Source organism: Triticum aestivum, chromosome 7A (genome assembly GCF_018294505.1).
Source record: "Triticum aestivum cultivar Chinese Spring chromosome 7A, IWGSC CS RefSeq v2.1, whole genome shotgun sequence".
NCBI classification, from domain to species: domain Eukaryota; kingdom Viridiplantae; phylum Streptophyta; class Magnoliopsida; order Poales; family Poaceae; genus Triticum; species Triticum aestivum.
The window spans coordinates 19,652,697-19,724,785 of NC_057812.1; the positions used below are offsets into that span (position 1 = coordinate 19,652,697).

Below are 72,089 nucleotides of genomic sequence, written 5' to 3' on the forward strand. Positions count from 1 at the left end.
GAATATTATGTTTGAGTGACATGTATTCCGATTGTAAAAACAATGTTTTATTGAGTTTATCAAGGCTATATTTATACTTTTGCCCGAAAGTACTATGATGCCTCCTGTGCGGCCCTTCATGTATATATGTTTATAACCTCAAAGATGGCAGTCATCGGCTTCGGCCCCCATGCATATAATGCGGGGGTGTTCGCAGAAGACGCATGTTCACACTTGATCCAACGTCTTGGTCCATTAAGGAGGTGATAGCACAGCGAACTAGGCAATCGGACTATAATGCTTTAACACTTTCACTTAGCTAGAGGAGTTTGACAGTGGGGCTACTATATAGCCCCTCGTGGCTCCGCACTCATCCAAATTCGGCGTGCGTGCATGCCTGGCCGGGAAATGGCCCTTTGTTAAGGCAGAAGAATCCCGAAGATTCCGCTAGGTCATTGAGTGGTTGACCAGTCTCACGCTATATCATGACAGTCAGTTTTCGGCTTTTCTCTACTGAGGTGCTCGTCCAAATGAACCAGGGCACAATCGCAGTAGTCCTCCTGGTGCCGCCTTAGCTGATAGAGCGGAACGTAAGGCAGCAAAACACAGGAGCCGGGCAAACCCAACATTTGACCAAAGACATGATTCGGAGCTGATGCATATAAGGCCAAACTCGCGACGCCGAACACTCCCTAAGGTATTCGGTCTTTATGGTGTAAACCGGGCGTAAGCAGTGCCCTTTTTAATAAGCCCCTGGTGTCCAGGTACGTGCAATATTCTGATGTGGCCACATGCCAATACATCAGCATCCGTCTCAATTGTACTGAGAGACTAGGGGACGTGTATCAACAAGAGACAGTAAAAAAGGTTTACGCATGGTCTTAATCTAAAAACAATCCTTGGAACGGGTCCCTGCTGCACGCCTGCGCCTGTGTCTCCGTTGTGCCGTATCCTGGATGGGTGTAGCACGATGATCATCTGTAAAAGAGAGGAGCTTAGTTGAAAAGTTGTCGTGCAAAAAGGTAGGTTATACTAAATAAACCATGTATAGCTCAAGATGAGTAAAGTTGAGCCTAATTGCCACTTGTTTGCGCGCGTTGAGCCCCTTGTATTGTAATAGGGGTATAGCCATCAAACCTGTATCAATTACATATAGCTGCGCCGGACTCATCTAACCGCGTCCGTGGTCTTAACGACCTGTCAGATGCTTTAGTTGGTGAGGCTAATGTGCGGATGCCAAGGCAGCCGCACGGTCTTCCGCGCAAGGAGCGCTCAATATTTCCATTTACTGTAATGATGCCACGTGGACCGGGCATCTTAAGCATGAGAGAAGCGTAATGCGGTATTGCGTTAAAGCGAGCGAAAGCTTCGCGTCCGAGTAGTGCTTGATAGCCACTTTGGAACGGAGCGATGTGGAAGGTTAACTTTTCGCCGCGGAAGTTATCAGGGAAGCCGAATATAACCTCCAGTAGCAGGGAGCCCGTGCAATGGGCTTCTGGGCCTGGCGTTACTCCTTTAAAGGTAGTATTGCTATGGCTAATTTTTGCTGGGTCTATCCCCATTTTGCGGACTGTGTCCTGATATATCAGGTTTAAACTGTCGTCGCCGTCCATCAGGACTCATGTGAAGTGGTATCCGTCAATTATTGGGTCTAATACCAAGGCAGCCCATCCTGCACGTCGGATACTTGCCGAGTAATCCCGATGGTCAAAGGTGATCGGTTGAGACGACCAGTGGCAGAACTCCGCGGTGATAGGCCCTGGGGCATGTGTCTCTAGGAGTGCCGCTTTGTTTCTCCCCGTTGTTACGTGTAATACGTTTACTGTTTTGACTTTTGGTGGGAATTTTTTCTGTTCCCCAGTGCAAGGCTCGGCCTCGTCTTCTCTTGGTGTATCCTACCCCTTATGTTCGGCGTTGAGCTTGCCGGACTGCTTGAAAACCCAACATTCTCTATGGGTATGATTTGCAGGCTTATCGGGGGTGCTGTGGATCTGACATATTTTATCCAGAATCTTGTTTAGGCTGGACAGTTCGTCTCTGTTGCCTTTGGAGGGCAGCTTTTGTTGACCTGGCCGAGAGCTTCTAAATCCGGCATTTACCGCCGTGCTCTTTGGGCTGTCTTCTTTATTCCGGCGCTTGTTTTTGCTGCGTCGTGGTTTCCTGTTTTCATCCCTGACTTCGGATGTACTTGGGTCGCTGGTGCTGCATCGGGCTAACCAGCTATCCTCGCCCGCGCAAAAGCGGGTCATGAGGCTTGTTAATGCTGCCATTGTTCTCGGCTTTTCTTGGCCGAGGTGTCTGGCAAGCCATTCGTCTCGAACGCTGTGCTTAAAAGCTGCTAAGGCTTCAGCGTCCGGACAGTCGACTATTTGGTTCTTTTTAGTGAGGAACCTGTTCCAAAGCTTTCGGGCTGACTCTCCGGGCTGTTGAGTTATATGACTCAAATCGTCTGCATCCGGTGGTCGAACATAGGTCCCTTGAAAATTTTCCCGAAAATCGTCTTCGTGCTCTTCCTAGCTTCCAATGGAGTTTTTGGGGAGACTTTTAAGCCAGTGCCGAGCTGGCCCTTTGACCTTGAGGGGTAAGTACTTGATGGCGTGGAGATCGTCTCCTCGAGACATATGGATATGGAGGATGTAGTCCTCAATCCAGACCCCAGGGTCTGTCGTTCCGTCGTACGCCTCTATGTTTACGGGTTTGAATCCCTCTGGAAATTCATGGTCCAACACCTCATCGGTGAAACATAGGGGGTGTGCGGCACCCCTGCATTTGGGTGTACCGTGGTGTTGGGTTGTTTGTTGTGTTGCATTGCATGCTAGAGCGCGCTTGCGTGGCTCGTAGATGGATCTGGTTGCGCCGTCCTTTTGATGCGAGCCCTCACGTGGACCGCGTACTGGCTTATGTGCGGCGTCGTTCGCCGCTCTATGTTGGCCACGAGGTCGTCTATCCAACCGGATGGCCATTTTGTTTTTTGGTTGCGGGGGATCTAAGGCCTCCTCATCGAATTCAGGTAGTAACTTTCGCTTCGGGTAGCTCTTGGTGTGGCGATTACCACCGTACTTCGCTACAGTGTTGAGTACTTCACTCCATCTGATTCTGAGTGTGTCTTGTGCAGCCCTGAGCCTTTGCTTCCGCTTTTTCAGACTCCTCGCAGTGGCAACAAGCCTTTGATGGGCATTCTGTTGCTCCAGGTGCATGTCCGGTGTGATGTCGTCCGGACTGTTATCTTCGACGGAGTTGGGTTGTTCGGTTTGATTCTCCGTGTTGCCATGGTTGGGCGATGGTTCATCCTGCTCTATTGCTAGGTCTATATGATCGCTGTTTCTGCCGAGGCGGGATTTGGAGCGGCGCTTACGCCGCCACTTTGACTGCTTCTCAAGGGAACAACCCTTCGCTGCGTCCTTCCGTTCCTCGTCGTCGTTTTCTTTGGGTGTGTCCACCATGTATACATCATATGATGAAGTGGGCGTCCAGTGCCCTGTGGGCAGTGGTTCCTGTTCGTCTCCTGTATCGTCGTCCATACCGTCGATGTCTTCGGAGTCCAAGTCGAGCATGTCGGTCAAATCGTCGATAGTGGCTACTAAGTGGGTGGTGGGTGGGCAGCGAATTTCTTTGTCATCTGCATCCCAATCCTGCCGAACATAGTTCGGCCAGGACTCTCCTGACAGGGAGAGAGACCTTAATGAGCTCCGTATGTCGCCGAAGGGCGAGTGTTGAAAGATATCCGCGGAGGTGAACTCCATGATCGGCGCCCAGTTGGATCCGATAGGCACGGGCGCAGGCGGTTCGGAGTCCGTGGCCGGGGAAGAATCCGGCAGTTTGGCGTCACGGCTCTCGTTAAGGGTAAGGTCGATACTCGGCTCGATCGCCGATGAAAATGCGGCCTCCATGGCGGTGTCTATCCACCCGTCCCTGGATGTTGCAATTGGCTCCGAATTGAGGGTCGGAGCGGTCGCCGGTGCGATCTCCCGAACACTGTCCGATGGTAGAGCTAAATCATGCTCATCGTGACCATGCGGCGCACTCGGCAAGGGCCCGAATCCATCGAACATCAAGTCTCCGTGGATGTCGGATGTGTAGTTTAAGTTTCCAAATCTGACCTGATAGCCAGGGGCGTAGCTCTCGATCTTCTCCAGATGGCCAAGCAAGTTGGCCCGCAGTGCGGAGCCGCCGAATACAGAGATCTGTCCGGGGAGAAAAGTCTCACCCTAGACTGCATCGCTATCAATGATTGAAGGAGCCATCAAGCCTAATGATGACGACACAGAGGAACTCTCAATGAAAGCACCAATGTCGGTGTCAAAACCGGCGGATCTCGGGTAGGGGGTCCTGAACTATGCGTCTAAGGCGGATGGTAACAGGAGGCAGGGGACACGATGTTTTACCCAGGTTCGGGCCCTCTTGATGGAGGTAAAACCCTACGTCCTGCATGATTATTCTTGATAATATGAGTAGTACAAGAGTTGATCTACCACGAGATCAGAGAGGCTAAACCCTAGAAGCTAGCCTATGGTATGATTGTATGTTGACCTACGGACTAAAACCCTCCGGTTTATATAGACACCGGAGGGGGCTAGGGTTACACAAGGTCGGTTACAAAGGAGGAGATATGCATATCCGTATTTCCTAGCTTGCCTTCCACGCCAAGTAGAGTCCCATCCGGACATGGGATGAAGTCTTCAATCTCGTATCTTCATAGTCCAACAGTCCGGCCAAAGGATATAGTCCGGCTGTCCGGAGACCCCCTAATACAGGACTCCCTCAGTAACCATAGAGCTTTGCACCAGCCATATTGTCAGGACCCCGATTCTAAGTCACACCGATCTAGCCTGTAACACCTCATATCACTTTGCGGCCTCACGCACGGTATTCCCACGGGTGTCGCCTTACCATGGCCCAGGACCGTTTGCGCCTTTTGGCTCACGTATATGATAGTGTCGCTAGCATCCATATGACAAAGAACCCGGGCCGACATGACTAGTTGTGAACCCAAAGTGGCACTAACTTACGGGGACAGGCATACATGAATCAACATCGAGCATGTCGGTCAGCAGCGTGTGAATCCGGGTTGTAGCACTGGGCTAACAGGACTCCGGGAACCCGGGCTGTAGCAGGCTAGGCAGGACTCCGGATGTCACCACATGACATTTCCCCGAAGGGACAGACAGAGGAATGAAGTGAATCACATGCCGGCCAGTCAACTGCTCCAGAGCAGTAGTGCGGGCTAGCAGGACTCCGGTGAACCGGGCTGTAGCGGACTACTATGGCTCATGAAAGCACAAGACTATATTTCCCCATAAGAGAGGCTACCAAGGATAAACAACTAGGTTGTCGGATCCCACACATAGCAAGCATTTCAATCATACACACAATATTCTCGATATGTGTAAATACAACATGGCATCACAACATAACTCTACGACTCAAGTATTTATTCATTAGGCTCCGAGGAGCGAGATATTACAAATATGGGTCTCATGACCCAACATTCAGAGCATACAAGTCAAAGCACATGCGGAAGGTTAACTTGTCTGAGTATAGACAACTAAAAATGAAGAAGGCTGAGGAGCCTGACTATCTACAAGACCCTCCCAGGGGTAGAAGATCGTAGCTGAGGTAACAAGCTAAACGTCGAATTCCAAGCGGAACTACTAGCGAGACTGCCGTCTCTCTGCAAAACATAAAATAGGCAAACGTGAGTACAAATGTACCCAACAAGACTTACATCAGAACTAGCTACATATGCATCGGTATCAACAAAGGGGGGTGGAGTTTAACTGTAGCAAGCCAGCTTTGACTCAGTGGCTAACCTGAACTACGACTGCAAGCAACTCTTTTGAGGTGGCGCACACGAGTCCACAAATTCACCATACCAATACACCACTATGGATCCGCTCCCGTCTCCCTGCGAGAACGCCATCCATAGCACTCACACTTATCTTGCGCATTTTAGAGTATCCACTTTCACTTGTCTATGAACTATGCAAGGGGTCCAAGTTTCCATATCCGAGGAATCCGGCTATTCGAATAGATAATGATAACCCTGCATGGGTGTACTTCTTCACACACACTCTCGCCACTTATCTCCCTGTACACGTCATGTACCTCGGCAACCTTCAAGCGGAAGCTGGGCGAGGGTGTCGGCCACTACCTAACAAACCACACAAGTCTCTCGTCCAGGTTTATCGCCTATTCGGGTTCCATCCGCAAGGAGATCCGGCCGGGGTGTCACTCACGGCCCCAAACGATGTGTACATGGTTCCCAAGCCCACCATCCAGGTGCCACTTGGTACACCGGGCCACTGTGCCTAGTCTGTCCCAAGCCCACCTGTACTGGGTGCCACTTGGTAGACTAGTAACACTACCTACAAACACCAGAAACTAGTTGCAACTCCTGGACAGAGATCGAGCGGATTAATAAGTCGAGAAGGGTCGAGTTACCGGAACCCAATGTGTGGTAGTAACTGTTCATGGATCACAAACACAGAACTCAGTTCCTGAGAATGGCTGCAATTGGACAACCCACCATGTACTCCTACATGGCCTCTCACCGCTACCTTTACCAAATCGTGTTCACACACTTAGCTCTCAACGGTAGGACATGTTCACCACGTTCCAATTCATTCCCGATGAATCAGACCTGACTCAACTCTAAGCAGTTGCAGGCATGACAACAAGCATGAATGAGTAGGCACATCAGGGCTCAAACAATTCCTACTCATGCTAGTGGGTTTCATCTATTTACTATGGCAATGACAGGTCATGCAGAGGAAAGGGGTTCAGCTACCGCAGCATGTAACAGTTGAAACGTTGTTATCCTAATGCAGTAAAAGAGAGTAGGAGCGAGAGAGTGGGATTGTATCGGAATGACCAAGGGGGTTTTGCTTGCCTGGCACTTCTGAAGATAGTATAGTTCTCCATTGGTGTCATCGATCACATCGTCGATACCCGTCTACCGAGGGGGGACAAACACCGGCAACTGAGAAAGAACACAATCAATGCAATGCACAATATGATGCATGATCATGACATGGCAATAATGTTATGAATTGCACTAATGCATCTAGCAACAATTTAAATGAAGTCCATATGGACCAAGGGTTCATATGCAAACTCCATATTTAGCATTTAAAATGCCATTATCATGTTTTCACTTATACATTGGGTATAAGTTGGTTGATCATGCATGAAAGTAGCCTAAATGGATATATTGGATTTTTCTGATAATTTTTCATATATAAATTATTTCATTTGGAGTTACGGTTTAATTTCTATGAATTTTAAAAGTTTTGGGCATTTTCTGAAAATAATAAATCATTTAAGATTTATTTAAATTACAGAAAGGAATTATTGCGTCAACATGACGTCGGTGTGACGTCAGCAGGTCAAAGGGGCTGGTCCAAGTCAAACCTGACGTGGGGCCCATATGTCAGTGGCTAACTAATTAATTTAATTTAGATTAACCCTAACTTACTTGGTTAGCCGGGCGGGGCCCGTATGTCAGTGACCCAGGGTGGTCAAATCCCTGGTCAACCGAGGCTAATCCACCGGCGACTCGACGCCGGCGAGGCCAGATGCGGCGGCGAGGTGCGGGATTCCTCCTCCGGCGACCAAATGGCCGGCGGAGGGTATCTACGTGATGCAGACGCTCGCCCGCATCTAGTGGTGACGGTGTTTGGGCCTGGGGTGGCCTGAATCGTCGCCGGCGATGACAATCGCGGCGGCCGGAGTTCGGGCGAGCTCGGGTTCGGTGTTAGGGAGCACGGTAGGAGGAGCTAGTGCATGCGTTCGGCTCCTGGGAGCACGGTGAGAACGGCGACACGCTCAAAAGCGGGCGGAGGTAGCACTGGCCGCGGCAGCGACATGGCACGGCGGCGGCGAGCTTCGGCCTCGGTGGCCAGCGGGGTTAGAGGAAGACATTGAGTGGGAGGAGAGAGGGGTTGGGAGCAGAAGCTCATGGCGATCACATAGGGAAGGTCAGCGAGCTCGGGGAGGTCCTGGCGGCGCCGAATCGAAGGTAAGGTTGCCGGCGGCCGGAGGGTGAAGATGAGCTCGAGGGCGACGCTGCAGGGCTTCCGGCGAGGCGTGGCTCGGTGAGGGGGTCGAGGATGACGTCGTGGAGCTCATGGACCAGTCGGGAAGGCGAGGGAGGGCCGGTGGTCGCGGAAACGACGAGCGGCGGCGACGTGCATGCTCGGTGGTCACGTGGGAAAGAGGCAGAGGAGGGGAGAGCGCTCGAGGGAGAGTGAGGGGCGGTCGGGGAGGCTGCGTGGCGTGCGCGGAGGCATCCAAGGCGGCGGGGACGCTGGCAGGCATGGAGCTCGCGTGGCGCGCGGAGCGCACACGCACGTCGGGCACGCACCCTGTCCGACTGGCGGGAGGACAGCGACGACTGGCACAGGCCAGTGGGTTGGGCCGTGCTGGGCCAGGCCAGGTGAGCGCCAGGCAAAACCCTCTCTCTCTGCTTTCTGTTTTTCTATTTTGTTTTTTTGCTTTTGATTTAGTAATAATATTAAACCTTTTTTTAAAACTCCTGAGAAAATTTGTGGGCACTTTTAAAATGTTTACTAACAGCCCTCAAATGTTCTCAGAATTATAAAAGCATTTAAAATATTTATAGCCATTAAATGCTCCAATTCAAATACTTATGATTTAATCCAAAAACCTTAAATGACCTAGGGAAAATATGCACCAATTTTTGTCAGAGGTTTTCACCAATTTCAAAAATGATGGACTTTTCCTGAAGTCACTTTGTGTTTATTGGAAGTAATTTTATTGGAGCCTATTTTAATTCATTTGGTTCTAGGGTTTGGTCAGTCCCCATTTCAAATTTCCATGAAGGTTAAACATGATGCAAACAAGATGCAAACACTAGGCAGCACCATAAGCTAGGGATGTGACACATATATGCATGTAGTATAGCCTATTTCTGTTCAATACTCTCTATGTGTTACATTGCCAGCATATTCCATGTACTGACCCGTTTTTGGGCTGCAACGTTCATGTTGTAGACTTTTCAGACGACGAGTAAGGAGCCTTAGGTCATGGTTCTATACTAAGTGATGCCGTTGGAGTTGATGGACTCACTTATCTTCCAAGCCTTCCGCTGTTGTCGTTATTAGATGGCCTTAAGCCATATTGTTTGTAATAAGTTCTCTTTTGAGACACTTGATGTAATAAGTGTGTGCTTGCTACTCTTGTATAAATCCTTCAAGTACTGTGCATGTCAGCATTACTGATCCAGGGATGACACTGAAGCACAGAGATCGGACCGTTTGAGGTTTGGTCGCTACAAGATGGTATCAGAGCACACCTGACTGTAGGACACGACCACTAAGATAAAGACCTAGATCACTATTCTCTTCTCATTTCTGACTTCTCATCTTTTCTACTCTTTTAGGATGGTGGATGCAAGGAACAAGTTCGCACAACCGGATCAAGATACACCCTTTGGACGCCACCTGAAGGAAGTCACTAAGTACCTGAACATCGGAGTACCAAACTTCACCGGGACCTACAACGCCACTTTACCCGAAGAGGAGCGCTGGATGATTCAAGTTCAAGTTCCAGGAAGGACATTCGCGCCAGTCACCGAGCCCATAGAGTTTTCCTTCGATGCACCAACTTGGAGTCTAGGAAAGAGCATGGCAGTCCACATCACCGTGGGACATATTGGAGAAGTTTACCGCAATGATCTCAAGGATACTATCTACCAGATTTGTGGGCGCCGAAATGAGCAATGGCAGATGATCAGCACCAGGAAGGATAGATCAATCGCAACTTTTATCCAGGTGTTAAACCAGCACATTCGACGTCAGGAGAACCAGATGTGCGCATGCATGATAGATCTGAAGAAGGAGATGACAAGAATCACGAAGCTGGAGGAAGAACTCAAGGCTACACGTGAAGAGTAAGAGGAGGAAATCGTCGTACTAGTGGAGAAGAATGACGACCTGATTAAGAAGATCGGAATATTCACGGGAGACCCCACACCAGTAGAAGAAGATGAAGAACCCAAGGAGATTCGCCCGGAAGACTACATCATCATCGACGACACCGACTCTGACATGAGTGATGATGACTATGAAGACGAAGCTACAGCAGATATCATGGAGTCTGCAACCGAGGAATATTTCTAGTAGACCACCACATCAGTAGTAGTATTTCATCACGTAAATAGAGTAGTCCGAGCACTTTTGCGATAGTTCTAGATCGATTGTATGCCCTTGTTTGATTTGAGTGAAGTGATTTTGTTTGCAATTGCCTCATGTGCATATGGTTAGTGTTTTCTCTCTAGACCTCACTCTATTCTTAAGTCTCATCTTTTCTAAACCCTCAGATGCCTCCGAGACGTGACAATGGATTTGCATTTCCGCCGGAGCTTACTCAGTTGATCCAGCAGCAGAATGCATTGATGTAGTTGCTAGTCCAGAATCAGAATCAGGGGAACAACAACAACAACCCACCACCACCACCACCTCTTGATCACTTAACCCATTTCCTTAGAATGAATCCGCCGGTGTTCTCCAGTAGCACCGAGCCTATAGTAGCATATGATTGGCTCCGCAAGATTGGAAGGGAGTTAACCACTACAGGATGTACTGACACTGAGAAGGTGCGTTTTGCCGCACATCAGTTGGATGGACCAGCAGCATGATGGTGGGAGAATTACACTGTCACCTACCCTATAGCCACGGTGACATGGGACCAATTTCAGCAGGCTTTCCGTACAGCCCATGTTTCAGCAAGAGCTATGGCCATGAAGAAGCATGAGTTTCGCAACTTGCGCCAAGGAGGAAGGGCAGTTGGCCAATACGTGGATGACTTTAGTAAGTTAGCACGTTATGCCCCGGATGACGTTGCCACGGATGCAGCTAAGCAGGAGAAGTTTCTGGAAGGACTGAATGATGAGTTGAGTATGCAGTTGATGGTAGCAACTTTTAACAACTACCAGGAGTTGGTAGATCGTGCTCTTATGATAGAAGGGAAGCAGCAGCAGATTGAGAACCACAAGAGGAAGTATGGACAAGGGAAATACAATTCAGGAGCTCAGCAGAAGCCACGTTTTACCCCGAAAACGGGAGGACATTTTCAGCATACCCATGGAGGAGGGAGTTCGCATAATCATAATGGCCCCAAGAATGGTAATGGGAATGGGGGGAGCAACGGTCAGAATCGTACCAACCCATCAACCCCAGCCAAGAGAGACCTAAGCCAAGTCACTTGTTATAAGTGTCAGAAGACCGGACATTATGCCAATGAATGTCCTGAAGCCCAGAAAGGAAATGGCAATGGAGGCTCTGGGAAGAAGCCGAACCCTTTCAACAAGGGACAGGTGAACCACGTTAACGTGGAGGAGGTTGAAGCCCAGCCAGATGCAGTAATAGGTAAGTTTTTGGTTAAGTCTTTTACTGCAATCGTTCTTTTTGATACTGGTGCATCGCATTCATACATATCAAGGGGATTCGTGGATAAGTATAAACTACCCACCAAGGTTCTTAGAACACCTATGTTAGTAAGCTCACCAGGAGCGGAGTATATGGCTAGTAAAGGATGTTTTCAAGTGCCATTGAGTATAGGTAGGCATGTGTTTCCCTCGAATTTAATCATTTTGGAATCGCAAGGTTTGGATGTAATTCTGGGTATGGATTGGCTATCGATGTATGGAGGAAACATCGATTGCGCCAGTAAGTCGATATTGCTTACCACCCCAGAGAGAAGATGGATCAAGTATGTATCACGGCATGTGCCGAATAGGACTCAAGTAAATTCCTTATTAGGAGTTGTACAGGAGGAGGTACCGGTGGTAAAGGATTTTCCGGATGTATTTCCAGAAGAGTTGTCAGGCATGCCACCGGATAGAGACATTGAGTTTTTGATTGAGATATTTGCCAGGCACATGACCAATATCTAAGAGACCGTATAGAATGTATGCAAAGGATTTGGAGGAGATTAAGAAGCAGATTAAAGAGTTACTGGATAAGGGATATATTCGCCCAAGTTCGTCACCTTGGGGATCACCAGTACTTCTAGTGGAAAAGAAGGATGGATCGTTAAGGATGGTTGTTGATTATCGAGGATTGAATGAAGTGACGATCAAGAATAAGTACCCACTGCCGATGATCAATGATTTGTTTGACCAATTGCAAGGAGCTAAGGTATTTTCCAAGATCGATTTGCGATCAGGATACCACCAGTTGAAGATTCGAGAGCAGGACATACCTAAGACAGATTTTACCACAAGGTATGGGCTGTATGAGTATACCGTTATGTCATTTGGTCTGACTAACGCACCTGCCTATTTTATGAACATGATGAACAAAGTGTTTATGGAGTTTTTGGATAAGTTCGTCGTAGTGTTCATTGATGATATACTGGTTTACTCGAAGAATGAAGAAGAACATAAAGAACATTTGCGTTTGGTACTTGGTAAGCTCAGAGAACATCAGTTATACGCCAAGTTCAGCAAATGTGAGTTTTGGTTGAAGGAAGTGGGATTTCTCGGACATGTTATATCCGGAGAAGGAATAGCTGTAGATCCCACCAAGGTTGTCACTGTGACAAATTGGGAAGCCCCAACAACAGTTGGAGAGCTCCGGAGTTTTCTTGGACTCGTAGGATACTACCGAAGGTTCATTGAAAATTTCTTGAAGATTGCAAAACCTATGACGGAGTTGTTGAAGAAGGATACAAAGTTCAAATGGACTGAAGAATGTGAGGCCAGTTTCCAGGAGTTGAAGAAACGCTTGGTTACCTCGCCAGTGTTGATTCTGCCAGATCAGCGCAAGGATTATGAAGTATATTGCGACGCTTCACGTCGAGGACTTGGAGCAGTGCTTATGCAGGAGGGGAGAGTTGTTTCATATGCCTCACGACAGCTTAAGCCCCATGAGTTGAATTATGCTACTCACGACTTGGAGTTAGCAGCCATAGTGCACGCTTTAAAGACGTGGAGACATTTTCTCATCGGAAAGCATTATGAGGTGTACATGGATCACAAGAGTTTGAAGTACATCTTCACGCAGAAGGAGTTGAATCTCAGGTAAAGGAGATGGTTGGAGCTCATCAAGGATTATGATATGAGATTACATTATCATCTCGGAAAGGCTAACGTAGTAGCTGACGCATTGAGCCACAAGAGCCATGTCAACACACTAATGACCGGAGAGTTACCAAAGGAGTTAGCTGAGGATCTTCGTGAGTTGTATTTGGAGATAGCTCCAAGAGGCTATGTAGCAGCATTGGAGATTCAGTCTACTCTGATGGATAAAATCTGAGAAGCTCAGAGGACCGACAAGGAGATTGCCACCATAAAGGAGAAGATGAGCAAGGGAAAAGTTAAAGGATTTCATGAGGATGAACACGATACCTTATGGTTTGAGGACCGCATTTATGTGCCTAATGACCCAGAGATCAGGAAGCTAATTCTGCAAGAGGCCCATGATTCGCCATACTTGATTCGCCCAGGAAATACCAAGATGTATTTGGATTTGAAAGACACTTTCTGGTGGACCGGAATGAAGAAGGATATTGCAGAGTATGTAGCAGTTTGTGATGTATGTCAGAGAGTAAAGGCAGAGCATCAGAAGCCAGCAGGATTGCTACAGCCATTGCCGATACCTGAATGGAAGTGGGATAAGCTAGGCATGGATTTTATCACGGGATTACCCAGGACCCGTTTAGGCTATGACTCGATGTGGGTTGTAGTCGATCGCTTGACGAAGGTACCTCATTTCATCCCAGTGAAGACCACTTACACCAGTGCTAAGTTGGCAAAGATATACATGACCAGGATCATATGTCTACATGGAGTTCCGAGGAGCATTGTATCAGATAGAGGAACCTAGTTTACCTCAAAATTCTGGAATCAGTTGCACGAAACTTTGGGTACCAGACTAGAGTTCAGTATAGCTTTTCATCCGCAGACCGATGGACAGACCGAGAGAGTCAATCAGATTTTGGAAGATATGTTCAGAGCTTGTGCGCTAGATTATGGATCTAGTTGGGATGACAACTTTCCACATGCAGAGTTCTCTTACAACAACAGTTATCAATCCAGTTTGAAGATGGCCCCTTTTGAAGCCTTGTATGCAAGAAGGTGCAGAACACCATTGTCGTGGGACGAAGTTGGAGACCGCCAGTTATTTGGACCAGATTTGATTAAGGAGTCTGAACAGAAGGTGAAATTGATTCGCGATAGGCTCAAGGTAGCCCAGTCCAGGCAGAAGAGCTATGCAGATTCTAAATGCAAGGAGATAGTTTACGAAGCCAGAGATAGAGTTTATCTTCGTGTATCTCCACTTCGAGGAGTTAGGCGCTTTGGAGTTAAGGGAAAGTTAGCGCTACGTTTTGTGGGACCATACAGAGTTTTGGAACGCATGGGAGAAGTTGCTTATAAATTAGAATTACCTGAGGGATTGTTGGGAGTTCACGACGTGATCCACGTTTCCCAGTTGAAGAAGTGCCATGCAGAAATGGCGGATATACCGCTGAGAGATACAGTGCCGCTGGAAGCGATTCAGTTGGATAGTGATTTGACCTATGAGGAGAAACCGGTCAAGATTCTCGAGTATGCCAGCCGAGTCACTCGCAGCAAGTTTATCAAGTTTTGCAAAGTTCAGTGGAGCCACCACACCGAGGATGAAGCCACCTGGGAGCGAGAGGAAGATCTGCTGAAGGACCACCCTCACCTATTTTCTAGCCAACCCGAATCCGGAGGGCGAGATTCATCTTAAGGGGGGTAGGTTTGTAACATCCCAAATTTTCAATTTGGAATGTTATACATTAGATCATCACTGCATATCATATTTTTTATTTGCTCTTGTCCAGATCCAGAAATTCTACGCAACTCAAGGACCCACGGAGAGAGTTGGGGATTTCGTTATTTTCATATTTGAGTTTTTCCAAATTTTGAAAATTGGATCATTTGATTTTATTTATTTTATTTTGAATTATTTCTATTATACAAATATGAAAGAGGGAATAAAATGACTTTCCCAAAATAAAGAAATGTTGAAGATTTAATAAAAAATCAAATAACATTTTATTTTGGGGTTTTTGGCTAGTTTATTTGAATTTAGGAAAAAATGCACGTTTTTCAAAACTGCATTTTAGGGCCAAGAAAATGTTCAACTTGTTCTAAATATTTTATTTAGGCGGTGAAAATTTATTTTGGCATTTTAGAATTTTATTTTATTTCCTACAATTTTCTTAGTTTTGGCGGAATTGTTTTAAAAGAAACTATGCACGCGCCCGACTGGGCCGAAGGCCCAGCCGAGCCGGGCCAAGCCCGCGCCGCCGCCGTCTCCCGCACCGGCTCGGGACCGGAGTCCCGAGCGAAGCCGCGCCGCCCCCCCCCCCTCTCATAAATACCCGCCGCCGCCACCTCACCCCGCCACCTCGCCTTGCCTCGCCCGCCCCGCCGCTGCTCGCCGCCGCCGACGCGCCCCACCCCGCTGGAGCCCTGAGTCCCGCCGGAGTCCGGCGAGGTAGCCGCGCCGTTTCGCCGCCGGTTTTTCGAAGAAAACCGATCCAGTTTTTTTGAAAACCCTAGGTTTTTTATTTGTTTTTAGATCGGTTTTATCGGTTCTTTTATTTAGCGAGCGTTCGCTCGTTTGTTCGTCTTAACGGACGAGTTCACCGTTTAGTTTCAGATAACGAATGTTCGTTCGTTAATTTTTTCGTCAGTTTTTCTTTTTTTCGGATTTTCTGCGATTATTTCTGATCGCGATTTCTGATCCGATTTTCGTTTTAGTTTAACTTTTCGCTCATTTATCGGAATAAGGCGATTCAAGCGCCTAGAGTTTCGTCTCGAAACCCTCTTTCCGTTTAACCAACTCAAAAAAGTTTTTGCTTCTGTAAAATTTGACTTAGTTCCAGATTAGTAATCGAAGCTTGTTTTCTTTCGCCGTTTGACTTTCGTTGTTTCGTTCGATTTGTTTCTTTTGCAAACTGGAGTTCTTAAGTTGAACCTTCTGGTTAGATCTCTTATTTGAGTTTTACCTGTGCATTAAATGAGTACTTATTGTATGCTTGTTTGTTTGTTTGCGTTAGAGTACCCGGAGTGCGCCGCTTGCTACTTCGAATCTCTAGGTTTCGCGGATCATCAGCAAGGCAAGTAACACTTTGATCATACCTTTTACTACCCAGTTTTATTGCATTAGATCAATCCTCAAACCATTGCATGAATAGGATCTGATTAATATGTGGGTTTTGGGAAGTAGATGAGGTAGTACCTATTACCTGTTTTATTATCAAACCTTGGGAGTTACTTCTATGTTTGCTTATGCCATGCTATGCTTGTAGACATGGATTGGGTTTGAGTGTATCTATGACAGATGTGAGAATGTTAATTAATGGTTCAACTTAAGGTGGCAACTTTAATACACATCTGGGTGGATTGAGGCACCTGGGTATTCCAGCGATTGCCTGTTGTTTTTCTTTATGGACCGCCACCCAGGCTCAAAGGGATCATGAGATTATTCATACTAGAAACTTCCGTGTGCAGCCACAAGCTACTATGGGCTCTAGCATAGTTGATTAAGTCGTGCGAACTCTTACAGTGGTAGACTAGCAGATGTAGGGGAAAGTAGGTGTAACGGTCTACCCGATCGTAAGATGCTAGTGCTTCTGAAAGACTATGTCTCGGTCATCCGTTTTTTAAACACCATGTAGTGCGAGAATCCCAACGGAGGAGATCGAGTCTTTTGGGGAAAAGTGCGCAAACATCTGCAGAATGTATAAACTAATCATGATTAGCCGTGTCCCCGATTATGGACAACTTGAGTATCTAGTACTTGGATTATCATGTGAATCTCATCATGTGACTTTAATTAATTTTGTTGGGTTATAATGATGATGTTTAATTGGGATTGAGAGGGTGTCTACGCCCTCAATGTTTAACAACTACCATGATAGTTAAATAAAACTTATTCCTTTGCAGTAGGGAAAAACTGGATTTATGCAAAACTGTAACCATAGAGCTTTCCACCAGCCATATATGCATGTAGTATAGCCTATTTCTGTTCAATACTCTCTATGTGTTACATTGCCAGCATATTCCATGTGCTGACCCGTTCTCGAGCTGCAACGTTCATGTTGTAGACTTTTCAGACGACGAGTAAGGAGCCTTAGGTCGTGGTTCTATACTCAGTGATGCCGTTGGAGTTGATGGACTCACTTATCTTCCAAGTCTTCCGCTGTTATCGTTATTAGATGGCCTTAAGCCATATTATTTGTAATAAGTTCTCTTTTGAGACACTCGATGTAATAAGTGTGTGATTGCTACTCTATTCTAAATCCTTCAAGTACTGTGCGTGTCAGCATTACTGATCCAGGGATGACACTGAAGCACAGAGATCGGACCGTTTAAGGTCTGGTCACTACATTTGTACTATAGTATTTCTCTCCTGTTCTTTACAACTAATTTTGCACACTTCAGATCTCATCACTACACTCTTGCAATATTTCATTTCCACAACCGCTTTTGCTTTGGATCATTTTGTAAGCTCTATGTTCGACCGATACTCTTACTTCTAAAAGTCTACAACTCAACCGTATGCACTTGTAGGACATTAAGGATATGTCACTTAGGCGGTGGCATCTTGATGTAAAATTTTCAAACTATGTGTCTCCCAAATCTGTAGAACTTGATTTTTGTCGCTTCATGTATTTGTACGTTGGTTGACGTCACATCGATGGATCCAGCTTAGTGGAGTTGGGTTGCTCGGCCTGATTTTTTTTCAAAAAGGGGGGCTTCCCAGCCTCTGCATCAAAAAGATGCATATGGCCAACTTAAATAAATAAGCAAATAGGTCCAACAAAGGTCTTAAAGTCTCAACGAAAGGAAAAAACGCTCACATAGAGCACAACAAAGTAAGCAGAGATAAAGCCACCACCGGCTGGCAAAAGAAAGATAGGAAAACTAATTGCCTATCCTATTACATGACCTCCATCCAAACCGGTTGAAAATAGTCTGAGCTACCATCTCCCACCGGATAGATCCAGTAACCAAACGCTCCCTGGCCACTGTCGGAGTGAGTAGCGACCACATACGGATCAACGCGGTGGCTCCGAAGATAACCTTCAAAAAATGAATATTTGTTGTTCTGTTAAAAACCAAATCATTTCTGCAGTTCCAAACTGCCCACAATAAAGCACATACTCCTACGTGAATGTGTCTCGCTGTTTCGGGATCTATCCCGTTAAGTCACGTCCCAAATAACGTGCTAACAGAATTCAGAGGAGTAATGTTAAAAGCTATGTGAACCGTCCACCATAATTTTTTGCCAACGGGCAGTCAAGAAAGAGGTGTTTGATGGATTCATCCATATCACAAAAACTACATCTTGTAGGTCATGTCCAGTTGCGTTTTGCCAGGTTGTCCTTAGTTAAGATGACTTGTTTATGCACAAACCACATAAACACTTTAACTTTCAAAGGTGCGTTGACTTTCCAAACATGTTTTGAACTAGCAATGGAGTTAGAATTGATAACATCCATATACATGGATTTAACCATAAACTCTCCAGTCCTAGTAAGCTTCCAGTGTAACTGATCGGGCTGTTGAGAAAGCTGAACCTCCATCAGTCTACTCACAAGATGGATCCAGGTTTCCCAACGGTTTTCGGCTAGCGTCCTCCTGAAGTGAATATTGAGAGGGATGGACTGAAGCGTTGTTGCAATGGAATCGTCCCATCGTTGAACAATGCGATACAGGGACGGATATTGAAGCGCGAGGGGTGTTTCCCCTAGCCAAGTATCCTCCCAGAATCTCGTGGTGGTACCATTTTCGACTATAAACTTTGTCCTATTGAAAAACCGATTTAACTCTCATAAGTCATTTCCAGAAAGGCGAATCCGTCGGCCTAACTGTCACCTGGGACAAAGTTTTCGACTGAAGGTACTTACTACGGAGAATATGCGCCCATATGGCCTCCGTTTCTACAGATAACTTGTACAACCACTTACTAAGAAGGCATCTGTTCTTGACTTCAAGATTTTCAATGCCAAGACCCCCTTGGTCTTTTGGTCTATAAATAATGTCCCGTTTGACTAGTCTGTATTTTCACTTTAGTTCATCACTCTGCCAGAAGAATCGGGATCGATAGAAATCCAGTCTTTTCCTAACTCCAACTGGAATCTCAAAAAAGGACAGGAGAAACATTGGCATACCCATGAGAACCAAATTAATAAGGATTAATCGGCCTCCGTATGACATCAGCTTGCCCTTCCAGTAGCTCAGTTTCTTCTTAAATCAATCCTCAATGCATTTTCATTCTCCGTTTGTCAGCTTATGATGGTGAATTGGTATACCCAAATATGTAAAAGGTAAAGCCCCCAATTCGCCCCCCAACAATTGCCTGTAAGCTTCTTGTTCCTCGTTGGCTCGGCCTAATTTCGTGAGTAGGGTTATCTGAGTGCAAACACACACACACACACACACACACACACACACACACACACACACACACACACACACACACACACACACACACACACGCACGCACGCGCACACACACTAACACACACCTACTCCACCACCAATCTGAAGGAAATATGCCCTAGAGGCAATAATAAAGTTATTATTTATTTCCTTATATCATGATAAATGTTTATTATTCATGCTAGAATTGTATTAACCGGAAACATAATACATGTGTGAATACATAGACAAGCAGTATGTCACTAGTATGCCTCTACTTGACTAGCTCGTTGAATCAAAGATGGTTAAGTTTCCTAGCCATAGACATGAGTTGTCATTTGATTAACGGGGTCACATCATTAGAGAATGATGTGATTGACTTGACCCATTCCGTTAGCATAGCACTTGATCGTTTAGTTTGTTGCTATTGCTTTCTTCATGACTTATACATGTTCCTATGACTATAAGATTATGCAACTCTCGTTTACCGGAGGAACACTTTGTGTGCTACCAAATGTCACAACGTAACTGGGTGATTATAAAGGTGCTCTATAGCTGTCTCCGAAGGTACTTGTTGGGTAGGCATATTTCGAGATTAGGATTTATCACTCTGATTGTCGGAGAGGTATGTCTGGCCCCACTCGGTAATGCACATCACTATAAGCCTTGCAAGCATTGCAACTAATGAGTTAGTTGCGGGATGATGTGTTACGGAACGAGTAAAGAGACTTGCCGGTAACGAGATTGAACTAGGTATTGAGATACCGACGATTGAATCTCGGGCAAGTAACATACCGATGACAAAGGGAACAACGTATGTTGTTATGTGGTTTGACCGATAAAGATCTTCGTAGAATATATAGGAGCCAATATGAGCATCTAGGTTCCACTATTGGTTATTGACCGGAGACGTGTCTTGGTCATGTCTACATAGTTCTCGAACCCGTAGGGTCCGCACGCTTAAAGTTCGATGACAGTTATATTATGAGTTTATGTGTTTTGATGTACCGAAGGAGTTCGGAGTCCCGGATGAGATCGGGGACATGACGAGGAGTCTCGAAATGGTCGAGACATACAAATCAATATATTGGACGACTATATTCGGACATCGGAAAGGTTCCGAGTGATTCGGGTATTTTTGGGAGTAGCAGGGAGTTACGGGAATTCGTACTGGGCCATAATGGGCCATACAGGAAAGAAGAGAAAGGCCTCAAAGGGTGGACGCACCCCTCCCCATGGGCTGGTCCGAATTGGACTAGGGAGGGGGGGCGCCCCCTTCCGTCCTTCTCCATTTCCCTTCCCTTTTCTTCCCTCCTACTCCTAGTACTTGGAAGGGCTCCTAGTTCTACTAGGCAAGGGGGAATCCTACACCCGGTGGGAGTAGGACTCCCCCAGGGCGCTCCATAGAGAGGGCCGGCCCTCCCTCTCCTCCACTCCTTTATATACGGGGGCAGGGGGCACCCCAAAGACACAACAATTGATCTCTTGATCTCTTTGTTGGAAATATGCCCTAGAGGCAATAATGAAAGCATTATTATTATATTTCCTTGTTGATGATAATTGTCTTTATTCATGCTATAATTGTGTTATCCGGAAATCGTAATACATGTGTGAATAATAGACACCAACATGTCCCTAGTAAGCCTCTAGTTGACTAGCTCGTTAATCAACAGATAGTCATGGTTTCCTGACTATGGACATTGGATGTCATTGATAACGAGATCACATCATTAGGAGAATGATGTGATGGACAAGACCCAATCCTAAACATAACACAAGATCGTATAGTTTGTTTGCTAGAGTTTTTCCAATGTCAAGTATCTTTTCCTTAGACCATGAGATCGTGTAACTCCCGGATACCGTAGGGGTGCTTTGGATGTGCCAAACGTCACAACGTAACTGGGTGACTATAAAGGTACATTACAGGTATCTCCGAAAGTGTCTGTTGGGTTGGCACGAATCGAGACTGGGATTTGTCACTCCGTATGACGGAGAGGTATCACTGGGCCCACTCGGTAATGCATCATCATTATGAGCTCAAAGTGACCAAGTGTCTGGTCACGGGATCATGCATTACGGTACGAGTAAAGTGACTTGCCGGTAACGAGATTGAACGAGGTATTGGGATACCGACGATCGAATCTCGGGCAAGTAACATACCGACTGGCAAAGGGAATTAAATACGGGGTTGCTTGAATCCTCGACATCATGGTTCATCCGATGAGATCATCGTGGAGCATGTGGGAGCCAACATGGGTATCCAGATGCCGCTGTTGGTTATTGGCCGGAGAACCGTCTCGGTCATGTCTACGTGTCTCCCGAACCCGTAGGGTCTACACACTTAAGGTTCGGTGACGCTAGGGTTGTAGGGATATGTATATGCAGTAACCCGAATGTTGTTCGGAGTCCCGGATGAGATCCCGGACGTCACGAGGAGTGTCGGAATGGTCCAGAGGTAAATAATTATATATAGGAAGTGCTATTTCGGCCATCGGGACAAGTTTCGGGGTCACCGGTATTGTACCGGGACCACCGGAAGGGTCCCGGGGGTCCACCGGGTGGGGCCACCTATCCCGGAGGGCCCCATGGGCTGAAGTGGGAAGGGATCCAGCCCAAAGTGGGCTGGGCGCCACTTCCCCCTAGGGCCCATGCGCCTAGGGTTGGGGGAAACCCTAATGGGGGCGCCCCCTTGCTTGGGGGGCAAGCCCCCCACCCCTTGGCCGCCGCCCCCCTAGGAGATTGCATCTCCTAGGGCTGCCGCCCCCCCCCCCCCTAGGCCCCCTATATATAGTGGGGGGAGGGAGGGTCTCTTACCTTTGCCTTTGGTGCCTCCCTCTCCCTCTCCAACACCTCCTCCTCCTCCATAGAGCTTGGCGAAGCCCTGCCGGAGTACTGCAGCTCCATCACCACCACGCCGTCGTGCTGCTGCTGGAGCCATCTTCCTCAACCTCTCCTTCCCCCTTGCTGGATCAAGAAGAAGGAGACGTTACGCTGACCGTACGTGTGTTGAACGCGGAGGTGCGGTCCGTTCGGCGCTAGGATCTCCGGTGATTTGGATCACGTCGAGTACGACTTCCTCATCCCCGGTCTTTGAACTCTTCCACGCGTGATCTACAAAGGTATGTAGATGCAATCCAATCACTCGTTGCTAGATGAACTCATAGATGGATCTTGGTGAAACCATAGGAAAATTTTTGTTTTCTGCAACGTTCTCCAACAGTGGCATCATGAGCTAGGTCTATGCGTAGTTCTTCTTGCGCGAGTAGAACACAATTTGTTGTGGGCGTAGATGTTGTCAACTTTCTTGCCGCTACTAGTCTTATCTTGCTTCAACGGTATTGTGGGATGAAGCGGCCCAGACCAACCTTACACGTACGCTTACGTGAGACCGGTTCCACCGACTGACATGCACTAGTTGCATAAGGTGGCTGGCGGGTGTCTGTCTCTCCCACTTTAGTTGCAGCGGATTCGATGAAAAGGGTCCTTATGAAGGGTAAATAGAAGTTGACAAATCACGTTGTGGCTTTCACGTAGGTAAGAAAATGTTCTTGCTAGAACCCTAAAGCAGCCACGTAAAACTTGCAACAACAATTAGAGGACGTCTAACTTGTTTTTGCAGCAAGTGTTTTGTGATGTGATATGGCCAAAGTTGTGATGAATGATGAATGATATATATGTGATGTATGATATGTTCATGCTATTGTAATAGGAATCACGACTTGCATGTCGATGAGTTTGACAACCGGCAGGAGCCATAGGAGTTGTCTTTATTTTTTGTATGACCTACGTGTCATTGAGAAACGCCATGTAAATTACTTTACTTTATTGCTAAACGCATTAGCCATAGTAGTAGAAGTAATAGTTGGCGAGCAACTTCATGGAGACACGATGATGGAGATCATGATGATGGAGATCATGGTGTCATGCCGGTGACAGGATGATCATGGAGCCCCAAGATGGAGATCAAAGGAGCTATATGATGTTGGCCATATCATGTCACTATTATTATTTGATTGCATGTGATGTTTATCATGTTTTGTACATCTTGTTTACTTAGAACGACGGTAGTAAATAAGATGATCCCTCATAATAATTTCAAGAAAGTGTTTCCCCTAACTGTGCACCGTTGCGACAGTTCGTTGTTTCGAAGCACCACGTGATGATCGGGTGTTAGATTCAAACATTCACATACAACGGGTGTAAGACAGATTTACACATGCAAACACTTAGGTTGACTTGACGAGCCTAGCATGTACAGACATGGCCTCGGAACACAGAAGACCGAAAGGTCGAGCATGAGTCGTATAGAAGATACGATCAACATGAAGATGTTCACCGATATTGACTAGTCCGTCTCACGTGATGATCGGACACGGCCTAGTTAACTCGGATCATGTTATACTTAGATGACTGGAGGGATGTCTATCTAAGTGGGAGTTCATTGAAGAATTTGATTAGATGAACTTTATTATCATGAACTTAGTCTAAAATCTTTACAATATGTCTTGTAGATCAAATGGCCAACGTAGTCCTCAACTTCAACGCATTCCTAGAGAAAACCAAGCTGAAAGACGATGGCAGCAACTATACGGACTGGGTCCGGAACCTGAGGATCATCCTCATAGCTGCCAAGAAAGAATATGTCCTACAAGCACCGCTAGGTGACGCACCCGTCCCACAGAACCAAGACGTTATGAACGCTTGGCAGACACGTGCTGATGACTACTCCTTCGTTCAGTGCGGCATGCTTTACAGCTTAGAGCCGGGGCTCCAAAAGCGTTTTGAGAGACATGGAGCATATGAGATGTTCGAAGAGCTGAAAATGGTTTTTCAAGCTCATGCCCGGGTCGAGAGATATGAAGTCTCCGACAAATTCTTCAGCTGTAAGATGGAGGAAAATAGTTCTGTCAGTGAGCACATACTCACTATGTCTGGGTTACATAACCGCTTGACTCGGCTGGGAGTTAATCTCCCGAATGATGCGGTCATTGACAGAATCCTCCAGTCGCTTCCACCAAGCTACAAGAGCTTTGTGATGAACTTCAATATGCAGGGGATGGAAAAGACCATTCCTGAGTTATTTTCAATGCTGAAATCAGCAGAGTAGAAGTCAAGAAGGAACATCAAGTGTTGATGGTGAATAAAACCACTAAGTTCAAGAAGGGCAAGGGTAAAAAGAACTTCAAGAAGGACGGCAAGGGAGTTGCCGCGCCCGGCAAGCAAGCTGCCGGGAAAAAGCCAAAGAATGGACCCAAGCCCGAGACTGAGTGCTTTTATTGCAAGGGAAGTGGTCACTGGAAGCGGAACTGGCCCAAATACTTAGCGGACAAGAAGGCCGGCAAAACAAAAGGTATATGTGATATACATGTAATTGATGTGTACCTTACCAGTACTCGTAGTAGCTCCTGGGTATTTGATACCGGTGCAGTTGCTCACATTTGTAACTCAAAGCAGGGGCTACGGAATAAGCGGAGACTGGCAAAGGACAAGGTGACGATGCGCGTCGGGAATGGTTCCAAGGTCAATGTGATCGCCATCGGCACGCTACCTCTACATTTACCTTCGGGATTAGTTTTAAACCTTAATAATTGTTATTTATTGCCAGCTTTGAGCATGAACATTGTATCGGGATCTCGTTTAATTCGAGATGGCTACTCATTTAAATCCGAGAATAATGGTTGTTCTATTTATATGAGAGATATGTTTTATCGTCATGCTCCGATGGTGAATGGTTTATTCTTAATGAATCTCGAGCATAATGCTACACATGTTCATAGTGTGAATGCCAAAAGATGTAAGGTTGATAATGATAGTCCCACATACTTGTGGCACTGCCGCCTTGGTCACATAGGTGTCAAACGCATGAAGAAGCTCCATGCAGATGGACTTTTAGAGTCTGTTGATTATGAATCATTTGACACGTGCGAACCATGCCTCATGGGTAAAATGACCAAGACTCCGTTCTCAGGAACAATGGAGCGAGCAACCGACTTATTGGAAATCATACATACTGATGTGTGCGGTCCAATGAGTGTTGAGGCTCGCGGTGGCTATCGCTATGTTCTCACCCTCACTGATGACTTGAGTAGATATGGGTATATCTACTTAATGAAACACAAGTCTGAAACCTTTGAAAAGTTCAAGGAATTTCAGAGTGAGGTTGAGAATCAACGTGACAGAAAAATCAAGTTTTTGCGGTCAGACCGTGGAGGAGAATACTTGAGTCACGAATTTGGCACACACTTAAGAAAATGTGGAATAGTTCACAACTCACGCCGCCTGGAACACCTTAGCGTAATGGTGTGTCCGAACATCGTAATCGCACTCTATTAGATATGGTGTGATCTATGATGTCTCTTACCGATTTACCGCTATCCTTTTGGGGCTATGCTTTAGAGACTGCCGCATTCACTTTAAATAGGGCACCGTCGAAATCCATTGAGACAACACCATATGAATTATGGTTTGGAAAGAAACCTAAGATGTCGTTTCTAAAAGTTTGGGGATGCGATGCTTATGTCAAGAAACTTCAACCTGAAAAGCTCGAACCCAAGTTGGAAAAATGCGTCTTAATAGGATACCCTAAAGAAACTATTGGGTATACCTTCTACCTCAGATCCGAAGGCAAGATCTTTGTTGCCAAGAATGGATCCTTTCTAGAGAAAGAGTTTCTCTCGAAAGAAGTAAGTGGGAGGAAAGTAGAACTTGATGAAGTATTACCTCTTGAACCGGAAAAGGGCGAAACTCAAGAAAATGTTCCTGAGGTGCCTGCACCGACTAGAGAGGAAGTTAATGATGATGATCAAGATACTCCTGATCAAGCTCCTACTGAAATTCGTAGGTCCACAAGGACACGTTCCGCACCAGAGTGGTACGGCAACCCTGTCTTGGAAATCATGTTGTTAGACAACGGTGAACCTTTGAACTATGAAGAAGCGATGGCGGGCCCGGATTCCGACAAATGGCTAGAAGCCATGAAATCCGAGATAGGATCCATGTATGAAAACGAAGTGTGGACTTTGACTGACTTGCCCGTTGAGCGGCGAGCCATAGAAAATAAATGGATCTTTAAGAAGAAGACAGACGCGGATGGTAATGTGACCATCTATAAAGCTCGGCTTGTCGCTAAGGGTTATCGACAAGTTCAAGGGGTTGACTACGATGAGACTTTCTCACCAGTAGCGAAGCTAAAGTCCGTCCGAATCATGTTAGCAATTGCCGTATTCTATGATTATGAGATATGGCAAATGGACATCAAAACGGCATTCCTTAATGGTTTCCTTAAGGAAGAATTGTATATGATGCAGCCGGAAGGTTTTGCCGATCCTGAGAATGCTGACAAGGTGTGCAAGCTCCAACGCTCGATTTATGGGATGGTGCAAGCATCTCGGAGTTGGAATATTCGCTTTGATGAGATGATCAAAGCGTTTGGGTTTACGCAGACTTATGGAGAAGCCTGCGTTTACAAGAAAGTGAGTGGGAGCTCTGTAGCATTTCTCATATTATATGTAGATGACATACTTTTGATGGGAAATGATATAGAACTCTTGGACAGCATTAAGGCCTACTTGAATAAGAGTTTTTCAATGAAGGACCTTGGAGAAGCTGCATATATATTAGGCATCAAGATCTATAGAGATAGATAGAGACGCCTCATAGGTCTTTCACAAAGCACGTACCTTGATAAGATATTGAAGAAGTTCAATATAAACCAGTCTAAGAAGGGGTTCTTACCTGTGTTACAAGGTATGAAATTGAGCTCAGCTCAATGTCCGACCACGGCAGAAGATATAGAAGAGATGAGTGTCATCCCCTATGCCTCAGCCATAGGTTCTATTATGTATGCCATGCTGTGTACCAGACCTGATGTAAACCTTGCCGTAAGTTTGGTAGGAAGGTACCAAAGTAATCCCGGCAAGGAACACTGGACAGCGGTCAAGAATATCCTGAAGTACCTGAAAAGGACTAAGGAAATGTTTCTCGTTTATGCAGGTGACGAAGAACTCGTCGTAAAGGGTTACGTCGACGCTAGCTTCGACACAGATCTGGATGACTCTAAGTCACAAACCGGATACGTGTATATTTTGAATGGTGGGGTAGTAAGCTGGTGCAGTTGCAAGCAGAGCGTCGTGGCGGGATCTACATGTGAAGCGGAGTACATGGCAGCCTCGGAGGCAGCACATGAAGCAATTTGGGTGAAGGAGTTCATCACCGACCTAGGAGTCATACCCAATGCGTCGGGGCCGATGAAGCTCTTCTGTGACAACACTATAGCTATTGCACTTGCCAAGGAGTCCAGGTTTCACAAGAACACAAGGCACATCAAGCGTCGCTTCAACTCCATTCGTGAAAATGTTCAAGATGGAGACATAGATATTTGTAAAGTACATACGGACCTAAATGTAGCAGATCCGTTAACTAAACCTCTCCCTAGAGCAAAACATGATCAACACCAGAATTCCATGGGTGTTCGATTCATCACAATGTAACTAGATTATTGACTCTAGTGCAAGTGGGAGACTGTTGGAAATATGCCCTAGAGGCAATAATAAAAGCATTATTATTATATTTCCTTGTTCATGATAATTGTCTTTATTCATGCTATAATTGTGTTATCCGGAAATCGTAATACATGTGTGAATAATAGACACCAACATGTCCCTAGTAAGCCTCTAGTTGACTAGCTCGTTGATCAACAGATAGTCATGGTTTCCTGACTATGGACATTGGATGTCATTGATAACGAGATCACATCATTAGGAGAATGATGTGATGGACAAGACCCAATCCTAAACATAGCACAAGATCGTATAGTTCGTTTGCTAGAGTTTTTCCAATGTCAAGTATCTTTTCCTTAGACCATGAGATCGTGTAACTCCCGGATACCGTAGGGGTGCTTTGGATGTGCCAAACGTCACAACGTAACTGGGTGACTATAAAGGTACATTACAGGTATCTCCGAAAGTGTCTGTTGGGTTGGCACGAATCGAGACTGGGATTTGTCACTCCGTATGACGGAGAGGTATCACTGGGCCCACTCGGTAATGCATCATCATTATGAGCTCAAAGTGACCAAGTGTCTGGTCACGGGATCATGCATTACGGTACGAGTAAAGTGACTTGCCGGTAACGAGATTGAACGAGGTATTGGGATACCGACGATCGAATCTCGGGCAAGTAACATACCGACTGGCAAAGGGAATTGAATACGGGGTTGGTTGAATCCTCGACATCGTGGTTCATCCGATGAGATCATCGTGGAGCATGTGGGAGCCAACATGGGTATCCAGATGCCGCTGTTGGTTATTGGCCGGAGAACCGTCTCGGTCATGTCTACGTGTCTCCCGAACCCGTTGGGTCTACACACTTAAGGTTCGGTGCGCTAGGGTTGTAGGGATATGTATATGCAGTAACCCGAATGTTGTTCGGAGTCCCGGATGAGATCTCGGACGTCACGAGGAGTTTCAGAATGGTCCGGAGGTAAAGAATTATATATAGGAAGTGCTATTTCGGCCATCGGGACAAGTTTCGGGGTCACCGGTATTGTATCGGGACCACCGGAAGGGTCCCCGGGGTCCACCGGGTGGGGCCACCTATCCCGAAGGGCCCCATGGGCTGAAGTGGGAAGGGATCCAGCCCAAAGTGGGCTGGGCGCCACTTCCCCCTAGGGCCCATGCGCCTAGGGTTGGGGGAAACCCTAAAGGGGGGCGCCCCCTTGCTTGGGGGGCAAGCCCCCCACCCCTTGGCCGCCGCCCCCCCTAGGAGATTGCATCTCCTAGGGCCGGCGCCCCCCCCCCTAGGCCCCCTATATATAGTGGGGGGGAGGGAGGGTCTCTTACCTTTGCCTTTGGTGCCTCCCTCTCCCTCTCCAACACCTCCTCCTCCTCCATAGAGCTTGGCGAAGCCCTGCCGGAGTACTGCAGCTCCATCACCACCACGCCGTCGTGCTGCTGATGGAGCCATCTTCCTCAACCTCTCCTTCCCCCTTGCTGGATCAAGAAGAAGGAGACGTTACGCTGACCGTACGTGTGTTGAACGCGGAGGTGCGGTCCGTTCTGCGCTAGGATCTCCGGTGATTTGGATCACGTCGAGTACGACTTCCTCATCCCCGGTCTTTGAACGCTTCTGCACGTGATCTACAAAGGTATGTAGATGCAATCCAATCACTCGTTGCTAGATGAACTCATAGATGGATCTTGGTGAAACCATAGGAAATTTTTTGTTTTCTGCAACGTTCTCCAACACTCTTAGCCGTGTGCGGTGCCCCCTTCCACCATAATCCACATCGATCATATCGTAGCGGTGCTTAGGCGAAGCCCTGCGTCGGTAGAACATCATCATCATCACCACGCCGTCGTGCTGACAAAACTCTCTCTCAACACTCGGCTGGATCGGAGTTCGAGGGACGTCATCGAGTTGAACGTGTGCAAAACTCGGAAGTGTCGTGCGTTCGGTACTTGAACGGTCGGATCGTGAAGACGTACGACTACATCAACCGCGGTGTGCTAACGCTTCCGCTTTCAGTCTACGAGGGTACGTGGACAATACTCTCCCCTCTCGTTGTTATGCATCACCATGATCTTGCATGTGCGTAGGAAATTTTTGAAATTACTACGTTCCCCAACAGTGGCATCCGAGCCAGGTTTTATGCGTTGATGTAATATGCACGAGTAGGACACAAGTGAATTGTGGGCGATATAAGTCATACTGCTTACCAGGATGTCACACTTTGGTTCGGCGGTATTGTTGGATGAAGCGGCTCGGACCGACATTACGCGTACGCTTACGCGAGACTGGTATTACCGCCGTGCTATGCACACAGGTGACTAGCGGGTGTCAGTTTCTCCAACTTTAGTTGAACTGAGTGTGGCTACGTCCGGTCCTTGCGAAGGTTAAAACAGCACCAACTTGACAAACTATCATTGTGGTTTTGATGCGTAGGTAAGAACGGTTCTTGCTAAGCCCGTAGCAGCCACGTAAAACTTGCAACAACAAAGTAGAGAACGTCTAACTTGTTTTTGCAGGGCATGTTGTGATGTGATATGGTCAAGACGTGATGAGATATAAGTTGTTGTATAAGATGATCATGTTTTGTTGAATTTATCGGCAACTGGCAGAAACCTTATGGTTGTCTCTTTATTGCATAAGATGCAAGCGCCAAATAATTGCTTTACTTTATCGCTATGCGATAGCAATAGTTGCAAGAGCAATAGTTGGAGAGACGACCATGTGACGACACATTGATATAGATCAAGATGATGGAGATCATGGTGTCATGCCGGTGATGATGGAAATCATGACGATTCTTTGGAGATGGAGATCAAAGGCACAAGATGATGATGGCCATATCATGTCACGTATTTTGATTGCATGTGATGTTTATCTTTTATGCATCTTATCTTGCTTTGATTGACGGTAGAATTATAAGATGATCTCTCACTAAATTTCAAGATAAAAAGTGTTCTCCCTGAGTATGCACCGTTGCCAAAGTTCGTCGTGCCCAGACACCACGTGATGATCGGGTGTGATAAGCTCTACGTCCATCTACAACGGGTGCAAGCCAGTTTTGCACACGCAGAATACTCAGGTTAAACTTGACGAGCCTAGCATATGCAGATATGGCCTCGGAACACTGAGACTAAAAGGTCGAGCGTGAATCATATAGTAGATATGATCAACATAGTGATGTTCACCATTGAAAACTACTCCATTTCACGTGATGATCGGTTATGGTTTAGTTGATTTGGATCACATGATCACTTAGAAGATTAGAGGGATGTCTTTCTAAGTGGGAGTTCTTAAGTAATATGATTAATTGAACTTGAATTTGTCATGAACTTAGTCCTGGAAGTATTGGCATATCTATGTTGTAGATCAATAGCTCGCATTTAGCTCCCATGTTTTATTTTTGATATGTTCCTAGAGAAAACTAAGTTGAAAGAAGTTAGTAGCAATGATGCGGATTGGATCCATGATCTGAGGTTTATCCTCATTGCTCCACAGAAGAATTATGTTCTTGATGCACCGCTAGGTGACAAACCTATTGCTGGAGCAGATGCAGATGTTATGAACGTTTGGCTAGCTCAATATGATGACTACTTGATAGTTTAGTGCACCATGCTTAAACGGCTTAGAATCGGGACTTCAAAGACGTTTTGAACGTCATGGACCATATGAGATGTTCCAGGAGTTGAAGTTAATATTTCAAGTAAATACCCGAGTTGAGAGATATGAAGTCTCCAACAAGTTGTATAGCTAAAAGATGGAGGAGAATAGCTCAAGCAGTGAGCATGTGCTCAGATTGTCTAGGTACTACAATCGCTTGAATCAAGTGGGAGTTAATCTTCCAGATAAAATAGTGATTGACAGAATTCTCTAGTCACCATCACCAAGTTAGTAGAACTTCGTGATGAACTATAATATGCAAGGGATAACGGAAACGATTCCCAAGCTCTTCGTGATGCTGAAATCGACGAAGGTAGAAATCAAGAAAAGTATCAAGTGTTGATGGTAAAACCACTAGTTTCAAGTAAAGGGACAAAGGGAAGAAAGGGGAACTTCAATAAGAACGGCAAACAAGTTGCTGCTCAAGTGAAAAAACCCAAGTCTGGACCTAAGCCTGAAACTGAGTGCTTCTACTGCAAAGGGACTGGTCATTGGAAGCGGAACTACCCCAAGTAATTGGCGGATAAGAAGGATGGCAAAGTGAACATAGGTATATTTGATATACATGTTATTGATGTGTACTTTACTAATGTTTATAGCAACCCCTCAGTATTTGATACTAGTTCAGTTGCTAAGAATAGTAACTCGAAACGGGAGTTGCAGAATGAACAGAGACTAGTTAAGGGTGAAGTGACGATGTGTATTGGAAATGGTTCCAAGATTGATATGATCATCATCGCACACTCCCTATACTTTCGGGATTAGTGTTAAACCTAAAATAAATGTTATTTAGTGTTTGCGTTGAGCATGAATATGATTGGATCATGTTTATTGCAATACGGTTATTCATGTAAGTTAGAGAATAATTGTTGTTCTGTTTACATGAATAAAACCTTCTATGGTCATACACCCAATGAAAATGGTTTGTTGGATCTCGATCGTGGTGATACACATTTTTATAATATTGAAGCCAAAAGATGCAAAGTTAATAATGATAGTGCAACTTATTTGTGGCACTGCCGTTAGGTCATATTGGTGTAAAGCGCATGAAGAAAATCCATGCTGATGGGCTTTTGGAATCACTTGATTATGAATCAGTTGATGCTTGCGAACCATGCCTCATGGGCAAGATGAATAAGACTCCGTTCTCCGGAACAATGGAGCGAGCAAAAGATTTGTTGGAAATCATACATACTGATGTATGTGGTCCGATGAATATTGAGGCTCGCGGCAGGTATCATTATTTTCTGATCTTCACAGATGATTTGAGCAGATATGAGTATATCTACTTGATAAAACACGAGTCTGAAACATTTGAAAAGTTCAAAGAATTTCAGAGTGAAGTGGAGAATCATTGTAACAAAAATAAAAGTTTCTACGATATGATCGCAGAAGTAAAATATTTGAGTTACGAGTTTGGCCTTCAGTTAAAACAATGTGAAATAGTTTCACTACTCACGCCACCTGGAACACCATAGTGTAATGGTGTGTCCGAACATCGTAATCGTACTTTATTAGATATGGTGCAATATATGATGTCTCTTACCAATTTACCACTATCGTTTTGGGGTTATGCATTAGAGACAGCTACATTCACGTTAAATAGGGCACCATCTAAATCCGTTAAGACGACACCGTATGAACTATGGTTTGGTAAGAAACCTAAGCTGTCGTTTCTTAAAGTTTGAGGTTGCAATGGTTATGTGAAAAAGTTTCAACCTGATAAGCTCAAACCCAAATCGGAGAAGTGCGTCTTCATAGGATACCCAAAAGAAAATGTTGGGTCCACCTTCTATCACAGATCCGAAGGCAAGTTATTCATTGCTGAGAATGGATCGTTTCTAGAGAAGGAGTTTCTCTCGAAAGAAGTGAGTGGGAGGAAAGTAGAACTTGATGAGGTAACTGTACCTGCTCCCTTATTGGAAAGTAGTTCATCATAGAAATCTGTTCTTGTGACTACTACACCAATTAGTGAGGAAGCTAATGATGATGATCATGTAACTTTAGATCAAGTTACTACTGAAACCTCGTAGGTAAACCAGAGTGAGATCCGCACCAGAGTGGTATGGTAATCCTGTTCTGGAGGTCATGTTACTTGACCATGACGAGCCTACGAACTATGAGGAAGCGATGATGAGCCCAGATTCCGCGAAATGGCTTGAGGCCATGAAATCTGAGATGAGATGCATGTATGAGAACAAAGTATGGACTTTGATTGACTTGCCTAATGATCGGCGAGCCATTGAGATTAAATGGATCTTCAAGAGGAAGACGGACGCTGATAGTAGTGTTACTATCTACAAAGCTAGAATTGTCGCAAAAGGGTTTTCGACAAGTTCAAGGTGTTGACTACGATGAGAGTTTCTCACTCGTATCTATGCTTAAGTATGTCCGAATCATGTTAGCAATTGCCGCATTTTATGAAATCTGGCAAATGGATAAACAAAACTGGATTCCTTAATGGATTTATTAAAGAAGAGTTGTATATGATGCAACCAGAAGGTTTTGTCAAATCCTAAAGGTACTAACAAAATATGCAAGCTCCAGCGATCCATCTATGGACTGGTGCAAGCATCTCGGAGTTGGAATATACGCTTTGATAAGTTGATCAAAGCATATAGTTTTATACAGACTTGCGGTGAAGTCTGTATTTACAACAAAGTGAGTGGGAGCACTACATCATTTCTGATAAGTATATGTGAATGACATATTGTTGATCGGAGATAATGTAGAATTATTCTGCAAAGCATAAAGGAATGTTTCAAAGGAGTTTCTCAAAGAAAGACCTCGGTGAAGCTGCTTACATATTGAGCATCAAGATCTATAGAGATAGATCAAGACGCTTGATAAGTTTTTTCAATGAGTATATACCTTGACAAGATTTTGAAGTAGTTCAAAATGGAACAGTCAAAGAAGGAGTTCTTGCCTGTGTTAAAAGGTGTGAAGTTGAGTAAGACTCAAAAACCCGACCATGGCAGAAGATAGAGAGAGAATGAAAGTCATTCCCTATGCCTCAGCCATAGGTTCTATAAAGTATGCCATGCTGTATACCAGACCTATTGTATACCCTGCCCTGAGTTTGGCAAGGGAGTACAATAGTGATCTAGGAGTAGATCACTGGACATTGGTCAAAATTATCCTTAGTGGAATAAGGATATGTTTCTCGATTATGGAGGTGACAAAAGGTTCATTGTAATGGGTTACGTCGATGCAAGTTTTGACACTGATCCAGATGACTCAAAGTCTCAATCTGGATACATATTGAAAGTGGGAGCAATTAGCTAGAGTATCTCCATGCAGAGCATTGTTGACATAGAAATTTGCAAAATACATACGGATCTGAATGTGGCAGACCCGTTGACTAAACTTTCCTCACAAGCAAAACATGATCACACCTTAGTACTCTTTGGGTATTAATCACATAGCGATGTGAACTAGATTATTGACTCTAGTAAACCCTTTGGGTGTTGGTCACATGACGATGTGAACTATGGGTGTTAATCACATGGAAATGTGAACTATTGATGTTAAATCACATGGCGATGTGAACTAGATTATTGACTCTAGTGCAAGTGGGAGACTGAAGGAAGTATGCCCTAGAGGCAATAATAAAGTTATTATTTAATTCCTTATATCATGATAAATGTTTATTATTCATGCTAGAATTGTATTAACCGGAAACATAATACATGTGTGAATACATAGACAAACAGTATGTCACTAGTATGCCTCTACTTGACTAGCTCGTTGAATCAAAGATGGTTAAGTTTCCTAGCCATAGACATGAGTTGTCATTTGATTAACGGGGTCACATCATTAGAGAATGATGTGATTGACTTGACCCATTCCGTTAGCATAGCACTTGATCGTTTAGTTTGTTGCTATTGCTTTCTTCATGACTTATACATGTTCCTATGACTATGAGATTATGCAACTCCCGTTTACCGGAGGAACACTTTGTGTGCTACCAAACGTCACAACGTAACTGGGTGATTATAAAGGTGCTCTACAGGTGTCTCCGAAGGTACTTGTTGGGTTGGCGTATTTCGAGATTAGGATTTGTCACTCCGATTGTCGGAGAGGTATCTCTGGGCCCACTCGGTAATGCACATCACTATAAGCCTTGCAAGCATTGCAACTAATGAGTTAGTTGCGGGCTGATGTGTTACGGAACGAGTAAAGAGACTTGCCGGTAACGAGATTGAACTAGGTATTGAGATACCGACGATTGAATCTCGGGAAAGTAACATACCGATGATAAAGGGAACAATGTATGTTGTTATGCGGTTTGACCGATAAAGATCTTCGTAGAATATGTAGGAGTCAATATGAGCATCCAGGTTCCGATATTGGTTATTGACCGGAGACGTGTCTTGGTCATGTCTACATAGTTCTCGAACCCGTAGGGTCCGCATGCTTAAAGTTCGATGAGAGTTATATTATGAGTTTATGTATTTTGATGTACCGAAGGAGTACGGAGTCCCGGATGAGATCCGGTACATGACGAGGAGTCTCGAAATGGTCGAGACGTAAAAATCGATATATTGGACGACTATATTTGGACATCATAAAGGTTCCGAGTGATTCGGGTATTTTCAGGAGTACCGAGGAGTTACGGGAATTCGTATTGGGCCTTAATGGGCCATACGGAAAAGGAGAGAAAGGCCTCAAAGGGTGGCCGCACCCCTTCCCATGGGCTGGTCCGAATTGGACTAGGGAGGGGGGGCGCCCCCTTCCTTCCTTCTCCATTTCCCTTCCCTTTCCTTCCCTCCTACTCATAGTACTTGGAAGGGCTCCTAGTTCTACTAGGAAAGGGGGAATCCTACTCCCGGTGGGAGTAGGACTCCCCCAGGGCGCGCCATAGAGAGGGTCGGCCCTCCCCCTCCTCCACTCCTTTATATACGGGGGCAAGGGGCACCCAAAGACACAACAATTGATCTCTTGATCTCTTAGCCGTGTGTGGTGCCCCCTTCCACCATAATCCACCTCGATCATATCGTAGCGGTGCTTAGGCGAAGCCCTGCGTTGGTAGAACATCATCATCTTCACCATGCCGTCGTGCTGATGAAACTCTCATTCAACACTCGGCTGGATCGGAGTTTGAGGGACGTCATCGAGTTGAACGTGTGCAGAACTCGGAGGTGCCGTGCGTTCGGTACTTGATCGGTCGGATCGTGAAGACGTACGACTACATCAACCGCGTTGTGCTAACGCTTCCGCTTTCGGTCTACGAAGGTACGTGGACAGCACTCTCCCCTCTCGTTGCTATGCATCACCATGATCTTGCATGTGCGTAGGAAATTTTTGAAATTACTACGTTCCCCAACACAATCTATTCACGCGTCGCCCGCGTGTCGTGTTTGATGAACAACCCTAGCCGGTCTTATACCCACACCAAATGTTGCCTCTACATTTTTCACATCTAGGGGAGGCGCGTACACCACTCGCAATGGACTGATTGCTGATTTTCCTAGTCCTCAATCATTGACTAATTCAACCCTGTGGCTCCAAGTCCAATGAGCACAATGGCATGATTGTCAAATAAGGTAAGAAAAATGGTTGATCATCAGCAATTTAACCATCTGGTTATTACTATTTCTCTTTTGAGCTCTATATTTGAAAACAAATATACGTTCTAGACTCTCAATCCTTCCGCAATTGCATAAAAATGATTGCAATGGCTTGATTGAAAATGTGGAAAGACAAAGGGGTGAACTGCAACATCATGTTAAGACAGAGTGCTAAAGGGATAATGGCATGCACTTGTACATAAATATGGTTAGTCAGAAGGACAAAAACTGAAAAATCGCAAACGGATAAGATTTTTTGTCCTATATTTTTTGCGGTACCAAATTGATTGGTTAAATTTGATTGAGTTGGAGGAATAAGCTAGATATAGATGACATAAATTCATGAAAAAATTTCTTTGTAGCAATTCCATTTTAAATACAAGTTAGAAAAGGTATATGGATAATGATGACACGAAATTAGGTAGTGATCTAGTGACAGAGTGGGAGAAAAGCACAATGAATTGGTAAGATTGGAAGTCGATGGATCATGCGCCGCACCAATCATATCAAAATATGTGCTGAGCTGGGTAGCTAGCTAGCTAGATGTTAAACTGACACTTGTGGTAGAAAACATCAAAACAAAATCTAAGAAAATCAATACTGAAATATATGAAAATTATATGAGGTAAAATGAGCATTGATCATGGCATATGTAGTATCTCGATTGCTTGACTACTAGCTGGGCACTCTACATCAAGATTGAATCGCACATCTCATTTTTTTAGAGAAAAGGCATCGGCCATGCCTGAGAAATGGCTCCGACCTATCCCGAATTTGAATTAACAAAGTCATCAACCGGCTAGGATTACAGTGAAGCAAGGTACAAAATAAAGAAATAAGAAACAACAAAGATATAGAGAGTTGTAGAAGCTTACACCATAGCAATGATACAGGCAAACACAAGAAAGAAAAAGGAGCCTAGCCTAAATCACCTATGCCAAACGCCAAGAGCAGGAGCCACACCAGCTACAGGGTGAGGTGCGGCAAGACACCAAAATCGGTAAGCAACAACTCCTCGCCTACTCCTGTAAGACATGTCAAGACCAACAAGCCACTTGTTCTACCTTCGAAGAGGACCACAGTGCTCTCGCCCTGACTTGAAGGTGTTGTACCGTCAGAAGGCAGAGTGCTCACCCAAGAGCCGAATGGACAAAGTCGACTGGCTGCTCGGGCCTGAGGGAGTAGAGCACCACCATCGCTGGGCTCCCACAACCTCACCATCACCTGGTCAGCAACACATCCAGATGCAAGCTGAAGAGCGCCACCAGAAGACGAAGAACCATGCGATGAAGATAAAGAACAATGAACAAGTCACCACCACAATTGCATCCACGGGCAGGGAAGCACCATCAACACCTTTGCAATTAAATTTTGATATTATTTTTTTAAAATTCAAAATTGGTTTGGAAAATTCAGAAGAAAATAAAATTGACAATTCTTGAGATTTTTTGGAAACCGGGTTTTCTGCCTCCTATCGGAAAAAAGCAGAAAACAAAGAAAAACATTGGGGAGGGGGGCAGGAGGGGCCCCAATCACAATCAAGTCATAATAACGAGGATGTCGATGCATCGTGCACCACTCCAGCCCTGACAGGTAGGGGGGGGGGGGTTGTAGATGCTCTAACCATGCATATTGTACACAATGAGTTAAATATCATATATTTTGACGCAAATGTTTGTAATTCAAAATTCGTTTGGAAAACTCAGAGGAAAAAATCAGGAATTCCTGAGATTGTTTAGAACCCAGGTTTTTCAGCCCCTACCTGAAAAAAGATGAAAACACAAAAGAAAACATTGGAGGGGAGGGGGGGTAGAGTCACAATCAAGTCATAATAATTAGCATGTCGATGCATCGTGCGTCACTCCAACCGTGACCACATGCCAACCTTTGACTATTGTTGCTATGTTGATTCTTTCCTAGGTTAAAATTTTCTCATATATCCAATACATCTACCAACAACAAACACAACCACATACATGTAATCCTACCACAAATATCACATCGCATAACGTGTTTCCGGCCCCATCAAAATTGACATCAACACAACCTATACCACTTAATTCTTTGAATGGATGGGTGGCTTAGGAGAGCTCTTTGTTACTACTTGCAGTTCTTAAGAAATATGAATGCCAAATCTGCGTTGCCAGCACATGTGAAGCACAAAAATATGTACAATAGGTTAAATATATTATATTTTCACCCTAAACTTTTTAAAATTTAAAATTCATCAGGATAACTCGGACGTAAAAAATCCGGAGTTCTCCGAGATTTTTTGGAAACTGGATTTCTAGCCCCTATCGGAAAAGCCGGAATAAAAATCATTGGGTGGGGGGGGGGGGGGGGGGGACAGAGTCACAATCAATTCGTAATAATTCGGATGTCGATGCATTGTGCACCACTCCAACCATGATCATATGCCAACCATTGAGTATTGTTGCCATGTTGAATCTTTCGTATGTAAAAAATTGCTCATATATCCAACACTTCTACCACCTCCAAACACAGCCACATACATGTAAGTCTACCACAAATATCACATCACATAACGTGTTCCAGGCCCCATCAACAATGACATCAACACCCTCTATACCACTCTTAATTTTGTGAATGGATGGGTCGCTTAGACCAACTCTCTGTTTACTACTTGCAGTTCATAAGAAATATGAATGGAAAATCTGCATAGCCAGCACACGGTGAAGCACGAAAAATATGTACAATGGGTTAAATATAATATATTTTGACGCTAATTTTTTTTTTGAAGTTCAAATTCTTTTGGATAACTCAGATGTCCGGATTTTTCTGAGATTTTTTGGAAACCAGATTTTCCGCCCCTATCAGAAAAAGCTAGAATCGAAAAAAAATTGGGGGAACAGAGTCACAATCAATTCGTAATAATTAGGATATAGATGCATCGTGCACCACACCAACCTGACCGCATGCCAACCATTGAGTATTGTTGCCCTGTTAAATCTTTTGTGGGTTGAAATTTGCTCACATATCCAACACATCTACCACCTCCGAACATAGCCACGAACATGTAAATCCTTCCACAAATATCACCTAAGGTGTTCCAGGCCCCAGCAATGACACCAACCGACCAATCGAAAGGGTTTGTTGAATTATTGGATCATATCCGCAATGACATACACCAACCACATACTTCGTCGTATGTTAGCTGAATTATTATTGGCTCATATCCATCTTATCCCAAGTTCCCAACTGACCAACCGAAATTGTCTGTTGTAATCCTACAAAAAAATGTCTCCTCAACACCAACGTGTTCCATGTTGTGAATGCGACCGCGCCACTGACACCAACCACCTCTTCTGCCACTTAATTTCTTTCAAGCTCACGGTCATTGTCATTGATGGCTATATCCATCGATATATCTGGAGGCCGGTTTTTTTCCTCCTCGAGAAAAAAAACTCAGCGTCACACACACACTGTACTGTAGGATTGATGTAGCTTTAAACTTCCTATATAACAAGCTAGCCACCCCACACTGTCTGCATACCACTGCACCTCAGGAAGCACCAACAAGTAGAAATGGCAATGGCTACGAAGATGCTACTCCTGCTTGCCGCCGTGGCTCTTCTTGTGGCCTCCAGCGGCGCATGGGAGACTAACATCCGCATGCCGGCGTCAGTTGCTACAACCACTGCCATGGATGAGGCCGTGGCGCCGCTGATCCATGCGCTGCGGCCGATGCTGGGCTCGGGCGGGCAGCTGGGGAGCCGCGCTGGCGTGGCATGTGACAGCTGGCGGCTGGGTGTAGAGGCGCACAACGTGCGTGACTGGAAGACGGTCCCCGCCAGCTGCGAGAGCTACGTCGGGCACTACATGCTCGGCGGTCACTACCGCCGTGATTCAAAGCTCGTTATTGACGAGGCCATCTCCTACGTCGACAGCCTCAAGCTCGCCGGCAACGGCAAGGAGGTGTGGGTCTTCGACGTCGACGAGACCACGCTCTCCAACCTCCCCTACTACGCCACGCACGGCTTCGGGTACCTGCCTGCCTATATATAGTATACATATATATTCCACGTACGTGCACATTATACTTGGATTATTGCAGGTGGATATATCTGAGCAGGACTTGCACTCATCTTGTCGTTCACATGAAGTAGAAATTTGATTAGAACTTGTTAAAAGCATCAACTCACTAGCTAGCTCCCCAGAAACCGCCGGTAAAACCTTAACTGGCACATAACATCTTCCAATGAATACAAGTGAAAAAACAAATGAGACCAGAAGTTGAAATAAAAACGAAATTATTGGACGTGTTGGACATCATTGCTGGTCACCTGCCTCCGTTCACAGTCACAGAGACGGCCAGAAGGACCATATATATGCATGCCCTGTGAGTGACGAGCCTAACCAAGAGGACTGCTCGGAGATAGTGATGTGATAGCTACTTTATCATGGATTTATTTCGTAACCGTCCTTACGAAAAGATTTTTGACATGCATGGTTGACAGGGCTACGCCGTACAACTGGATGAGCTTCCAAGAGTACGCGCGGCAGGCGAGCGCACCTGCCCTGCCCGAGACGAAGCGGCTGTTCGACAAGTTGCTCTCGGTCGGCATCAAGCCTGTGATCCTCACCGGCCGGAGAGAGGTCCAGAGGACCGCCACCGTCACAAACCTCCGCAGGCAGGGGTTCTCTGGGTGGATGACGGTGATGCTGAAGCCAGCGGAGTTCAAGGGCTCCGCGGTGACCTTCAAGTCCGGTGAGAGACAGAAGCTGGTGGACGCCGGGTATGTCATCGTCGGCAACATCGGTGACCAGTGGAGCGACATCCTCGGCACGCCAGAGGGTGCCCGCACCTTTAAGCTACCCGACCCCATGTACTACATCGGCTAGGGCTAGGCCGCCTCCGGATCTCACGTGTCGTCGTCGATTGCTCGAATAAGTTACATGCATGCATGCTCTCCGTTACATGCAATGCATGCTTGGTCGATTGCTCGAATAAGTTACATGCATGCTCTCTGTTACATGCAACGCATGCTTGGTCAATAATCCCTCCCTTGTCGCTGCTTGCTTCATTTCCATATATATAGTTGACCACTTGTTGTATTAATAAGATGTATTATGAAGAAGTTGCATCTATCTATCTATCTTCGATTATATCTGCAATTCAGAGATGAGCCTAAGCTCATCTACTCTCATTGAATAGTAAATTCGAGAAAATCGTAAAAAAAATTAAATTCTTAGGGCATCCAAGATTCTTGGGTGCACTAGGAGTGTGCCAATTTTCATGGTCAAATGACATCTGAGGAGCTCATGGCAGAAGAACAAAATTGAGCCTGCATAGTGCTTTCTTTCAAATTTTCTTTTACAGTCAAATTTTTTATATTATTTTGCCAAGAGCTCCTCGGATGTCATTTGACCACGAATATTTTCATGCACCTAGCGCACCTGAGTATGTTAGAGACCTTAAAATTTCAGATTTCTTTGAATTTTTTACTATTTTTAATTTATTGTTTATCGGCAGCAGTAGATGAGCATGGGCTCTGAAATCGCTGCTCTCCTATTGTATGCACTATACTAATTATAGACTTCTTATGAACTCACACGTTAATTCATTGTTGAAACATATTTCCCACCTCTCTCTGTCAATTTTTACTTTTGAAGCAACTAATTGGAGCATAAATTCAATACAGTAATCAGAGTCAATCTGCCATATCTCATCTATCTTTCCAATCTACCTTCAATCTCATCTTCATCATCTACGGCGCCTGCCCTCTTCTCCAACCAAAAAATCTGAGGAACTTACGAGAGAAAACTTCCTCCTATGGAAATGAAAGGCTCAACTTCTTCCCCAGATTCGTGGGCCTGGACTTCACGGCTACCTTGTTGGCAGCCTTCCTGCGCTCGTGAAAACCATGACATCCACACCCAATCCCCTTTACACGCCTGGATGGTTACGGATCGGCATATCTTTTCCTATCTCCTCAACTCTCTTTCCAAAGAAATCCTCATCCATGTCCTACATCTTGATGCATCTCAAGTTGTAAGGAGTGCCATCACCAACATGTTTGCATCCGACTTTCGCTCCGGCATCAATAATTTATGTATCTCTCTCACCAATGCCCAGAAGGGTAACAAATATGTTTTGGTGTATTTTTTTCGAACGAAGGGCCTCGCTAAACTACTTCACTGCTAGGAAATACCTCATACTAGGTAGAATCTTAGTAGTAGCGCGGGTTATATCTACCCCGCGTTGCTGATAATTAGTAGTAGCGCGGGATATAAACCCACGCTACTACTAAGTTGATAGTAGTAACGCTAGATATAAATCTCACGCTACTATTAAGTGATTCCCATCGTACCACCCGGACATGGTGTAGTAGTAGCGCGGGGTGCAAAACCTGCGCTACACTAACTAGATAGCTGTAGCGCATGTGAAACACACCACGCTACTACTATTTTGTCGCCAGCTATGCTGTAACTACAACATCCATGTATAAAATACCAACGCGTCCCGTCCCCTTCTAACTCATACCTTTCTCCTGGCCGCTGCGTCCTCATCCTACCCCCCCCCCCCCCAAGCTCCGAGCGGCTACTTCTCCAGCCTCCGACGAGGTGCAGATGTCGACCGCGGCGCAATATGTGGGGGGTTGTGTCGTTCCTTGTGCAGCAGCTCACGGCGACCTGCACATCCGCCACCGGCGAGGACGCGTGACCCCCCGTCCCGGTCGTCTCGCATCCGGCCAGCAACAGTGAGTCCACTCTCCTTCCCGTCTCCCCGTTCTTCATGCTCCGAGGCAGAAAAATTAACTAGGGAGCCCCGTGTGCTTTTTTTGTGGTAGATCTCGTCCTACCTAGCTTGGATCTGTGGACGGCGCATGTGGATCAGGCAACCTGGAAGCCGGCGGCTTCCGCAGGCTCATCTCCCTTGTTTGATCGATTTGCGGAGCCTGTACTAGTACTTGTGTTGGATTTCCAACCCAACGCACCGTGTACTAGTTGATGCAACTGATCGATGGATGTTTGGAGCGTATAAAATGAAATTGGTTGATTGTTTTAAATCCTAATTAGTTAGTAGTAGCGTGGGTATTATAGAAGCGCTACTACTAATAGTAGTAGTGCGGGGTAAAACACGCGCTACTATTAAAAAATAGCTGTAGCGTTGTAGTAGTACCGCGGGACCCCGTGCTAGTAGTAGGCGAAAAACCAACGCTACTAGTAGTGTTTTTTCTATTAGTGCTTGCAGGCGTCGTGAAGCCTCTCACTGAAGATGAGCTTGCAGTGGCGAAGCCACGTTATAACTATGTAGTCGCTTGACTACACAGGATTTCCATATGACATCAACCCCCACGTCTGCAAATATTTGGACTTTAACTACACAGGCCCATCTATTCTCTTATTCTCTTCTTGTGTAACAATTAGTTGGACTACTACTGGGCCACATGGCAAGAAGAAAGTCCAAAATCCCTTAGGCTGCGTTCGGTTCACAGGGAATTAAAGAGGTTTGGCAGGGATTGAGGGGGGATTAGATCTCCTACAAGTCAAATCCCCTCCAAATCCCCTCCAATCCCTGTGGGAAGAGGTGTAACCGAACAAAGCTTTAACTAAACGCACTCTATCGCGGTTGATCCCTCAACATGGATTAAGTCCCTCTGGTATATGGCCCTTAAACTACACACGAGCGGTCCAAAATCCCTTTAACTACACAGGCCCATCTATTCTCTTATTCTCTTCTTGTGTAACAATTAGTTGGGCTACTACTGGACCACATGGCAAGAAGAAAGTCCAAAATCCCTCAACATGGATTAAGTCCCTCTGGTATATTGCCTAGATACAAAAACCGAACATCTCTCACTTGATGCACTGGCGAACTGAGCACCTTCAGAACAACCGTGACGGATTCAAGTCCTCAGTAAACGCGGCATCACGTAGATGTGGTGTATACCATGGACGCGGTGCACCACGTGGACGTGGTGGAGGCCGCGGTGGCGGAAACAATTGATTCAACAGCGGTGGTGCTCATCCCTCCTACAACAACACTAGGGATGGGCGTGACCAAAAACGCTATACACAATACTAGCAAAGGAGAAAGCGCAAGACAGAAAAATAAATGGCTCAAGCACTCACATTTGGAAGCCTGCTCAAGCCGGCGACACAATTCTTGCGCCCGTTGGAGCTCTATGGAAGATCTTTGGCAGGCCTCCGTCAGTCGCGTGAGTTGAGCCTCATGTTTTTTCTGGCCCTCCTCATGAGCGCACAGTGCCGTTAACAGGGTGCCAATGGCGGATCCTATATGGCGCGTGGGCACCGCCTAGTGCCGTAGCGCGCAGCCCAGCTCCCCTTGCGCGCCTTCTTGGCCGGCCCATGTGGGGTGCGAGGTCCCCTAATTTTTTCTTTTTTCTTTGATGTTTCTTTTTTTATATTTGTCGATTTTCAATTTCTTCTTCATCTCCATTTTTTCTTCATTATTTTTTTCTCATTGTTATGATTTTTTGTCTTGAACATTGTTTTCACTGCATTCAAAATATGTTCATGAAATTTACAAAAAATTCAACATGATTTAAAAAATCATCAAATACAAAAATGTTCATCCAGTTTTCAAAAAGTTCATCCGATTTTCAAAAAAGTGTTCTTGAATTGAGTTGTTTATTCATCAAGTTAAAAAATGAAAAATGTACATCTAATTCAGAAAATGTTCATCGTATTCCGTAATTTTGTTCACCGTAATTTTGTTCATCCAGTTTTTTGTTCACCGTAGTTTTGTAAAAATGTTTATCAAATTCAAAAAATGTTCAACCATTTTTCAAAAATTTCATCGGATTTTTTTCAGAAAATTTTCTTTCATTGAGAATTTGTTCATCAATATCCAAATTTACAAACATTTTTTAAAATCATGAAGTTTTGACAAATTTATGAAAATTATTCGAATTCAGGGACATTTGTTTGGCTCGACAAACGTTTTTGAAATTCGCATTTTTTTTAATTTTGGAAATTTTTTAAATCCTGAATTATTTAAAAAAGAAAAACAAAAATGAAATAAAACGAAACGAAACAAGAAAATAGAGGGCTCCCCGCTGCCGCTCATTGGGCGGCCCAAAATGGGCACGCGGGGAGTGCGCGCGAGTCTGCTCCCTGGCGCGCGTGCTGCGCCATATAGGAGCTCTCGGTGCCAACCTCATGTTTTGAGAGTCCTTACACTTCTTTGTTTTCTTCAACAGAAGCCCTCACGACGGCAGTCGACATCAATGGCGGCCTTTATCTGCTCCACGGTTTCCTGCATAACTCAGGCTTTATAGCAGGCATCCTGGGGCGCCAAATCAGAGTAATCCCGCTCCTTGTGCGCCCCCCCCCCTCCCCCAGCGACTAGCTGTTGAAACCATTTAATTTCTTATGATGTTGCTCATTGATAACCCACGAGTATAGGGGATCGCAACAGTTTTCAATAAGAGTGTCGAACCCAACAAGGAGCTAAAGGTAGAACAAATATTCCCTCAAGTTCTATCGACCACCGATACAACTCTACGCATGCTTGACGTTCGCTTTACCTAGAACAAGTATGAAACTAGAAGTACTTTGTAGGTGTTGTTGGATAGGTTTGCAAGATAATAAATAGTGCGTAAATAAAAAGTAGGGGCTGTTTAGATAAAGAAATAATAAAGTAAATATAGCGAATGTGGAAAAGTGGTGGTAGGAGTTGCGAAATTGCCCCTAAGCAATTGACTACTTTACTAGACCGATAGCAAGTATTATGTGGGAGAGGCCACTGCTAGCATGTCATCCCTGACTTGGAATTCTATGCACTTATGATTGGAACTATTAGCAAGCATCCGCAACTACTAATGTTCATTAAGGTAAAACCCAACCATAGCATTAAGGTATATTGGTCCCCCTTCAATCCCGTATGCATCAATTTCTATGCTAGGTTGAAACTTCTGTCACTCTTGCCCTCCAATACATAGTCCTATCAACATACAACTAACCCTAGGGTGTGATCCACGCGCGCAATCATATGATGGGCCCCAAAGGACAGCAACATAACCACAAGCAAATTAAATCAATCATAGCAATTCATCAACCACCGATAGGACAACGAAAATTTACTCAGACATCATAAGATGGCAACACATCATTGGATAATAATGTGAAGCATAAAGCACTATGTTCAAGTAGAGGGTACAGCAGGTTGCTGGACAGTGGACCGTTGTAGATAGAGGGGGGAAGGTGATGGAGACGTTGGTGAAGATGGCGGAGGTGTTGGTGTAGATCGCGGTGATGATGATGGCCCCCGGTGGCACTCCGGTGCCACCAGAAGAGAGGGGGAGAGAGCCCTCCTCCTTCTTATTCTTCCTTGACCTCCTCCCTAGATGGGAGAAGGGTTTCCCCTCTGGTCCATGGCCTCCATGGCACGGGAGGGGCGAGAGCCCCTCCGAGATTGGATCTGTCTCTCTGTCTCCCTCTGTTTCTGCGTTCTCAGATTCTTCCCTTTCATCCTTTCTTATATTTCTGGAGATCCGTAACTCCGATTGGGCTGAAATTTTGACACGATCTCTATCCGGATATTAGCTTTCTTGCGGGGAAAGAAGGCCATCAACCGCCTTACGGGTGGCCCACGAGCGTCAGGGGCGCGCCTGGGGGGGGGGGGGGCAGGCGCGCCCTCTTGCCTCGTGGCCACCTCGGGCACCGTCTCGCGTGGATTTTTCTTTCCAAAAATCATATATATTCCAAAAAAAATCTCCGTCAGTTTTTATTCCGTTTGGACTCCGTTTGATATGGATATTCTGCGAAACAAAAAACATGCAACAAACAAGAACTGGCACTGGGCACTGGATCAATATGTTAGTCCCAAAAATAGTATAAAAAGTTGCCAAAAGTATATGAAAGTTATAGAATATTGGCATGAACAATCAAAAATTATAGATACGACAGAGACGTATCAGCATCCCCAAGCTTAATTCCTGCTCGTCCTCGAGTAGGTAAATGATAAAAAAGATAATTTTTGATGTGAAATGCTACCTAGCATAATCTTGATCATATATCTAATCATGGAATGAATATTAAGATACGAGTGATTCAAAGCAATAGTCTATCATTTGACATAAAAACAATAATACTTCAAGCCCACTAATAAAGCAATCATGTCTTTTCAAAATAACAATGCCAAAGAAAGTTATCCCTACAAAATCATATAGTCTGGCTATGCTCCATCTTCACCACACAAAATACTCACATCATGCACAACCCCGATGACAAGCCAAGCAATTGTTTCATACTTTTGACGTTCTCAAACCTTTTCAACTTTCACGCAATACATGAGCGTGAGCCATGGACATAGCACTATAGGTGGAATAGAATGGTGGTTGTGGAGAAGACAAAAAGGAGAAGATAGTCTCACATCAACTAGGCATATCAATGGGCTATGGAGATGCCCATCAATAGATATCAATGTGAGTGAGTAGAGATTGCCATGCAACGGATGCACTAGAGCTATAAGTATATGAAAGCTCTAACTGAAACTAAGTGGGTGTGCATCCAACTTGCTTGCTCATGAAGACCTAGGGCATTTGAAGAAGCCCATCGTTGGAATATACAAGTCAAGTTCTATAATGAAAATTCCCACTAGTATATGAAAGTGATAACTCAAGAGACTCTCTATATGAAGAACATGGTGCTACTCTGAAGCACAAGTGTGGTAAAAGGATAGTAACATTGCCCCTTCTCTTTTTCTCTCATTTTTGTTTCTTTTTTTCTCTCTTTTTTTCTCTTTTTTTGTAGGCTTCTTTGGCCTCTCTCCTTTTTTTGTGGGGCTTCTTTGGCCACTTTTATTTTGATAACCTTACATGGGACAATGTTCTAATAATGATGATCATCACACTTTTATTTACTTACAACTCAATATTACAACTCGATATCTAGAACAAGGATATGACTCCATATGAATGCCTTCGACGATGTACCGGGATGTGCAATGATCTAGCGTAGCAATGACATCAAAAAATGGACAAGCCATGAAAACATCATGCTAACTATCTTACGATCATGCAAAGCAATATGACAATGAATTCTCAAGTCATGTATATGATGATGATGAAAGTTGCATGGCAATATATCTCGGAATGGCTATGAAAATGCCATGATAGGTAGGTATGGTGGCTGTTTTGAGGAAGATATATGGTGGGTTTATGGTACCGGCGAAAGTTACGCGGTACTAGAGAGGCTAGCAATGATGGAAGGATGAGAGTGCGTATAATCCATGGACTCAACATTAGTCATAAAGAACTCACATACTTATTGCAAAAATCTATTAGTCATCGAAACAAAGTACTACGCGCATGCTCCTAGGAGGATAGATTGGTAGAAAAAGACCATCGCTCGTCCCCGACCGCCACTCATAAGGAAGACAATCAATAAATACCTCATGCTCCAACTTCGTTACATAACGGTTCACCATACGTGCATACTACGGGAATCACAAACCTCAACACAAGTATTTCTACAATTCACAACCACTCACTAGCATGACTCTAATATCACCATCTTTATATCGTAAAACTATTGCAAGGAATCAAACATATCATATTCAGTGATCTACAAGTTTTATGTAGGAGATTATGACTAACCATGTGAATGACCAATTCTTGTCATCTCTCTAAATAGATATAATTGAAGCAAGAGAGTTTATTTATTTCTACAAAAGATATGCCCACGCTCTAACAAATATAAGTGAAGCAAAAGAGCATTCTATAAATGGTGATTTTCTATGTAAAGAGAAACATGCAATCCAGACTTCAAATGATATAAGTGAAGCACATGAAGCATTCTATAAAGCCATACTCAAAAGATATAAGTGAAGTGCATAGAGCATTCTATAAATCAACCAAGGACTGCATCATACCAGCATGGTGCATAAAAGAAAAATGAAAACTAAATGCAAAAGACGCTCCAAGATTGCACATATCGCATGAATGAAACGAATCCGAAAACATACCGATACTTGTTGAAGAAAGAGGGGATGCCTTCCGAGGCATCCCCAAGCTTAGACGCTTGAGTCTCCTTGAATATTTACTTGGGGTGCCTCGGGAATCCCCAAGATTGAGCTCTTGCCTCTCTTCCTTCTTCTCACAAGGAGACCTTCTCAATCATCGAACACTTCATCCACACAAAACTTCAACAGAAAACTCGGTAAGATCCGTTACTATAATAACGCAAATCACTACTCTAAGTACTGTTGCAAACCAATTCATATTTTATTTTTGCATTGTGTCTACTGTAATATAACTTTTTCATGGCTTAATCCACTAAAATAAATTGATAGTTTCATCAAAATAAGCAAATTATGCATCAAAAACAGAATCTGTCTAAAACAGAACAGTCTGTAATAATCTGAACATTCACCATACTTATGATACTTGAAAATTTCTACCAAAATTAGTAAAAATAAAAAATTTGTATAGGAAGACAGTGCAAAAAGAATCAGAACCATTTGGCGTTCCAGCAAAAAATGTATAATCGCGCACTACAGCCAAAGTTTCTGTCCTGCATCGTACAAACCATCAAGCAAATGTAAACATCCTAAAGGCAAACCTTGGCACATTATTTTTATTTATAAACTTTATAAAAGAACACAACAGAAATAAATGGCTCTCTAAAACTTCCGGGTTGTCTCCCTCGCAGCGCTTTCTTTAAAGCAATTAAGCTAGGCATATAGTGCTCAAGTAATGGATCCACCCGGATCCCAAGGTATATCAAAGCCAATTTTAATTAACAATGATTTGTAATTTAGTGGTGAGCACAAGGTAACATATATCATGTAATGACGAAGTCTAACTCTCTTCCAATGCATCAGCATGTCATAAAATAACAATTCATGCACACATAGTAAAGGCCAATGCATAATATAAACAGTTTCTTGTAATTTTATTGTATTGGAAACATAGAGAGGTGGAGATATAGTTCCTCTCTCATAATAATTGCAAGTAGGAGCAGCAAGCACATGCATATTATATTCATCAAAATCATCATGTGTAGTAGTAAAAGGCAACCCATCAATTTAATCCTTAATAAGTGCAAACTTCTCCGATATAGTGTAGTTGAGAGAATTTAAAAAGATAATAAGACTATCATGTGTGGGTGCAATAGCAACAATTTCATTTTTAACATAAGGAACTATAGCAAGTTCATCTCCATAAGCATAATTCATATTGGCATCTTGGCCACAAGCATAGCAAGCATCATCAAAAAGGGATATTTCAAGAGAATCAACGGGATCATAACAATCGTCATAGCAATCATCCTTCGGTAAGCACGAAGGGAAATTAAATAATGTATGAGTTGAAGAGTTACTCTCATTAGAAGGTGGGCACGGGTAGCTAATCATCTCTTCCTCCTCTTGTTCTTCGCTCTCCTCCTCATCTTTTTCATCCAATGAGCTCACAGTTTCATCAATTTCTTCTTTCATAGACTCCTGCAAAATATTATTCTCTTCTTGGACAGCGGAGTAGTACTCAATATATGGTTCAACATAGGCATTAGAAGCATAATTATCATAGCAATATTTAAGTATGGCAAAAAATTTAGATTTGTAAAGAGTAGCATCATACTTTTCAATCAAAGAAGCAATTCCATAAGCACCCTTAAAAGCAACAAATTCTTTAATTTGTTGAACATCATAGTAACTATAAACATCCTTAGTATACGAAGATACGATTCCATTATCACTAAACAAACATTGGTAGGGAAGGTGTTTCTTAGGGTCTTCAGAACAACAAGTATAATCATATATTTCACATAAATTCCAAGCATAGCATTGCAAACGATGAATTTGATCCAGTAAAGTTTTCCCTTTTTCAGATATTCGGTGTCGCACATAACAAGCATGCTCATCTAAGGATTTGCCCTCAACTAAGCTAGTTGGGGTTTCAGCACGAGCACATAGGGATCGAAGATGATCCAAGTAATAAGCTTCAGCGGTGTGATAGATTTTGAGTGGTTCTTCAACCATTGGTTTAGTAGGTACAACTAATTTTTTTGGTATTTTGCGTTTCCTACCCATAACTAAAGATAGAAAACAACTAAGAACAGAAAATAAAAATTACTTAGTGATAAAGCAAACAAGCACACACGAGAATATTCACCCCACGCTATTGCTCCCCGGAAACGGCGCCAGAAAAAGAGGTCTTGATAACCCACAAGTATAGGGGATCGCAACAGTTTTCGATAAGTAAGAGTGTCGAACCCAACGAGGAGCTAAAGGTAAAACAAATATTCCCTCAAGTTCTATCGATCACCGATACAACTCTACGCACGCTTGACGTTCGCTTTACCTAGAACAAGTATGAAACTAGAAGTACTTTGTAGGTGTTGTTGGATAGGTTTGCAAGATAATAAAGAGTACGTAAATAAAAAGTAGGGGTTGTTTAGATAAAGAAACAATAAAGTAAATATAGCGAGTGTGCAAAAGTGGTGGTAGGAGTTGCGAAATTGCCCCTAAGCAATTGACTACTTTACTAGACCGATAGCAAGTATTATGTGGGAGAGGCCCCTGCTAGCATGTCATTCCTGACTTGAAATTCTATGCACTTATAATTGGAACTATTAGCAAGCATCCGCAACTACTAATGTTCATTAAGGTAAAACCCAACCATAGCATTAAGGTATATTGGTCCCCCTTCAATCCCGTATGCATCAATTTCTATGCTAGGTTGAAGCTTCTATCACTCTTGCCCTCCAATACATAGTCCTATCAACATACAAATAACCCTAGGGTGTGATCCACGCGCGCAATCATATGATGGGCACCAAAGGACAGCAACATAACCACAAGCAAATTAAATCAATTATAGCAATTCATCAACCACCGATAGGACAACGAAAATTTACTCAGGCATCATAAGATGGCAACTCATCATTGAATAATAATATGAAGCATAAAGCACCATGTTTAAGTAGAGGGTACAGCGGGTTGCGGGAGAGTGGACCGTTGTAGATAGAGGGGGGAAGGTGATGGAGATGTTGGTGAAGATGGCGGAGGTGTTGGTGTAGATCACGGTGATGATGATGGCCTCCGATGGCACTCCGGTGCCACCGGAAGAGAGGGGGAGAGAGCCCCCCTCCTTCTTATTCTTCCTTGACCTCCTCCCTAGATGGGAGAAGGGTTTCCCCTCTGGTCCATGGCCTCCATGGCACGGGAGGGGCGAGAGCCCCTCTGAGATTGGATCTGTCTCTCTGTCTCTCTGTTTCTGCGTTATCAGATTATTCCCTTTCACCGTTTTTTATATTCTCGGAGATCCTTAACTCCGATTGGGCTGAAATTTTGACACGATCTCTATCTAGATATTAGCTTTATTGCGGCGAAAGAAGGGCATCAACCGCCTTACGGGTGCCCCACGAGGGTCAGGGGCGCGCCCTCCTGCCTCGTGGCCACCTCGGGCACCGTCTCGCATGGATTTTTCTTCCCAAAAATCATATATATTCCAAAAAAAATCTCCGTCAGTTTTTATTCCGTTTGGACTCCGTTTGATATGGATATTCTGCGAAGCAAAAAAATGCAACAAACAGGAACTGACACTAGGCACTGGATCAATATGTTAGTCTCAAAAATAATATAAAAAGTTGCCAAAAGTATATGAAAGTTAATATTGGCATGAAATAATCAAAAATTATAGATACGACGAAGACGTATCACTCATCAACAAAATACACAAACTTGGTCAGAAAGGGAAAATTAAAGCGGTCAGTGTATGAATGGCAAAGCACGAGTATGTACAGTGCAAGTCGCTGCTCAGCTAGCTGTTCGCACAGCACAGCAACTTTCGTAGCCAAGCCCCACGTTTCATCTGCTAAGTTTTGTGAACAACAAAAAGCAAGGATATGTGTCAGTGAAATGTCACGCCGAATGATTTCCGTCCATCATCGAATGCAAGTGAGCAAGGACCTGAGCCTGGTCAGGACGAGTTGTCCTCAGGCCTGGAGACTGCTACGGTGCTACCTAAATAAGGCCATTTGCAGGCATGTTTGTAGGTAAAACTTCATTTCAGTGCAAACCTACAGGGTATCTTCTAGCCAGATTGTAGACGGACAGGCACGATATCAGATGGGATTCTAATCATTCCACTGAAACAAGTTTTACGAAAACTACCATATGCATGTGATACTTCTAGCAACCGATCCTTCGTCCTCTTTACATGCCACGGCTTTTTTCTTTCCAGGAAGACGATGGAGCAATATAATCTACCTGTGAGGGAGAAACTACGCCCTAGAAAATATAAATTGTACAATAGCCATGTAGGCTTTCTGCTCCAACAACACTCAGACCAGCACATGGAGGAACTCAGCATTGCCACTAACCAACAACCAAGAAAAGTATCAAACAAGGATTCACTCATGTACAGCAGCCTCCTAAATCTGGAGATCCAGATCCGGAGGGCCTGACCCTCGACTTGCCAACAACAACGAAGCGACCATAGTGACGGGTGAGGAGTCAGAATAGAGAGGCCATCGACGCCTCGACGCCTAGACCTGAAGGATGGACTCAGTGGAGCTTCGCCGGACAGCTCTCGCTCACCAAGCAATAGAGTGTTCACCAAACATACGACTAGGAGAGATAAAAGTGGGTTTCATGAAATATGTTCAAGTGATTAGAGGGATATCATACCTTTCATCTCACCCATCGATTCGCAATCGGATAGCTCCGATTGAAAATTTTCAGGTACGCACTAAAATACAGTTTTTCACCTGATATGTTGCCTTTAATTCAGTTTTCCTTCAAAAAACTACTTTTTATTTTATTTATTCATTTATTAGTATATAAGTTTTTGTTTGCCAGGAAAAAGAAAAAGCAACCGTCGCATTAAAAATCAGTCGCATGTTAAACGATTGGCCACTATTTAGCCTACCTAGTGCTTGCCCTTGTAGTTAGCGGTAGGCGTTTTCCAATTGATTGTTCTGGTTAGTAGCGAATTGACGGGTAAGACATACAAATTACTTTTATAGTATATCTGATGGGCAAGTCAGCGGTCAGGAGTTTTCCATTTGATAATTTTTGTTAGCTGAAAATTGATGAGACGATGCTGGTGCCCGGTAGGGTACAGTTTTAATTAAACACTGATCTCATGTTGAAACGTCACGGCACTGTTTGTTCCCAGGCAGGGTGCCGTCTCATTAAACTCTGATGTTGAAAAAAAATGTATTGACATGGACCGTTGGCTGCTTTTTAGGGAACTACAGAAAAAAAATGGGGAGAGGAAATGTTGAACCCTGTTTGCTGAAGGTGGTATGACACAAGGCGCCACGTAGCCCCACCGTAAACGCGGCATGACACAAAAGGACACTACACAACAATTTCTTTTCCGGAAAGGTTACCAATATTTAGATGGTATGTTTATATATTTCTGAGTCAGACTACATAATGGCAATTGTCGGTCTAGTGGTTAACATTACTAGCTGTACATTTTTAAAAGGGACACTGAGAAAAATTAATTTGTTAATCTTCCAAGTTGCACATTGTCACTAGTGCAGGTGCACAATTTTTGTTCTTTTATGCCCCCTCTGTCCCATAATGTAAGACGTTTTTGTAAGCTAACTTTAAGGGTAGAAGTAAACACATAAAAGTGATGGTGCAGACAAGGGAGAAGACTCTGAGCATGACAACCTTCTTCTGCTAGTTTGTGATGGTTGATTGTGTAGAATAGTTCCCCATTTCTCTAAATGCCTATGTGTGCCACATCGCCTCTTTTTGTTCTCATGGGTGACTATCTTGTTTCTTTTACATTCTGTTCGGATGGTTAGATACCTATTAAACGATCGTTGGTATCCTCAAATCCTGCTTTCTATACAAAGCAAGGTTGCATGGCACGTGCTCTTAAATCTTAACCATAGCCTTGCACTCCTCTAATGAATGGAACAGTGCAATAGTACACATAGCATATTCCAAATTAATGCAACAATAGTCGTTGGGTGGCGACATCTGAGCAACGAGGAATTTTTTCTCTTTTCCTCCGAAATTATTGTCGCTCGTGGCAATCGTTAGCCACTCGTACCAACTTTCTAAGGCCCCGTGTGAAAAGTAAATAAACATAACTCAAGCAAATAAATACAATATGAATATATATTTAATGATAGGTCTAGTGCTATTGATTTGGTGTTGTAGATGTTGATATTGTTTCTATGAAATTGGTCAAACTAAAAGAATGACTTAAGAACATGTATCTATAACTTACGAAAACTCGATGACTTATGTCGATGGCAATAGGTGAGCGACCTAGATTTTTTTTCTCCTTTGATCCCAAAATTTCCTACTCATGTGTTATAATTTATCTTGTTTCCATGCATATGTACTTCTTGTTCCCAAGAAAAACAAGAAATAACCCTGGTAAGTAAATACATGAATATTTTTAAAATTCATGGAAATATTTTGAAATTCAAAAACATATTTTAATTCTTGAACATATTTGACTTTCTTGAACCTTTTTTGAATCCATGAACCTTTTTGATATCATGATCTTTTTTTTAATTCACACACTAGTGCAGAACCGGGCAATAGCACCGGTTCGTAAGGCCCTTTAGTGCCGGTTTGGTAACCGGCGCTAAAATGTAGGCACTAAAGCTCCCCCCCCTTTAGTACCGGTTCAGCATGAACCAGTACTAAAGGGCAACCACGTGGCACAAGCCAGCTTCGGGGGCAGGGAGCCCTTTAGTACCGGTTGGTGTCACCAACCGGTATTAAAAGGTTGGGGGGGTTTTGGGTTTATGATTTCTTTTTTATTTAATTTTGTGTTTTCCATTTAATTCTTTTTCGTTTGCTGGTATTTTATGATACTACATATTGTACACGTTATGCATATATATAAATAGAATTTCTAGTAGAACCGGTCATAATATATATCATCGAATGTCTCACAACCACCATCAATTAATTCACACATATATACACACATGTATATATATACAATTTCTCCTAATTGGTGCCTTTGGAGCCAGTGGCATTAGCCTAGCTAATTGGTGCCTTCGGAGCACGATAACAATTGGAAGTGGTTCATGGGGCGGTAGCGGGTAATAGTATTCTTCTTTGGGATCTATGACCTGGTCGAGCAAAAATCCCACTATTTCCTCTTGAATTGCTTCTATGCGGTCCTCTGCTAGGAGCTTGTCCCACACCACTTTGAACTGTTAAGAAGGAGATCAATATGCATGTGTATTAGTTGTGTGACTAGATATCGATAATGGTGTAAAAATTGTGAATAGTGTTCTGACAAACGTACCCACTCCTGTCTTTGAGATTTGCTCCTTTCGGACGCCATCATGCGAATGTTCTCGCAAACGTAGTATGCACATAGATTATTCCCCGGCGCCTGCTTCAGGGCCTTTACGAGAATGGAATTTGATCAGATAATAATTAATCAAGCATGATAATTAAAGAGATGGCAGCTAGTTAGTACTACTTAATTACTTACCTAGGGTCGATACCATTTCAGATTTTGTTTCCATGGGCCTGGAGTGGCCCTGATGAACTTTGCCCAAGCCCTGCCCACCGACAAAGAAAATGAATAAATGGGTTATTAAATAGTTGTTATCAGGAAATGACGAACTAATTAAATAGGCCGAGATATAGTTAATAATGATTGAAATTACCTGTTGACTATCCCCTTCACGATGGTGTAGTCACTTGCTTTCTTAAGTAGTAAGTCTAGTACTTCAACTGTTCCTTCATCAACTTTAATGATTAACAAGATCCAGTGAAATCTGCATGCACACACGTTTGCATGTCTTAATTAAGCGGGCATATGTAAGCAAAAACATGTAGCTAGCTAGTAGGGAAAAACAGAATTTGTAGTACAAGACAGTGTGACTCACTGGAAGTTGTAAGGAAGTAGTATATCTTCATTGTATTTGAGGTCCTTGAAGAACTCTAGCATGCTTTCCTCTACACTTTTTTCGTGATATGGATCTATTTTCCATGTGTATTCATTAATGGTATTTGGGTCAACGAACCCAATGCCATAGCGTCCACCTTTTTTCATTTCATAAATCTTCATCCTACATAATACCACAGAAAAGAATATAGTGAGGATAATTACAGGTAATGATTGATCAAAATGATCACTACAGCTAGCTTGAGACTTAAATTACAGAAAGAAATCACTTACAGACAATAGCAACTGACGATAGATTTGTCGAGTGCGTCTTGATTGTATAGCTGAAATAGTTCTGAATACTCAACGGTCACAACTTTCTCATGGTAGTAATGATCCTTCTTGGCATTCACCATGAGGGACTCTCGATTGGAAATCTTGGTAATGTCCATGTACCATTGATGCAATTCATACATTCTCGTTGGGAGCTTATTGACCTCGTCTGGCTCGACCAAAGGTTGGCCCCGGGCATATTTTCGTTTTATTTCCTCCTCTCTAGTCGGAGACATGGGCTTGATATCGAGGAGTTGCCCAACAGTGATCCCGATCGTTTCAGCCTGCGCAATATGCTCCTCAGTTATTACCACATCGCCCACCCCGGGAACGTTAATGGTTTGCCCACAATAATATTGGGCGCGCCTACTCTCATGTGTTGTTGGCACAACAAGCGGGGGGATTGATTGCGCCGCCTGTTCTCCCAGCCGAGGAATGGTTTTACCGCTCCTTTTGCTAGCTGATTTGCTCGAGCTTGAGCTCGCCTCTTTCTGTAGACATGCTCGATTTAACTTCTTGATGTGGCGCTCATAGTCTGTGTCAACAGGCTTGGGAGCTGGTGCTCTAGCCATACGAATGAAGTGGTCAATCTTTTCCACAGGCACTTTCTCCCTTGGCGGCGGTGGCGGTTTCGGTGCAAAATGGGCTTCCACCTCGGCCTTCGATATGGCTACGTTTTCCTCCTCGGACTTGTCGTAAGGCCTCTGCGGAAGAGGCGCGAGGCTTGGACCATATTGAAATCGCTTGCCTCCGCCTGTACCTCCAGTACTACCTCGACTTGTACCGCTACGCACCATAGCTGAGGCGGCTCTCTTCCGTGATTGCTGAGGCGGCGAAGACGGCTGACGTGGCTGAGTTGGAGGAGGAGGAGTGGCCTGAAGTTGTGCCGGACTTGGAGGAGGAGTGGCCTGAAGCTGTGCCGGACTTGGAGGAGGAGTGGCCTGACGCTTTGCCGGACTTGGAGGAGGAGTGGCCTGAAGCTGTGCCGGACTTGGAGGAGGAGTGGCCTGACGCGTTGGTGGACTTGGAGGAGCGGGAGTCTGCTGACTCGGTGGCGGACTTCGACGAGGAGTCGGATGACGCGGTGTCTGTGGCCTTCGAAAGATGATGCAATCCTTTCTCCATAGGATGATACGATGGTTGGCCTCTCCCAGTGTGTGCTCATCGTCACCTCCAGGAATGTCAAGCTCTAGCCCCGAATATTGGTCCACCACCTCATCAACCAAGACACGAGCATAGCCCGCTGGAATCGGGTTGCAATGGAAGGTTGCCTCGGGGGGATTTGTAAAAGCAAGGGCGTCCGCCACCTTCATGGATATGTTCTTCATTTTGAAGTGTAGCTCGCAGTTAGTGTTCTCCATGATGTCATCCACTGGGTAGCTATCCAGCAATGCGTCGCCTGGGGCGGAACCCATGCTGCTTCTCGGCATGGATGGGACGGTGCTATCCAATGATGGATCATCCGCTAGCTGCTGAGACCCCCTTTGCTGGATAAGTGAGTCGATCTGCTCCTGCTGCCGCTGGAATTTGACTGCCAAGTCCGCGTGCGCTGATTCTAGGCCTTGAAGGCATTCATAGTCTAGCTTCCTCTGCTTCTCCTCCATCTTCCTCTTCTTCTCCTCCGCAGTCTTCTTTCTCGCACGGGTTCTGTAGTCGGCGTTCTAGTCCGAAAACCCCTCATACCACGGCATAGCGCCCATGCCTCGTGTTCTTCCTGGGTGTTTAGGATTTCCCAAGGCACAAGTAAGCTCATTGTTCTCTCTGTTTGGCTCGAACACCCCCGATCGAGCCTCTTCTATTGCAACAAGTAGCTTATATTCGGCTCCGTCCAGACATGCCTTCTTCGAAACTTTGCCTGTCTTCGAGTCCAACTCCCCCCATGCGCATAGAACCAAGTCCTGCACCTGGGGGGCCAGCTCAATGTTTCTGGAGTGACACCTGCATCCAGCATCTCTTTCTTAGACTTATCCCACTTAGGCATTCCCACCGCATAGCCACCTGGCCCCAGCTTATGGAACTTATCCTTTTTTGCGGCATTGGCCTTGTTTATTCTCGACCGTTCCTTAGATAATTCCGAATCCTTGAATTTCACGAAATCGTCCCAATGAGCACTTTGCTTCTCTAGTGTTCCCTCGAATACTGGAGTCTTCCTTCCTCCCTTGACGTACTTGGCCCATTCACGAATCTTGTGGTTCTTGAATGCAACCGCCATCTTCCTAAGAGCAGCGTCCTTGACTTTCTCCACATCTGCATCTGTGAAATGATCTGGTAGGGTGAAATGTTCCATGAGCGTTTCCCAAAGCAGAAGTTTTTGTCTGTCGTCGACAAAAGTAACTCCTGGACGTGGCTTTGCTGGCTCTCTCCATTCTTGAAGGGAGATCGGGAGTTGGTCCTTCACAAGAACTCCGCACTGACGAATGAACTTGTCCGCAATCTTCTTAGGCGCTAATGGTTCGCCATTAGGTTTGATGGCCTCGATATTGTACTTTACGCCCTCCTTCAACTTTTTGTTCGGGCCTCGTTTCCTGTTGCCTGAAGATTTGCTCGATCCGGATGGCTGAAAGAAGAAAGATCGATTCGTTAATATATCTTCAAGTCATTTAAAACATGTGATGATCACCAGATGCCTGCTTATATAAATATATATACCTCGCCGGTCTTTGTTGTTTCAAGATCAACATTTTCTTCGTCATGTTCATAGTTCATGACTTCATCAATTCGGTCGTCGCGATCGAATATCATATCACCCTCCCCGGTGTTGTTTAGATATTCGGAGCCGTCATAATCTTCTTCATTCTGATCATCATCTGGCCCGCGAGGATTGCGTATGATATTGAACAGGGCCTCTTCTCCCTCTCTGCCGGTATTGTCCGCCATAGGTTTTGTTTAACTAATCCAAAAGAAATATATTCAAATTACAATGCATGGATGCAATCAATTAATAAGGAAAAACTGAATCAATCATAGTACATAATAAGCATCATCGAATATAATCTCGAATACGTCGTCTCGAATAATAGATATAATCTCGAATACATCGTCTCGAATAATAGATATAATCTCGAATACATCGTCTCGAATAATAGATATAATATCGAATACATCACTAGCTAGCTAGCTAGCAAGCTAATAAAGATCGAATACTACAGAGTAATCTAGGCCACTCGCGGTTCCTGAGGTGCGGGCGGTGGACACCCAAAGAGAAGGAACCATCACTGGATCATAGCTCGGGTGATCTCCCAAAAGAATCTGCCAGGTATTGGAGAACCTGACATCCATAGCAGCCATGTAGCGATGGACGTGCTCGTCCTCCTCCCTGACACGGCGATGTACCACCTCCGGCGGGGCCGGCTCCCTCCGCACCGAAAGTGGCCCACGCGAACGCCACCAAAGGAGATGAGGGTCGACGACGGGACCCGGGGCCGGGTTCCTCACTAAGCGTCGCGCCCCTGAAGGTAGCACCTCCCAGTGCCAGCCCGGCGGAGCCCAGTCCCGGACATGGGTCCTCTGAAGCAGGACGTCGTCGCGAACGGGTCGACGGCGAGGATGCGGGCCGAGCATCGTCGACAACAAATACTGTATGCCGCAAAAGTAAAGTAACATTTTTTAAATGATGGATTGTGATTTCATATATGCAAATTCTAAATTTTATAACTAAAACTAACATTTCTAATATTTCTATAACTAAAACTAACATTTCTAATATTTCTATAACTAAAAAACATTTCTATATAACTAACATTTCCAATATTTCTATATAACTAACATTTCTATAACTAAAACTAACATTTCTAATAATTCTATAACTAAAAAACAGAAAGATTGCTAACAATTCTATAACAATGTGTGTGTGTGTGTGTGTGTGTGTCTGTGGTTGGCGGTCGGGGCAGGAGCTCACCGGCGAGGCGCGACGACGGTGGGCGGCGACGGGGACGGGGACGGAGACGGAGACGGGGCGGCGACTACGTATGGGAGGATGGGCCGGGCGGGGACGACGGGAGGACGGGGCGGGGCGCGGCGACGGGGCGCGGCGCGGCGACGGCGACGGACGACGACGGGGACGGCGACGGACGGCGACGGACGACGACGGGGACGGCGACGGACGGCGACGGGGCAGAGGAGAAAGAAGCAGGGAGAGATGAGAAACTGACAATTTTTTTGAAGTGTTATCTTATATATAACAACCTTTAGTACCGGTTGGAGCCACCAACCGATACTAAAGGTCTGTTTTGGCCAGGCCAAGCGGCGGGAACGGCACCCCTTTAGTACCGGGTGGTGGCTCCAACCGGTACTAAAGCCCCCCCCCCCTTTAGTACCGGTTGGAGCCACGACCCGATACTAAAGGGTGTGCGCTGCCAGGCGAGGGGCGTAAAAGTTTAGTCCCACCTCGCTAGCCGAGGGGCACTCGCACCTGCTTATAAGCCCCGCCGTCGCTGCTGTCTCGAGCTCCTCTCTTAAGCAGGCCTTCTTGGCCTACCTCTTCTGCGATGCCCTGTTGGGCCTACTGGGCTAGCGGGCCTGCATCCTGGCCCAACTAGAATTTGGATTTCTAGTCGTATGCCGGCCGTTGTGGCCCAGTAGGTGGGCTTTTTTTCTTATTTTTTTGCTTTATTTATTTTCATTTTATTTATTTTAGAGTTGTTTTTTGTTGTATTTAGAGTTTGTTTATGAATATTTTTGCTTTAGGTACAAAAAATTACAAACTTTCTGCTAGTACCGGTAGTTTACAAATTTGAATAGTTTAAATTTTGAATTATTTGAAATTTGTGTGAATCACTAGTTTATGAATAACTTAATTTTGAAAATAGATTTTTCAGTGATTCTTTTTTCTTATGTTTAATACTAGTGTGTTTTATCAGTATATTCAATTTGGTAATGCTTAGGTTATTTAAAAAATGAAATGCCTTTGTAACGGATGAGTTTTCGTCCGAAACCCTAGTACTTCGAAAGAGATTGTCCATTTTGTACACGAAGTGCATCCAGTTTTTGCGGTAACCCTCTCTACTTTTTTGCACATGCTATGTGGGTGAAATTATGATACCATGCCAACTTTCAACCTTTTCTGAGTTCATTTGAAATGCTTTTCAATTTCAGGGTCATTTAGCTGAAAAAATCAGTAAATGCATGAAAGAATTTGCTTGCACATAAAATTTCTTCGCGTTTCAAATGCCAAAACACATAACTAGCTACCCTAACTATTACAGAGATTCCCTCCTGGGTGTGAAACACAGAAGAAAGTGATGATAGTGAAGCCGATCACATCCCAGATCTTTGGGTGTGAAACTTTTTCTTCGCGTGTGTCCCTTTGCGCCGTAGCCATGGAAAATCTTCATCATTTAACTGGATGCTCGGGTCAATATTCACTGTGAATGGAGCAATTTCATCAAACTTTTCATAATCTCCTGACATGTCTGTCTTGTCATCCACTCCCACGATGTTTCTCTTCCCAGAAAGAACTATGTGCCGCTTTGGCTCATCGTACGATGCATTCGCTTCCTTATCTTTTCTTTTTCTCGGCTTGGTAGACATGTCCTTCACATAGAAAACCTGTGCCACATCATTGGCTAGGACGAATGGTTCGTCTGCATACGCAAGATTGTTGAGATCCACTGTTGTCATTCCGTACTGCGGGTCTTCCGTTACCCCGCCTCGTGTCATATTGACCCATTTGCACCGAAACAAAGGGACCTTCAAACCACGTCGATAGTCAAGTTCCCATATGTCCTGTATATAACCATAATATGTTTCCTTTCCCGTCTTGGTTTCTGCATCAAAGCGGACACCACTGTTTTGGTTGGTGCTCTTCTTATCTTGGGCGATCGTGTAAAATGTATTACCATTTATCTCGTACCCTTTGAAAGTCATTATATTCGAAGATGGTAACTGGGACAGCAAGTACAGGTCATCTTCAATAGAGGCGTCATGCATGGTACGTGTCTGCAACCAGCTGGCGAAACTCCTGGTTTGTTCACGTGTAATCCAGTCATCAGACCGCTCCGGGTGTTTGGAGCGTAGCAAATTCTTGTGTTCATCCATATACGGAGCCACCAAGGCGGAATTCTGTAGAACTGTGTAGTGTGCTTCAGTGAGAGAATGTCCGTCCATACATATTATTTGTTCCCCTCCTAGCGTGCCTTTTCCATCCAGTCTGCCCTTATGCCGCGATTCAGGAACACCAATCGGCTTAAGGTCAGGAATAAAGTCAATACAAAACTCAATGACCTCCTCATTTTCATGGCCCTTGGAGATGCTTCCTTCTGGCCTAGCACGGTTATGAACATATTTCTTTAAGACTCCCATGAACCTCTCAAAGGGGAACATATTGTGTAGAAATACAGGACCCAAAACGTTAATCTCTTCACATAGGTGAACTAGGACGTGCGTCATGATGTTGAAGAAGGATGGTGGGAACACCAACTCGAAACTGACAAGACATTGCACCAAATCATTCTCTAACCTTGGTATGATTTCTGGATCGATTACCTTCTGAGAGATTGCATTGAGGAATGCACATAGCTTCACAATGGCTAATCGAACATTTTCCGGTAGAAGCCCCCTCAATGCAACCGGAAGCAGTTGCGTCATAATCACGTGGCAGTCATGAGACTTTAGGTTCTGAAACTTTTTCTCTGCCATGTTTATTATTCCCTTTATATTCGACGAGAAGCCAGACGGTACCTTAATACTGAGCAGGCATTCAAAGAAGATTTCCTTCTCTTCTTTGGTAAGAGCGTAGCTTGCATGACCCTGATGTATGCCGTCTTTTCCGTGCATACGTTGCTGGTCCTCCAGTGCCTCATGTGTATCTTTTGTCTTTCCATACACGCCCAAGAAGCCAAGCAGGGTCACACAAAGATTCTTCGTCGCGTGCATCACGTCGATTGCGGAGCGGACCTCTAGGTCTTTCCAATAGGGCAGGTCCCAAAATATAGATTTCTTTTTCCACATGGGTGCGCGTTCGTCAGCGTCATTCGGAACAGGTTGTCCACCAGGACCCTTTCCAAAGACCACCTTCAAATCCTTGACCATATCATGTACATCAGCACCAGTACGGTGGCGAGGCTTCGTCCGGTGATCCACCTCACCTTTGAAATGCTTGCCTTTCTTTCTTACGGGATGCCTGCTCGGAAGAAATCGACGATGTCCCAGATACACATTCTTCTTACAATTAGCCAACTATATACTGTCGGTATCGTCCAAACAGTGCGTGCATGCGCGGTATCCCTTGTTTGTCTGTCCTGAAAGGTTACTGAGAGCAGGCCAATCATTGATGGTCACGAACAGCAATGCCTTTAGGTCAAATTCTTCCCCCATGTGCTCATCCCACGCATGTACACCTGTTCCATTCCACAGTTGTAAGAGTTCTTTAACTAATGGCCTTAGGTACACATCAATGTCGTTGCCGGGTTGCTTAGGGCCTTGGATGAGCACTGGCATCATAATGAACTTCCGCTTCATGCACAACCAAGGAGGAAGGTTATACAAACATAGGGTCACAGGGCAGGTGCTATGGTTGCTGCTCTGCTCCCCAAAAGGATTAATGCCATCTGCGCTTAGACCAAATCATACGTTCATTGCGTCATCTGCAAACTCCTTCCCGTACTTTCTTTTGATTTTTCTCCACTGCGACCCGTCAGTGGGTACTCTCAACTTTCCGTATTTTCTTACGGTCTTCTCTGTGCCATCGCATCGCCTTGGCATGCTATTTGTTTTGGAACAAATGTTTCAACCGTGGTATTATAGGAGCATACCACATCACCTTGGCAGGAATCTTCTTCCTGGGGCGCTCGCCCTCGACATCATCAGGGTCATCGCGGCTGATCTTATAGCGCAATGCACCGCATACTGGGCAAGCGTTCAAATCCTCGTACTCACCGTGGTAGAGGATGCAATCATTAGGGCATGCATGTATCTTCTGCACCTCTAACCCTAGAGGGCAGACAGCCTTCTTTGCTTCGTACGTACTCTCGGGCAATTCGTTGTCCTTTGGAAGCATATTCTTTATCATTACCAGCAACTTTCCAAATCCCTTGTCAGATACACCATTCTCTGCCTTCCATTGTAGCAATTCCAGTGTGGTGCCCAGCTTTTTCTTGTCACCTACGCAATTCGGGTACAGCAATTTTTTTGTGATCCTCTAACATGCGCTGCAACTTCTTTTTCTCCAAATCACTTGCGCAGTTTCTCTTTGCATCGGCAATGGCCCGACCTAGATCATCAACGGGCTCATCCGATGCCTCTTCTTCAGCTTCTTCCCGCATTGCCGGCTCAGCTTCTTCCTGCATTACCGGCTCAGCTTCTTCCCTCATTGTTGTATCATCGTATTCAGGGAACCCATAGCCAGGTAGGTGTCGTCGTCCTCTTCTTCTTCATTGTCTTCCATCATAACCCCTCTTTCTCCATGCTTGGTCCAAACATTATAGTGGGGCATGAAACCGGACTCAAACAGGTGGACGTGAATGATTCTTGACGCAGAGTAATTGTGACCATTCTTACAGCCAGCACACGGACAAGGCATAAAACCATCCGCCCGCTTGTTTGCCTCAGCCGCAAGCAGAAAAGTACGCACGCCATTAATGAGCTCGGGACAGCATCGGTCATCCTACATCCATTGCCGGCTCATCTTCAATACACAGCACCGAAAACACCAAATTAATACAATACATAAAGTTCATACATAAAGATCATACAACACTTAAATGCAACAAACAAATAACTCTCTACCTAAAGAATTTAAATGCAACAACAAATGTGATCAAGATCGCAACTAAGGTAACAATTGATACAACAGCATAATGATACCAAGCCTCACTATGAATAGCATATTTTCTAATTTTTCTAATCTTCAAGCGCATTTTCTCCATCTTAATCTTGTGATCATCGACGACATCGGCAACATGCAACTCCAATTCCATCTTCTCCCCCTTAATTCTTTTCAATTTTTCCTTCAAATCCTCGTTTTCTCTTCCAACTAAATTTAACCTCTCGACAATAGGGTCGGTTGGAATTTCCGGTTCAACTACCTCCTACATACAAATATCTATGTTAACTTGATGGGCATAATTTGTCATAAACACGAAATGCAATGAATAGTTTTAAAAAAGAATATACCACATCCGAATCATAACCCGGACGAGGGCCGCGGGGACGGATATCAAAACCATGGCACTATGTATAACAAACAACATATGGGTAAGATAATTATACAAGTAACTATATATCCAAATCACACAAACATCATTTTTTATATAAAACTTCATGAACAAAAGGCTCACCACAAGGTGGTGCCGGCGACGGGACGTTGCGAGCGATCGATGGTGGTTGCGACGGAGATTTAGAAGGTACTAAGTAAACCACACCTACATATGCAAACTAAGTGTTATTCTTTACCTCAAATTGCATATAAATCAAATACTAGCACATATATATAATTCCTCCCAAATTACTAAAACTCAAAAATCAATCACTATATAAAGCATTGCACGAGCTAATCTAGCAATGAGAGATGAAAGGACAAAGTTGCTAACCTTTGTGATCATTTGAATGGATGGGGGCCTTCAAATCTTGACAAATTTTGGGCAAAATGTGTGATGAGCTTGAGAGGAAGAGGAAAAAAAACAGAGAGGAGAGGGGAAAGGGGAAGAACAGAGCGATCTCGGGTGGACGAAGGGTCTATGTAGGACGACCTTTAATACCGGTTCGTGATAAGACCCTGTACTAAAGGTGCTGGAGGGGCCCCGGACTAACAACATCCTGCCACCACTCACTTTAGTACCGGTTCGTGGCACGAACCGGTGCTAAAGGTTCGCCACGAACCGGTACTAATGAGAGCGGCCGGCTAGCCGTTGGAACCGGCACTAATGCACATATTAGTGCCGGCTCAAATTCAAACCGGCACTAATGTGCTTCACGTTTGACCATTTTTCTACTAGTGACAATTCTTTTTAATTCATGAACATTTTTCAAGTTCATGATATTTTTTATTTAACCACCTTTTCCAAAACAAAACAAAAACTTGTAGTTAGTTTTACATAACTGATCAGTCAAGGACCGAGTGGTCTGTACGTATCAAGTTGATAGAAAAAACTAAGTAGCGAGTGAGAGAAACAGAGAGAACAGTTGTTGTACCGGATCATACTGGCGCCTTTAGCAGCCATCACAGTGAACCGGTGCCATGGAAGAGCCTGTCTCGTGGAAGAACCACCACTCACAATCTTTGGAGAACTCCTGTTCCATCAAGGCTTTGGGTATTTCTATGGCGTCTCGCTTGGCACTCCCTTATGACTCATTACTTTCTTGAAAATAGAAATATGGCTACCACCCATAATTGCTCTCTATGTGGAAGTGATGACTCATGGCCTCATGCACTTAAAGGTTGCTCAATGTAAAGGTGTGTACAGGCTCCTTCAAAAGAGGAATTTGTGGAATGCATGATAGAAACTAAAGAATGCAGCACCAAGCAATGGTTAATTACACTGATGGGCTTGTTATCACATGCAGACTTTACTCTAGTCCAAGTGACACTATTGAAAACTTCGGCGGCACGTCGAAAATTGATACAAGATAATATCTTCAAGCCACCCATGTCTACTCACATGTTTGTGAAAATCTTCATTGGTGATCTTGATCATATTCCAAATCGGAGACGAGACATATTGCTACTATAGGTGAATTTGGTGTTTGCCATGGTCTCCCCCGCATCATCGTTTCTTCAAAACTAATGTTGATGGTGGAGTCAACATGCAAGGTGGACAAGGAACGGTGGCTGCGGTATGCTCTGATCGTGATGGAAATATATGGGTTCATCTTCTATCACACTCAATGGAGTCATTGATGTTGCAGTTCTCGAGGCTATGGCATGCCATGAAGCTCATTCTTTAGCTTCTAATCTAATGGTGACCCACATTCTAATTTGTTCCGACAGTAACACCGTTATCAAGGATATTGAATCCAACACGGGAGGAGTTCATGGAGCGGTGATTAAGGAGTTGATTGTCAAAAAAAATGATTTTGAAGAATGCTAGTTCATCTACGAGTCAAGACGTTGAGACTTTGAATCTGATAGTGTAGCTAAAATTTTCTTGTATCTTTATTTTGTAGGCATGTGTGGCTTGGTGATCCACATGATTTTTTAAGAACCCCTGAGAACATCATTGTGAATGAAGCATGATGAAGTTTCTGGAAAAAAATGTTGCTCGGGCAAGAGGTGCAGGTTTAGTAGCAGCGACTCTTATTGAATCCGTCCTAAAAGCCTGATAAATCACAAGTGGCCCAATCAAGCCACAAAATGGCATCAAAGCAATGACATATGACTATCATACTTGGAAATGAAAAATAGCGAGGACATGGTCTAGGAACCAATCCACTCATTATCTTTCTCTATCCTTCATTTTATTAGAGATGGCTTATTCACAGTTTTTTTATTAGAGATGGCCATCCATGCGCGCATGGCCCCCGCCCAATATGTTCTGCATTTAGGGTCATGTTTGGTTACCCAAGGTCAATTTGTGTTTTCTGGAAGCTTAACCCAACGGAGGCTAGCTGGAGAACTATGTTGTGCACTGTGCTTGGTTGACCACAAAGGTGTATGTTTCATGTACGTAGAAACACAAAGCATTGTGTTTGGTTGCATGACTGTGCTCTCTATATGCAATGTTCGGCTGTTTGGTTACGTGCACGCCGATGGTTAATCTCAGCTCCTGTGCACATAGTGAATTTACCACACACTACTACATTTGAACTTTGTCTATGAGCGTTCAATAAAAAAACTTACAACATGAGACTTGCGTAGAACAATGAGATGAAGGTAGTGATCAAAGAAAATTGAAAGCAATCAACCGTGTGTTATTAATTTGACAAAATTCATCTACCAGAATAGGCACGCATGAATATGTTATTACAGTACAACGGGAAGATATAGATCTATTTGTCTACAACCATCGAAACAACTGATGCCTTCCCACCCACCCAGGTTCAAGGCATGGTACTTGCAATTTGGGTTTGTTGCACCAATTATACTGTATGGGGTTCCCTTACAGTCTTTCTGTCAAAAAAAAACATGAAAGTTGCGTGAAACAATGAGATGGACCCACTCCTAAAAAAAGCTCAAACAGTCGACCATGTGCAATGAATTTGAATTTTTTTTGTCTACAAAGCTATAAACATTAACATGAAATTGAAGATTTACAGTCAACATAAGTACTATCCGGTCATAGGGAATGGAATCGCAACGTCGATGTGCATCTTTTTTGTGTAGAATTTATTTCAATTCAAGCACCATTGTGTAGATTAGAACGGATTAGGTGGAAAAGATTATGGAAGACAAGGAGAATATCCCACATGCGAAGCTACTTACTAGGCTGCAACGAGAGAGCCACCACGTGCACTCCCTTGTGGTTGCTCAGGCCTAGCTCGGATGAACACTCGAGGCAGGAGAGAGTGCTTTGAGCTTCGTGCCATACAGCTCAGCCTTACCCGTGGGCACAAAACAGGCCGTTTTTCTATTGTCCCGAACCACGTGTATGAAACTTTGTGGGAAACCAAACACGTCTGAAAAATAACTACTAAAGTAACTTTGTATATCTTGTTTGTGTCTAGACATTATGTCAAGACAAATTTTGAAACCTAACTTTTGTGACTTCTTCACCTATGGTTGCAATATCCAACTTTTTTAAATCATATTCATACTTGCTTACAATTTTTCTACAGGAAAATAGTCCTTTGTTGTCGGGCTGTTCATACTTCCAACATCTCCTGTAACCTATAGGAGATTGGTTTACTGATCAAGTCGCAGTATCATCGCATGTTGTAGTCGAGCCACCAAAGTCATCTGAACCTGAATCACACCAGTGTGTTTCAGATGGAAACATCAGGACATCCAAGGTGCTATCACCACGAGTGTTACTCTTTATGTTTCATCATCCGTAAACCATAATGGACTAGTGATACAACCCGAAGGTTTGAAAGGAAGTCGAGAGTTGTAAACACTACAGGCAGACTGCTCTTAGTGTTGTATAGATTCGTAACTATTCACTGCCATACACTTTTAGAGTTCCTACGTGGAAACAGTTTGCAAATATATCTCTGAAATTCAAGAGGTACGTGTTGATCGAGTGACATGTTAAGACTTTTGAAAGTGTTGTTGCCGGGGTGCCACCAATTGCAAGAAAGAATGTTGTGCCTCTTGGTTCTTCCAAAGCCAAAGAAGAAGAAGAGCACATAAAGAGGAAATAGAAGACCAGAATCGCCGCCGCCACCTTTGAGCTAAAACGGAACGCTGGATGACAAACACAGCCATTGTGGACTCATAAACTTAACATCCAATAAACTCAAGCTTATTCTACAAGCATTGATGCCAGTTTCGACCTTCTCCGCTCAGATGCAATCTAGTCGTTGTCAGCACATGCAAGAACACGATAAGAGAAAATATTTTGGTGCCACGATAACTTGTGGCTTTTCAGGATATTTTCCATAGCTTTATATTAGACCGACACGGACACCCAAGATGACACAAGACAATAGGATGCCATCCGGAATACAACTCCAACCCTGATTTTCAAAACTAAACGGTGTGTTTGGAAACCAAAGTATTTTTGTAGTTTTTAAAAAATACTATGGTTTATGAAAAAACCTTGGTATTCAATACTTTGAATTGTTTGGATGAAAAAAATACTGCAGTTTAACAAACCGTGGTATCTCTTAAACTGTGGTCTTTTTGTTGTATATAAAAAAGAGGTCCCGACCTCTTTTTAAAAAACTGAGAAACGCTGACTGGGCGCTCTCTCTGTCCATGTCGTAACTAGC

The 72,089-nt window shown here is 44.4% G+C and overlaps 1 protein-coding gene and 1 pseudogene across 1 annotated transcript; one reads left to right on the plus strand and one right to left on the minus strand.

Moving 5' to 3' along the window:
* The first annotated feature begins 40,641 nt into the window (after positions 1-40,641).
* LOC123150963 (acid phosphatase 1) lies at positions 40,642-42,275 on the plus strand. The gene is made up of 2 exons (XM_044570762.1): positions 40,642-41,141; positions 41,616-42,275. The coding sequence occupies exons 1-2, from the start codon at positions 40,684-40,686 to the stop codon at positions 41,998-42,000; spliced, it is 843 nt and encodes a 280-aa protein (XP_044426697.1). The 5' UTR covers positions 40,642-40,683; the 3' UTR covers positions 42,001-42,275.
* A 29,323-nt stretch (positions 42,276-71,598) lies between these two features.
* LOC123154927 (3-ketoacyl-CoA synthase 5-like) overlaps positions 71,599-72,089 on the minus strand; it is a 10,701-nt pseudogene continuing 10,210 nt past the window's right edge.

What these genes read in the sequence shown, in the direction of transcription:
- LOC123150963 (XM_044570762.1), top strand. Translation starts at nt 40,684, where the DNA reads ATGGCAATGGCTACGAAGATGCTACTCCTGCTTGCCGCCGTGGCTCTT. An exon ending in TACGCCACGCACGGCTTCGG is followed by an intron (nt 41,142 to 41,615) that starts GTACCTGCCTGC and finishes CATGGTTGACAG; the next exon opens with GGCTACGCCGTACAACTGGA.